The sequence below is a fragment of the Triturus cristatus genome, chromosome 4_2, assembly GCF_964204655.1.
Source record: "Triturus cristatus chromosome 4_2, aTriCri1.1, whole genome shotgun sequence".
NCBI lineage: Eukaryota > Metazoa > Chordata > Amphibia > Caudata > Salamandridae > Triturus > Triturus cristatus.
In genome coordinates this window covers 382,430,929-382,497,534 of record NC_140586.1, presented here as the reverse complement: position 1 = coordinate 382,497,534, position 66,606 = coordinate 382,430,929, and positions in this window count along the sequence as shown.

Sequence of the window (66,606 nt, the reverse complement as noted above, 5' to 3'; positions counted from 1 at the left end):
CCGACGACACCAAGCTGATTCTCTCCCTCACCAACGACCCCGCCACCGCCAGAGCCAACCTTCATGAAGGGATGAAAGAAGTAGCCGAATGGATGAAGAACAGCCACCTGAAACTGAACTCGGACAAGACGGAAGTCCTCATCCTGGGATCCTCACCCTCCGCCTGGGACGACTCCTGGTGGCCCCCCGCCCTAGGCAGCGCACCCAAACCAACAGACCACGCACGCAACCTGGGCTTCATCCTGGACTCCTCCCTCTCCATGACCAGACAAGTCAACGCCGTCTCCTCATCGTGCTTCAACATCCTGCGCATGCTACGTAAGATCTTCCGGTGGATCCCCACCGAGACCAGGAAGACGGTCACCCAGGCCCTCGTCACCAGCCGTCTGGACTACGGCAACTCTCTCTACGCCGGAACCACCGCCAAACTCCAGAAGAGACTCCAGCGAATCCAGAACGCCTCAGCACGACTCATCCTGGACATCCCCCGTCGCAGCCACATCTCCGGACACCTGAGAGACCTGCACTGGCTCCCGGTCAACAAGAAAATCACCTTCCGACTCCTCACCCACGCACACAAAGCCCTACACAACCAAGGCCCAGGATACCTCAACAGCCGCCTCAACTTCTACGCTCCCAAACGCCAGCTTCGATCGACCGGCCATACCCTCGCCGCCGTCCCCCGCATCCGAAGAGCCACCACAGGGGGACGGTCCTTCTCCTACCTCGCCGCCAAGACATGGAACTCCCTCCCGACCCACCTCCGCCTGACCCAGGACCACCTCGTCTTCAGGAAGCAACTCAAGTCCTGGCTGTTCGAGCAGTAGCGGACCCCCCTCCCCCAGCGCCTTGAGACCCTCTGGGTGAGTAGTGCGCTATATAAATGCTTTGATTGATTGATTGATTGATTGAGTTAGTTCAGCTAACTATAACTTACGCCCCCGCAATGCACTGCTGATGACGTCACATATTACATCACTCATGACATGGTCAGTGACATCACTGATGACATCTCAAATGACATCACTGATGACATCATCCATGTGATAAATTAGTGCATCTTCTCACACCCTAATATAACCTTTGATACACCAACTCAAAATTTCAGACGGCCATTTTGAAAACCATAGATACTCCAATACCAATAACTACATACCCACTCATTGACTCTTAGGTCTACATACACCTCCACTCACTCACCTGTACAGTCACTCATACTTACAGTCACTCAGTACAGGATAATCATATGCATTTATTCACTTATATAGACACTCACACACCGTCAATAATCCATTGAGGTACAGATACACCTAGTCAGTCATGCAAATAATTAATTACAGTCCAATTTACTCACCTATACAGTTCAACACACTCAAGTTCACTTACTCATAAAAATACTAACAAATTCTGACGCTCTAATACAATTACTGATACAAGCACACACTCATCCATACAGCCACTCCCAAAATCACACACTCTCACATATAAATAGTTATATACTCTTACACACATATACACTGTGTTTCACATATGTAGTTACTGACACATGCACAACTGAGATATACATTCAATCACTAACACACCCTTACATCCAGTCACCCAACCATACAGTCCATCACAGATGCACTCTTAAAACCATGCACTAACTGAATCACCCACTCACACATCTATGCACAGAGTCACACACACCCTACCCACACAAACACTCAGGCACTCATACAGATACTCAGACAACCAATCAATAACCCATATAGACACTCATATAGCTATTCACAAAACCATGCAGCCACTTATACACCAACACACAGACACATACAGACATTCACACAGTTTAGTCACTAGTCTGCAGTAAAATACATTTAATGACTCACTTATAGAGTCAGTTACGCACCTAGAAAATCACCCATTCACACACTTATACACCCACTCATTCTTCCATAGGCCTTTCACTATAAATATATAAAACATATTTAAACTTTTCAGAAAAACACACATTCACTGGATGATGTCATCAGTGATGTCATTTGAGATGTCATCAGTGATGTCATCAGTGATGTCACTGACCATGTCATGAGTGATATAATATGTGACGTCATCAGCAGTGCATTGCGGGGGCGCGAGTTATAGTTAGCTGAACTAACTATAACAGGGGAATTTCTAGGGTTTTGTACGAGGGAAATGTCCAGGCTAACTATAACGCCCCTGAAACCTATGTTTTTTTTAGTGAATTTCTAAGGTTTTTTAAATGCCAGTTCCTAACTATAACGCCCCTGAAACATTTGGTTTTTCAGTGAATATAACTATATATATATTTTAAAAAATTGTGAATAATTTTTAGTTAGGAAAACTATATTCATTCTTTTTTTTAAAAATATTATACAGAAGTTGCCCACCCTTCGCGCACCCTACACGATGAATGTGCGCACTCCGGTAGCCATTTTGAAAAGTCGCGCTGGGGTTGCGACTTCAGCGTAATTTGTAAAGTATTTAATATCTGTAAATTAATTATAAATACAAGTTTTCCTTTAAGTGTTTGTCTAAATTTATTAATACAATTATTTTCAATGTAATTTCGACTAAAAATTATTCGATTATTATTGGATTCGGAGTTTATGAGGGATGGCCATTTTGCTCGAACAATTTGCAAGATTTTTTGGTCTAGTCAGGTGGACACCCTCCTCTGGGTGAGGTACGGCTTGAGGATTCTATTCAAAAGGTGAGGAATCAACAGGCAGAAGTATCCCTCAGAAGAGCAAATTACTTACTTTCGGTAACGCTTTTTCTGGTGATACAGTATCTGCCTGTGGATTCCTCACTGTCCCACCCGCCTCCCTGTTGTCCACCTGTTTCTCCCAAAAAGATGCTTTTACTGTTTGGCATGAATGTTTTTAATATGTCTTAATCATGCTTATGTTTTAATAGTGAGAAATGCTCGATCTGTTGCTATTTCTTTATGCCTTTATTGGTTATGCATTTGTATATATAGATAGTTATAGTTAGGACCGAGTTCCCATAGGAAATCTGAAAATTCTATTTTGAATAACTTTGGCGCCGGTTGACTTATCTTCGTAAAATTTTCAAAACTAATGGGGCGCTCTGCTCAGCTCCTACCCTGAAAGTCTCAGGGTGATTCGCCAAGCGGGGCCTGAGAAAAAAGGGGGGTCCCAAAATGCGTTTTCCCCATGTATTTTCCCATAGGACATTTAGTCGAAGGTACAGCCCGAACGGCTGAACAGAATTACTTGAAATTTGGCAAAGAGGTAGTCCTCAGGTCAGGCATGTGCCTTTTGCATATATGGTGTCAATCTGTTCAGCAGTTCCTGAAAAAATTGCAGTTAAAAGTACATAATTATCTATATGCGCGCACCCTGCAAGGTTTTTTAAATGCTAATTCCTAACTATAACGTGTGTGAAACCTATGGTTTTTTAAGTGAATATATATATATATATTTTGTTGTGAAGGTATGTATGGTAAATGACCATGAGTTTTAAAAAAATTTAGACGATCCACGTCGTTGTGAGGAAACAGAGGCTGTTCTGTTTCCTCACAACGACGTGCACCGCCCCTCAGAGACGACATGTAGCAGGAACCACGAGGAGAGGGAATAATGAGGAGTGAAAGGTAAGGGGGATTGGGCATGGGGTGGTGGTTACTTTTCTAGGGTTTAGGGTAGTGCAGTGTTATTTGGGTAGTGTAGGGGGTCGTGCTGAGGGTAGTGTTTTAGGGTTTAGGGTAGTGCAGTGGTGTTTGTGTAGTGTAGGAGGTGATGCTGGGGGTAGTGTTTTAGGGTTTAGGGTAGTGAAGCAGCGTTTGTGTAGTGTAGGGGGTCATGTTTTAGGGTTTAGGGAAGTGAAATGGTGTTTGTGCAGTGTAGGGGGTCGTGTTTTAGGGTTTAGGGTAGTGCAGTGGTCTTTGGGTAGTGTAGGGGTTCGTGTGGGGGTAGTGTTTTAGGGTTTATGGTAATGCAGTGGTCTTTGGGTAGTGTAGGGGGTCATGCACAGGGTAGTGTTTTAGGGTTTAGGGTAGTGCAGTGGTATTTGGGTAGTGTAGGGGGTCAGGCTGGAGGTAGTGTTTTAGGGTTTAGGGTGGTGCATTGATGTTTGTGTAGTGAAGGGGGTCATGCTGGGGGTGGTGTTTCGGGTTTAGGGCAGTGCAGTGGTGTTCGGGCAGTGCAGGGGTCATGCTGGGGGTGGTGGTTCAGGGTTTAGGGCAGTGCACTGGTGTTCGGACAGTGTAGGGGGTCTTGCAGGGGTGGTGTTTCAGGGTTTAGTTCAGTGCAGTGGTGCTCGGGCAGTGTAGGGGGTCGTCCAGGGGGTGGTGTTTGCAATGGTGTTTGGGTAGTGTAGGGGGTACTGCTGGGGGTACTGTTTTAGGGTTTAGGGTAGTACAGTGGTGTTTGGGTAGTGTAGGGGGTACTGCTGGGGGTAGTGTTTTAGGGTTTAGGGTAGTGAAGCGGTGTTTGTGTAGTGTAGGGGGTCATGTTTTAGGGTTTAGGGTAGTGAAACGGTGTTTGTGTAGTGTAGGGGATCGTGTTTTAGGGTTTAGGGTAGTGCAGTTGTCTTTGGGTAGTGTAGGGGGTTGTGCGGGGGTAGTGTTTTAGGGTTTAGGGTGGTGCATTGATGTTTGTGTAGTGAAGGGGGTCATGCTGGGGTGGCGTTTCGGGTTTAGGGCAGTGCAGTGGTGTTCGGGCAGTGTAGGGGGTCATGCAAGGGGTGGTGTTTCAGGGTTTAGGGCAGTGCACTGGTGTTCGGGCAGTGTAGGGGGTCTTCCAGGGGTGGTGTTTCAGGGTGTAGTTCAGTGCAGTGGTGCTCGGGCAGTGTAGGGGGTCATCCAGGGGGTGGTGTTTCAGGGTTTAGGGCAGTGCAGTGGTGTTCTGGCAGTGTAGGGGATTTTGCTGGGGGTGGTGTTTCAGGTTTTAGGGTAGTGGTGTTCGGGCAGTGTAGTGGGTCTTGCTGGGGGTGGTGTTTCAGGGTTTAGGCCAGTGGTGTTTGGGCAGTGTAGGGGGTCTTGCTGGGGTGGTGTTTCAGGGTTTAGGGCAGTGGTGTTCGGGTAATGTAGGGGGTCTTGCTGGTGGTGGTGTTTCAGGGTTTAGAGCAGTGCAATGGTGTTCAGGCACTGTAGGGGGTTGTGCTGGGGCTGGTGTTTCAGGGTTTAGGGCAGTCCAGTGGTGTTCGGGCTGTGTAGGGGGTCGTGCTGGAGTGATGTTTGTGTAGTGTAGGGGTCATTCTGGGGGTAGTGTCTTAGGGTCGAGGGCAGTGCAGTGGTATTTGTGTAGTGAAGGGGGTCATGCTGGGGGTGGTGTTTCGGGTTTAGGGCAGTGCAGTGGTGTTCGGGCAGTGCAGGGGTCATGCTGGGGGTGGTGGTTCAGGGTTTAGGGCAGTGCACTGGTGTTCGGACAGTGTAGGGGGTCTTGCAGGGGTGGTGTTTCAGGGTTTAGTTCAGTGCAGTGGTGCTCGGGCAGTGTAGGGGGTCATCCAGGGGGTGGTGTTTCAGGGTTTAGGGCAGTGCAGTGGTGTTCTGGCAGTGTAGGGGATTTTGCTGGGGGTGGTGTTTCAGGGTTTAGGGCAGTGGTGTTCGGGTAATGTAGGGGGTCTTGCTGGTGGTGGTGTTTCAGGGTTTAGAGCAGTGCAATGGTGTTCAGGCACTGTAGGGGGTTGTGCTGGGGCTGGTGTTTCAGGGTTTAGGGCAGTCCAGTGGTGTTCGGGCTGTGTAGGGGGTCGTGCTGGAGTGATGTTTGTGTAGTGTAGGGGTCATTCTGGGGGTAGTGTCTTAGGGTCGAGGGCAGTGCAGTGGTATTTGGGTAGTTTAGGGGGTCATGCTGGGGGTAGTGTTTTAGGGTTTAGGGTAGTGAAGCGGTGTTTGTGTAGTGTAGGGGGTCATGTTTTAGGGTTTAGGGTAGTGAAACGGTGTTTGTGTAGTGTAGGGGATCGTGTTTTAGGGTTTAGGGTAGTGCAGTTGTCTTTGGGTAGTGTAGGGGGTTGTGCGGGGGTAGTGTTTTAGGGTTTAGGGTGGTGCATTGATGTTTGTGTAGTGAAGGGGGTCATGCTGGGGTGGCGTTTCGGGTTTAGGGCAGTGCAGTGGTGTTCGGGCAGTGTAGGGGGTCATGCAAGGGGTGGTGTTTCAGGGTTTAGGGCAGTGCACTGGTGTTCGGGCAGTGTAGGGGGTCTTCCAGGGGTGGTGTTTCAGGGTGTAGTTCAGTGCAGTGGTGCTCGGGCAGTGTAGGGGGTCATCCAGGGGGTGGTGTTTCAGGGTTTAGGGCAGTGCAGTGGTGTTCTGGCAGTGTAGGGGATTTTGCTGGGGGTGGTGTTTCAGGTTTTAGGGTAGTGGTGTTCGGGCAGTGTAGTGGGTCTTGCTGGGGGTGGTGTTTCAGGGTTTAGGCCAGTGGTGTTTGGGCAGTGTAGGGGGTCTTGCTGGGGTGGTGTTTCAGGGTTTAGGGCAGTGGTGTTCGGGTAATGTAGGGGGTCTTGCTGGTGGTGGTGTTTCAGGGTTTAGAGCAGTGCAATGGTGTTCAGGCACTGTAGGGGGTTGTGCTGGGGCTGGTGTTTCAGGGTTTAGGGCAGTCCAGTGGTGTTCGGGCTGTGTAGGGGGTCGTGCTGGAGTGATGTTTGTGTAGTGTAGGGGTCATTCTGGGGGTAGTGTCTTAGGGTCGAGGGCAGTGCAGTGGTATTTGTGTAGTGAAGGGGGTCATGCTGGGGGTGGTGTTTCGGGTTTAGGGCAGTGCAGTGGTGTTCGGGCAGTGCAGGGGTCATGCTGGGGGTGGTGGTTCAGGGTTTAGGGCAGTGCACTGGTGTTCGGACAGTGTAGGGGGTCTTGCAGGGGTGGTGTTTCAGGGTTTAGTTCAGTGCAGTGGTGCTCGGGCAGTGTAGGGGGTCGTCCAGGGGGTGGTGTTTGCAATGGTGTTTGGGTAGTGTAGGGGGTACTGCTGGGGGTACTGTTTTAGGGTTTAGGGTAGTACAGTGGTGTTTGGGTAGTGTAGGGGGTACTGCTGGGGGTAGTGTTTTAGGGTTTAGGGTAGTGAAGCGGTGTTTGTGTAGTGTAGGGGGTCATGTTTTAGGGTTTAGGGTAGTGAAACGGTGTTTGTGTAGTGTAGGGGATCGTGTTTTAGGGTTTAGGGTAGTGCAGTTGTCTTTGGGTAGTGTAGGGGGTTGTGCGGGGGTAGTGTTTTAGGGTTTAGGGTGGTGCATTGATGTTTGTGTAGTGAAGGGGGTCATGCTGGGGTGGCGTTTCGGGTTTAGGGCAGTGCAGTGGTGTTCGGGCAGTGTAGGGGGTCATGCAAGGGGTGGTGTTTCAGGGTTTAGGGCAGTGCACTGGTGTTCGGGCAGTGTAGGGGGTCTTCCAGGGGTGGTGTTTCAGGGTGTAGTTCAGTGCAGTGGTGCTCGGGCAGTGTAGGGGGTCATCCAGGGGGTGGTGTTTCAGGGTTTAGGGCAGTGCAGTGGTGTTCTGGCAGTGTAGGGGATTTTGCTGGGGGTGGTGTTTCAGGTTTTAGGGTAGTGGTGTTCGGGCAGTGTAGTGAGTCTTGCTGGGGGAGGTGTTTCAGGGTTTAGGCCAGTGGTGTTTGGGCAGTGTAGGGGGTCTTGCTGGGGTGGTGTTTCAGGGTTTAGGGCAGTGGTGTTCGGGTAATGTAGGGGGTCTTTCTGGTGGTGGTGTTTCAGGGTTTAGAGCAGTGCAATGGTGTTCAGGCACTGTAGGGGGTTGTGCTGGGGCTGGTGTTTCAGGGTTTAGGGCAGTCCAGTGGTGTTCGGGCTGTGTAGGGGGTCGTGCTGGAGTGATGTTTGTGTAGTGTAGGGGTCATTCTGGGGGTAGTGTCTTAGGGTCGAGGGCAGTGCAGTGGTATTTGGGTAGTTTAGGGGGTCATGCTGGGGGTAGTGTTTTAGGGTTTAGGGCAGTGCAGTGGTGTTTGGGTAGGGTAGGGGGTCATGCTGGGGTAGTGTTTTGGGGTTTAGGGTAGTGCAGTGGTGTTGGTGTAGTATAGGGGTCATGCTGGGGGTAGTGTTTTAGGGTTTAGGGCAGTGCAGTGGTGTTTGGGTACTGTAGGGGGTCATGCTGAGGGTAGATTTAGGGTTTAGGGTAGTGCAGTGGTGTTTGGGAAGTGTAGGGGGTTATGCTGGTGTAGTGTTTTAGGGTTTGAGTAGTGCAGTGGTGGTGTAGTGTAGGGGGTACTGCTGGGGGTCATGTTTTAGTGTTTAGCTAATGCAATGGTGTTTGGGTAGTGTACGGGTACTGCTGGGGGTACTGTTTTCGGGTTTAGTATAGTGCAGGGGTGTTTGGGTAGTGTGGTGGGTACTGCTGGAGTGTTTTAGGGTTATGGTAGTGAAGCGGTGTTTCTGTAGTGTAGGGGGTCGTGTTTTAGGGTTTAGGGTAGTGCAGTGGTCTTTGGGTAGCGTAGGGGGTCGTGCGGGGGGTAGTGTTTTAGGGTTTATGGTAGTGCAGTGGTGTTTGGGTAGTGTAGAGGGTCATGCACGGGTTGGTGTTTTAGGGTTTAGGGTAGTGCAGTGGTGTTTGGGTAGTGTAGGGGGTCGGGCTCGGGGAAGTGTTTTAGGGTTTAGGGTAGTGCATTGGTGTTTGTGTAGTGAAGGGGGCCGGGCTGGGGGTAGTGTTTTCAGATTTAGGGCAGTGCAGTTGTGTTCGGGGCTCTGTAGGGGGTCGTGCGGGTGGTGTTTCAGGGTTTAGGGCAGTGCAGTGGTGTTCGGGCTGTGTAGGGGGTCGTGCAGGGGGCTGGTGTTTCAGGGGTCAGGGCAAGGCAGTGGTTTTTGGACAGTGTAGGGGGTCGAACAGGGGGCTGGTGTTTCAGTGTTTAGGGCAGTGCAGTGGTGTTCGGGCAGTGTAGGGGGTCATGCTGGGGCTGGTGTTTCAGGGTTTAGGGCAGTGCAGTGGTGTTTTTGTAGTGTAGGGGGTCATGCTGGGGCTGGTGTTTCAGTGTTTAGGGCAGTGCAGTGCAGTGGTGTTCAGGCAGTGTAGGAGGTTGTGCTGTGGGTAGAGTTTCAGGGATTAGGGCAGTGCAGTGGTGTTCGGGCACTGTAGGGGGTCGTGTTGGGAATGCTGTTTCAGGGTTTAGGGCAGTGCAGTGGTGGTTGGGCAGTGTAGGCGATCGTGCTAGGGTGGTGTTTCAGGGTTCAGGGCAGTGCAGTGGTGTTCAGACAGTGTAGGGGGTCGTGCTGGGGGTGACGTTTTAGGGTTTAGGGCAGTGCAGTGGTGTTCGGGCTGTGTATGGGGTCGTGCAGGGGGCTGTTGTTTCAGGTGTCAGGGCAGTGCAGTGCAGTGGTGTTTGGGCAGTGTAGGGGGTCGAGCAGGGGGCTGGTGGTTCAGGGTTTAGTGCAGTGCAGTGGTGTTTGTGTAGTGTAGGGGGTCGTGCTGGGGGCTAGTGTTTCAGTGTTTAGGGCAGTGCAGTGGTGTTCAGGCAGTGTAGGGGGTCGTGCTGTGGGTAGGGTTTCAGAGTTTAGGGCAGTGCAGTGGTGTTCGGGCACTGTAGGGGTTGTGTTGGGAATGGTGTTTCAGGGTTTAAGGCAGTGCAGTGGTGTTTGGGCAGTGTAGGGGATCGTTCTGGGGGTGGTGTTTCAAGGTTTAGGGCAGTGCAGTGTTGTTCGGGCAGTATAGTTGGTTGTGCTGGGGTTGGTGTTTCAGGGTTTAGGGTAGTGCAGTGGTGTTCGGGCAGTGTAGGGGGTCGTTCTGTGGGTGGTGTTTCAGGGTTTATAGCAGTGAAGTGGTTTTTGGGCAGTGTAGGGGGACGTGCTGGGTGTGGTGTTTTAGGGTTTAGGGCAGTGCAGTGGTGTTCAGGCAGTGTAGGGGGTCGTGCTGGGGGTGGCGTTTCAGGGAATAGGGCAGTGCAGTGGTGTTTGGGTAGTGAAGAGGGTCGTGCACGGGTTGGTGTTTTAGGGTTTAGGGTAGTGCAGTGGTGTTTGGGTAGTGTAGGGGGTCGGGCTAGGGGTAGTGTTTTAGGGTTTAGGGTAGTGCATTGGTGTTTGTGTAGTGAAGGGGGCCGGGCTGGGGGTAGTGCTTTGAGATTTAGGGCAGTGCAGTGGTGTTCGGGCTGTGTAGGGGGTCGTGCGGGTGGTGTTTCAGGGTTTAGGGCAGTGCATTGGTGTTCGGGCTGTGTAGGGGGTCTTGCAGGGGGCTGGTGTTTCAGGGGTCAGGGCAGTGCAGTGGTTTTTGGACAGTGTAGGGGGTCGAACAGGGGGCTTGTGTTTCAGTGTTTAGGGCAGTGCAGTGGTGTTCGGGCAGTGTAGGGGGTCATGCTGGGGCTGGTGTTTCAGGGTTTAGGGCAGTGCAGTGGTGTTTGTGTAGTGGAGGGGGTCATGCTGGGGCTGGTGTTTCAGTGTTTAGGGCAGTGCAGTGCAGTGGTGTTCGGGCAGTGTAGGGGGTTGTGCTGTGGGTAGAGTTTCAGGGATTAGGGCAGTGCAGTGGTGTTCGGGCACTGTAGGGGGTCGTGTTGGGAATGCTGTTTCAGGGTTTAGGGCAGTGCAGTGGTGGTTGGGCAGTGTAGGGGATCGTGCTGGGGGTGGTGTTTCAGGGTTCAGGGCAGTGCAGTGGAGTGTAGGGGGTCGTGCTGGGGGTGGCGTTTCAGGTTTTAGGGCAGTGCAGTGGTGTTCGGGTAGTGTGGGGGGTCGTGCTGGGGGTGGTGTTTCAAGGTTTAGGGCAGTGAAGTGGTTTTCGGGCAGTGTAGGGGTCGTGCTGGGGGTGACGTTTTAGGGTTTAGGGCAGTGCAGTGGTGTTCGGGCTGTGTACGGGGTCGTGCAGGGGGCTGTTGTTTCAGGTGTCAGGGCAGTGCAGTGGTGTTTAGGCAGTGTAGGGGGTCGAGCAGGGGGCTGGTGGTTCAGGGTTTAGGGCAGTGCAGTGGTGTTTGTGTAGTGTAGGGGGTCGTGCTGGGGGCTGGTGTTTCAGTGTTTAGGGCAGTGCAGTGGTGTTCAGGCAGTCTAGGGGGTCGTGCTGTGGGTAGAGTTTCAGGGTTTAGGGCAGTGCAGTGGTGTTCAGGCACTGTAGGGGGTCGTGTTGGGAATGGTGTTTCAGGGTTTACGGCAGTGCAGTGGTGTTTGGGCAGTAGAGGGGATCGTGCTGGGGGTGGTGTTTCAGGGTTTAGGGCAGTGCAGTGGTGTTCGGGCAGTGCAGGGGGTCGTTCTGTGGGTGGTGTTTCAGGGTTTATAGCAGTGAAGTGGTTTTCGGGCAGTGTAGGGGGTCGTGCTGGGTGTGGTGTTTTAGGGTTTAGGGCAGTGCAGTGGTGTTCAGGCAGTGTAGGGGGTCGTGCTGGGGGTGGCGTTTCAGGGTATAGGGCAGTGCAGTGGTGTTCGGGCAGTGTAGGGGGTCGTGCTGGGGCTGGTGTTTCAGGGTTTAGGGCAGTGCAATGGTGTTCGGGCAGTGTAGGGGCTCGTGCTGGGGGTGGTGTTTCAGGGTTAGGGCAGAACCGTGGTGTTCGGGCAGTGTAGGGGGTCATGCTGGGAGTGGGGTTGTAGGGTTTAGGACAGAGCAGTGGTGTACTGGCAGAGTATGGGGTCATGCTCGGAGTGATGTTTAGGGTTTAGGGCAGTGCAGTGGTGTTCAGTCAGTGAAGGGGGTCATGCTGGAGGTGGTGTTTCAGGGTTTAGGGCAGTGCAGTGGTGTTTGGGCAGTGTAGGGGGTTATGCAGGGATTGTTTTTCATGGTTTAGGGCAGTGCAGTGGTGCTTGGGCAGTGTAGGGTGTCATCCAGGGGATGGTGTTTCAGGGTTTAGGGCAGTGCAGTGGTGTTCGGGCAGTGCAGGGGTCATGCTGGGGGTGGTGGTTCAGGGTTTAGGGCAGTGCACTGGTGTTCGGACAGTGTAGGGGGTCTTGCAGGGGTGGTGTTTCAGGGTTTAGTTCAGTGCAGTGGTGCTCGGGCAGTGTAGGGGGTCGTCCAGGGGGTGGTGTTTGCAATGGTGTTTGGGTAGTGTAGGGGGTACTGCTGGGGGTACTGTTTTAGGGTTTAGGGTAGTACAGTGGTGTTTGGGTAGTGTAGGGGGTACTGCTTGGGGTAGTGTTTTAGGGTTTAGGGTAGTGAAGCGGTGTTTGTGTAGTGTAGGGGGTCATGTTTTAGGGTTTAGGGTAGTGAAACGGTGTTTGTGTAGTGTAGGGGATCGTGTTTTAGGGTTTAGGGTAGTGCAGTTGTCTTTGGGTAGTGTAGGGGGTTGTGCGGGGGTAGTGTTTTAGGGTTTAGGGTGGTGCATTGATGTTTGTGTAGTGAAGGGGGTCATGCTGGGGTGGCGTTTCGGGTTTAGGGCAGTGCAGTGGTGTTCGGGCAGTGTAGGGGGTCATGCAAGGGGTGGTGTTTCAGGGTTTAGGGCAGTGCACTGGTGTTCGGGCAGTGTAGGGGGTCTTCCAGGGGTGGTGTTTCAGGGTGTAGTTCAGTGCAGTGGTGCTCGGGCAGTGTAGGGTGTCATCCAGGGGGTGGTGTTTCAGGGTTTAGGGCAGTGCAGTGGTGTTCTGGCAGTGTAGGGGATTTTGCTGGGGGTGGTGTTTCAGGTTTTAGGGTAGTGGTGTTCGGGCAGTGTAGTGAGTCTTGCTGGGGGTGGTGTTTCAGGGTTTAGGCCAGTGGTGTTTGGGCAGTGTAGGGGGTCTTGCTGGGGTGGTGTTTCAGGGTTTAGGGCAGTGGTGTTCGGGTAATGTAGGGGGTCTTGCTGGTGGTGGTGTTTCAGGGTTTAGAGCAGTGCAATGGTGTTCAGGCACTGTAGGGGGTTGTGCTGGGGCTGGTGTTTCAGGGTTTAGGGCAGTCCAGTGGTGTTCGGGCTGTGTAGGGGGTCGTGCTGGAGTGATGTTTGTGTAGTGTAGGGGTCATTCTGGGGGTAGTGTCATAGGGTCGAGGGCAGTGCAGTGGTATTTGGGTAGTGTAGGGGGTCATGCTGGGGGTAGTGTTTTAGGGTTTAGGGCAGTGCAGTGGTGTTTGGGTAGGGTAGGGGGTCATGCTGGGGTAGTGTTTTGGGGTTTAGGGTAGTGCAGTGGTGTTGGTGTAGTATAGGGGTCATGCTGGGGATAGTGTTTTAGGGTTTAGGGTAGTGCAGTGGTGTTTGGGTACTGTAGGGGGTCATGCTGAGGGTAGATTTAGGGTTTAGGGTAGTGCAGTGGTGTTTGGGAAGTGTAGGGGGTTGTGCTGGTGTAGTGTTTTAGGGTTTGAGTAGTGCAGTGGTGGTGTAGTGTAGGGGGTACTGCTGGGGGTCATGTTTTAGTGTTTAGCGTAGTGCAATGGTGTTTGGGTAGTGTACGGGTACTGCTGGGGGTACTGTTTTAGGGTTTAGTATAGTGCAGGGGTGTTTGGGTAGTGTGGTGGGTACTGCTGGAGTGTTTTAGGGTTATGGTAGTGAAGCGGTGTTTATGTAGTGTAGGGGGTCGTGTTTTAGGGTTTAGGGTAGTGCAGTGGTCTTTGGGTAGCGTAGGGGGTCGTGCGGGGGGTAGTGTTTTAGGGTTTATGGTAGTGCAGTGGTGTTTGGGTAGTGTAGAGGGTCATGCACGGGTTGGTGTTTTAGGGTTTAGGGTAGTGCAGTGGTGTTTGGGTAGTGTAGGGGGTCGGGCTCGGGGAAGTGTTTTAGGGTTTAGGGTAGTGCATTGGTGTTTGTGTAGTGAAGGGGGCTGGGCTGGGGGTAGTGTTTTCAGATTTAGGGCAGTGCAGTGGTGTTCGGGGCTCTGTAGGGGGTCGTGCGGGTGGTGTTTCAGGGTTTAGGGCAGTGCAGTGGTGTTCGGGCTGTGTAGGGGGTCGTGCAGGGGGCTGGTGTTTCAGGGGTCAGGGCAGTGCAGTGGTTTTTGGACAGTGTAGGGGGTCGAACAGGGGGCTGGTGTTTCAGTGTTTAGGGCAGTGCAGTGGTGTTCGGGCAGTGTAGGGGGTCATGCTGGGGCTGGTGTTTCAGGGTTTAGGGCAGTGCAGTGGTGTTTTTGTAGTGTAGGGGGTCATGCTGGGGCTGGTGTTTCAGTGTTTAGGGCAGTGCAGTGCAGTGGTGTTCAGGCAGTGTAGGAGGTTGTGCTGTGGGTAGAGTTTCAGGGATTAGGGCAGTGCAGTGGTGTTCGGGCACTGTAGGGGGTCGTGTTGGGAATGCTGTTTCAGGGTTTAGGGCAGTGCAGTGGTGGTTGGGCAGTGTAGGCGATCGTGCTGGGGTGGTGTTTCAGGGTTCAGGGCAGTGCAGTGGTGTTCAGACAGTGTAGGGGGTCGTGCTGGGGGTGACGTTTTAGGGTTTAGGGCAGTGCAGTGGTGTTCGGGCTGTGTACGGGGTCGTGCAGGGGGCTGTTGTTTCAGGTGTCAGGGCAGTGCAGTGCAGTGGTGTTTGGGCAGTGTAGGGGGTCGAGCAGGGGGCTGGTGGTTCAGGGTTTAGTGCAGTGCAGTGGTGTTTGTGTAGTGTAGGGGGTCGTGCTGGGGGCTAGTGTTTCAGTGTTTAGGGCAGTGCAGTGGTGTTCAGGCAGTGTAGGGGGTCGTGCTGTGGGTAGGGTTTCAGGGTTTAGGGCAGTGCAGTGGTGTTCGGGCACTGTAGGGGGTTGTGTTGGGAATGGTGTTTCAGGGTTTAAGGCAGTGCAGTGGTGTTTGGGCAGTGTAGGGGATCGTTCTGGGGGTGGTGTTTCAAGGTTTAGGGCAGTGCAGTGTTGTTCGGGCAGTATAGTTGGTCGTGCTGGGGTTGGTGTTTCAGGGTTTAGGGTAGTGCAGTGGTTTTCGGGCAGTGTAGGGGGTCGTTCTGTGGGTTGTGTTTCAGGGTTTATAGCAGTGAAGTGGTTTTTGGGCAGTGTAGGGGGACGTGCTGGGTGTGGTGTTTTAGGGTTTAGGGCAGTGCAGTGGTGTTCAGGCAGTGTAGGGGGTCGTGCTGGGGGTGGCGTTTCAGGGAATAGGGCAGTGCAGTGGTGTTTGGGTAGTGAAGAGGGTCGTGCACGGGTTGGTGTTTTAGGGTTTAGGGTAGTGCAGTGGTGTTTGGGTAGTGTAGGGGGTCGGGCTAGGGGTAGTGTTTTAGGGTTTAGGGAAGTGCATTGGTGTTTGTGTAGTGAAGGGGGCCGGGCTGGGGGTAGTGCTTTGAGATTTAGGGCAGTGCAGTGGTGTTCGGGCTGTGTAGGGGGTCGTGCGGGTGGTGTTTCAGGGTTTAGGGCAGTGCATTGGTGTTCGGGCTGTGTAGGGGGTCTTGCAGGGGGCTGGTGTTTCAGGGGTCAGGGCAGTGCAGTGGTTTTTGGACAGTGTAGGGGGTCGAACAGGGGGCTTGTGTTTCAGTGTTTAGGGCAGTGCAGTGGTGTTCGGGCAGTGTAGGGGGTCATGCTGGGGCTGGTGTTTCAGGGTTTAGGGCAGTGCAGTGGTGTTTGTGTAGTGGAGGGGGTCATGCTGGGGCTGGTGTTTCAGTGTTTAGGGCAGTGCAGTGCAGTGGTGTTCGGGCAGTGTAGGGGGTTGTGCTGTGGGTAGAGTTTCAGGGATTAGGGCAGTGCAGTGGTGTTCGGGCACTGTAGGGGGTCGTGTTGGGAATGCTGTTTCAGGGTTTAGGGCAGTGCAGTGGTGGTTGGGCAGTGTAGGGGATCGTGCTGGGGGTGGTGTTTCAGGGTTCAGGGCAGTGCAGTGGAGTGTAGGGGGTCGTGCTGGGGGTGGCGTTTCAGGTTTTAGGGCAGTGCAGTGGTGTTCGGGTAGTGTGGGGGGTCGTGCTGGGGGTGGTGTTTCAAGGTTTAGGGCAGTGAAGTGGTTTTCGGGCAGTGTAGGGGTCGTGCTGGGGGTGACGTTTTAGGGTTTAGGGCAGTGCAGTGGTGTTCGGGCTGTGTACGGGGTCGTGCAGGGGGCTGTTGTTTCAGGTGTCAGGGCAGTGCAGTGGTGTTTAGGCAGTGTAGGGGGTCGAGCAGGGGGCTGGTGGTTCAGGGTTTAGGGCAGTGCAGTGGTGTTTGTGTAGTGTAGGGGGTCGTGCTGGGGGCTGGTGTTTCAGTGTTTAGGGCAGTGCAGTGGTGTTCAGGCAGTCTAGGGGGTCGTGCTGTGGGTAGAGTTTCAGGGTTTAGGGCAGTGCAGTGGTGTTCAGGCACTGTAGGGGGTCGTGTTGGGAATGGTGTTTCAGGGTTTATGGCAGTGCAGTGGTGTTTGGGCAGTAGAGGGGATCGTGCTGGGGGTGGTGTTTCAGGGTTTAGGGCAGTGCAGTGGTGTTCGGGCAGTGCAGGGGGTCGTTCTGTGGGTGGTGTTTCAGGGTTTATAGCAGTGAAGTGGTTTTCGGGCAGTGTAGGGGGTCGTGCTGGGTGTGGTGTTTTAGGGTTTAGGGCAGTGCAGTGGTGTTCAGGCAGTGTAGGGGGTCGTGCTGGGGGTGGCGTTTCAGGGTATAGGGCAGTGCAGTGGTGTTCGGGCAGTGTAGGGGGTCGTGCTGGGGCTGGTGTTTCAGGGTTTAGGGCAGTGCAATGGTGTTCGGGCAGTGTAGGGGCTCGTGCTGGGGGTGGTGTTTCAGGGTTAGGGCAGAACCGTGGTGTTCGGGCAGTGTAGGGGGTCATGCTGGGAGTGGGGTTGTAGGGTTTAGGACAGAGCAGTGGTGTACTGGCAGAGTATGGGGTCATGCTCGGAGTGATGTTTAGGGTTTAGGGCAGTGCAGTGGTGTTCAGTCAGTGAAGGGGGTCATGCTGGAGGTGGTGTTTCAGGGTTTAGGGCAGTGCAGTGGTGTTTGGGCAGTGTAGGGGGTTATGCAGGGATTGTTTTTCATGGTTTAGGGCAGTGCAGTGGTGCTTGGGCAGTGTAGGGTGTCATCCAGGGGATGGTGTTTCAGGGTTTAGGGCAGTACAGTGGTGTTCTGGCAATGTAGGAGGCCTTGCTGGGGGTGGTGTTTCAGGGTTTAGGGCAGTGGTGTTCAGGTAGTGTAGGAGGTCTTGCTGGGGGTGGTGTTTCAGGGTTTAGGGCAGTGGTGTTCGGGCTGTGCAGAGGTCTTGCTGAGGGTGGTGTTTCAGGGTTCAGGGCAGTGCAGCGGTGTTCAGGAACTGTAGGGTGTTGTTCTGGAGCTGGTGTTTCAGCGTTTAGGGCAGTGCAGTGGTGTTAGGGCAATGTGGAGGTCATGCTGGGGCTGGTGTTTCAGGGTTAAGGGCAGTGCAGTGGTGTTCGAGCAGTGTAGGGGGTCATGCTGGGGCTGGTGTTTCAGGGTTTAGGGCAGTGCAGTGGTGTTTGTGTAGTGTACGGGGTCATGCTGGTGGTAGTGTTTTAGGGTTTAGGATAGTGATTTTTGTGTAGTGTAGGGGGTCATGCTGAGGTAGTGTTTTAGGGTCTAGGGCAGTGCAGTGGTGTTTGGGAATTGTAGGGGGTCATGCTGGTGGTAGTGTTTTAGGGTTTAGGTTAGTGCAGTGGTGTTTGGGTAGTGTAGGGAGTCGTGCTGGGGTAGTATTTTAGGGTTTAGGGTAGTGCAGTATTGTTGGTGTAGTGTAGGGGGTCATGCTGGGGGTAGTGTTTTAGGGTTTATGGTAATGCAGTGGTGTTTGGGTACTGTAGGGGGTCGTGCTGACGGTAGATTTAGGGTTTTGGGTAGTGCAGTGGTGTTTGGGTAATGTAGGCAGTTGTGCTGGGGTGGTGTTTTAGGGTTTAGGGTAGTGCAGTGGTGTTGGTGTAGTGTAGGGGATACTGCTGGGGGTCGTGTTGTAGGGTTTAGCGTAGTGCAATGGTGTTTGTGTAGTGTAGAGGGTACTGCTGGGGGTATTGTTTTAGGGTTTAGGGTAGTGCAGTTGTGTTGGGGTAGTGTATGGGGTACTACTGGGGTAGTGTTTTAGGGATTAGGGTAGTGCAGTGGTCTTTGGGTAGTGTAGGGGGTTGTGCGGGGGTAGTGTTTTAGGGTTTATAGTAGTGCAGTGGTGTTTGTGTAGTGTAGGGGTCGTGTTTTAGGGTTTAGGGTAGTGCAGTGGTCTTTGGGTAGTGTAGGGGGTTGTGCGGGGGTAGTGTTTTAGGGTTTATAGTAGTGCAGTAGTGTTTGGGTAGTGTAGGGGGTCATGCATGGGGTAGTGTTTTAGGGTTTAGGGTAGTGCAGTGGTGTTTCTTTAGTGTAGGAGGTCGGGCTGGGGGTAGTGTTTTAGGGTGTAGGGTAGTGCAGTGGTGTTTGGGCAGTGTAGGGGGTCATACTGGGGGTGGTGTTTCAGAGTTTAGGGCAGTGCAGTGGTCTTCGGACAGTGTAGGGGGTCGTGCAGAGGTTGTGTTTCAGGGTTTAGGGCAGTGCAGTGGTGCTCGGGCAGTGTAGGGGGTCGTCCAGGGGGTGGTGTTTCAAGGTTTAGGGCAGGGCAGTGGTGTTCTGACAGTGTAGGGGGTCCTGCTGGGGGTGGTGTTTCAGGGTTTGGGGCAGTGGTGTTCTGGAAGTGTAGGGTTTCTTGCTGGGGTGGTGATTCAGGGTTTAGGGCAGTGGTGTTCGGGCAGTGTAGAGGGTCTTGCTGGGGGTGGTGTTTCAGTGTTTAGGGCAGTGCAGTGGTGTTCGGGCAGTGTAGGGGTTCATCCTGGGGCTGGTGTTTCAGGGTTTAGGGTAGTGCAGTGTTGTTTGTGTAGTGTAGGGGGTCGTGCTGGTAGTATTGTTTTAGTGTTTAAGGTAGTGCAGTGATGTTTGTGTAGTGTAGGGGGTCGTGCTGGGCGTAGTGTTTTAGGATTTAGGGCAGTGCAGTGGTGTTTGTGTAGTGTAGGGGGTCGTGCTGAAGGTAGTGTTTTAGGATTTAGGGCAGTGCAGTGGTGTTTGGGTAGTGTAGGGGGTCATGCTGGGGAAGTGTTTTAGGATTTAGGGCAGTGCGGTTTGGATAGTGTAGGGGGTCATGCTGGGGTAGTGTTTTAGGGTTTAGGGTAGGGCAGTGGTGTTGGGGTAGTGTAGGGAGTCTTGCTGGTGTTTCAGGGTTTAGGGCAGTGCAGTGGTGTTCAGGCACTGTAAAGGGTTGTGCTGGGGCTGGTGTTTCATGGATTAGGGCAGTGCAGTGGTGTTCAGGCACTGTAGGGGGTTGTGCTGGTGTTTCAGGGTTTAGGGTACTGCAGTGATGTTTGTGTAGTGTAGGGGTCATGCTGGGGGTAGTGATTTAGGGTTTAGAGCAGTGCGGTGGTATTTGGGTAGTGTAGGGGGTCATGCTGGGGGTAGTGTTTTAGGGTTTAGGGCAGTGCAGTGGTGTTTGGGTAGGGTAGAGGGTCATGCTGGGGTAGTGTTTTGGGGTTTAGGGTAGTGCAGTGGTGTTGGTATAGTATAGGGGGTCATGCTGGGGGTAGTGTTTTAGGGTTTAGGGTAGTGCAGTGGTATTTGGGTACTGTAGGGGTCATGCTGAGGTTAGATTTAGGGTTTATGGTAGTGCAGTGGTGTTTGGGTAGTGTAGAGGGTCGTGCACGGGTTAGTGTTTTAGGGTTTAGGGTAGTGCAGTGGTATTTGGGTAGTATAGGGGGATGGCTGGGGGTAGTGTTTTAGGGTTTAGGGTAGTGCATTTGTGTTTGTGTAGTGAAGGGGGTCGGGCTGGGGGTAGTGTTTTCGGATTTTGGGCAGTGCAGTGGTGTTCGGGGCTGTGTAGGTGGTCGTGCGGGGTGGTGTTTCAGGGTTTAGGGCAGTGCAGTGGTGTTCAGGCTGTGTAGGGGGTCGTGCAGGGGGCTGGTGTTTCAGGGGTCAGGGCAGTGCAGTGGTGTTTGGACAGTGTAGGGGGTCGAACAGGAGGCTGGTGTTTCAGTGTTTAGGGCAGTGCAGTGGTGTTCGGGCAGTGTAGGAGGTCATGCTGGGGCTGGTGTTTCAAGGTTTAGGGCAGTGCAGTGATGTTTGTGTAGTGTAGGGGGTCGTGCTGGGTGCTGGTGTTTCAGTGTTTAGGGCAGTGCAGTGGTGTTCGGGCAGTGTAGGGGGTCATGCTGGGGCTGGTGTTTCAGTGTTTAGGGCAGTGCAGAGCAGTGGTGTTCGGGCAGTGTAGGGGGTCGTGCTGTGGGTAGAGTTTCAGGGATTAGGGCAGTGCAGTGGTGTTCGGGCACTGTAGGGGGTCGTGTTGGGAATGGTGTTTCAGGGTTTAGGGCAGTGCAGTGGTGGTTGGGCAGTATAGGGGATCGTGCTGGGGGTGGTGTTTCAGGGTTTAGGGCAGTGCAGTGGTGTTCAGACAGTGTAGGGGGTCGTGCTGGGGGTGGCGTTTCAGTGTTTATGGCAGTGCAGTGGTGTTCGTGTAGTGTAGGGGGTCATGCTGGGGGTGGTGTTTCAAGGTTTAGGGCAGTGAAGTGGTTTTCAGGCAGTGTAGGGGGTTGTGCTGGGGGTGACGTTTTAGGGTTTAGGGCAGTGCAGCGGTGTTCAGGCAGTGTAGGGGGTCGTGCTGGGGGTAGCTTTTCAGGGTTTAGGGCAGTGCATTGGTGTTCAGGCAGTGTAGGGGGTCATGCTGGGGGTGGTCTTTCAAGGTTTAGGGCATTGCAGTGGTGTTTGGGCAGTGTAGGGGGTCGTGCTGGGGCTGGTGTTTCAGGGTTTAGGGAAGTGCAATAGTGTTCGGGCAGTGTAGGGGCTCGTGCTCGGGTGGTGTTTCAGGGTTAGGGCTGAACAGTGGTGTTCGGGCAGTGTAGGCTATCATGCTGGGGGTGGTGTTTTAGGGTTTAGGACAGAGCAGTGGTGTACTGGCAGAGTATGGGGTCATGCTCGGAGTGATGTTTAGGGTTTAGGGCAGTGCAGTGGTGTTCGGTCAGTGAAGGGGGTCATGCTGGAGGTGGTGCTCCAGGGTTTAGGGCAGTGCAGTGGTGTTCGTGCAGTGTAGGGGGTCATGCAGGGGTGCTCGGGCAGTGTAGGGTGTCGTCCAGGGGATGGTGTTTCAGGGTTTTGGGAAGTACAGTGGTGTTCTGGCAATGTAGAGGGTCTTGCTGGGGGTGGTGTTTCAGGGTTTAGGGCAGTGGTGTTTGGGCAGTGTAGGAGGTCTTGCTGGAGGTGGAGTTTTAGGGTTTAGGGCAGTGGGTTTCGGGCAGTGTAGGGGGTCTTGCTGAGGGTGGTGTTTCAGGGTTTAGGGCAGTGCAGTGGTGTTCAGGAACTGTAGGGCGTTGTGCTGGAGCTGGTGTTTCAGCGTTTAGGGCAGTGCAGTGGTGTTAGGGCAGTGTGGGGGTCATGCTGGGGCTGGTGTTTCAGGGTTTAGGGCAGTGCAGTGGTGTTTGTGTAGTGTAGGGCGTCGTGCTGGTGGTAGTGTTTTAGGGTTTAGCGTAGTGCAGTGATGATTGTGTATTGTAGGGGGTCGTGCTGAGGTAGTGTTTTAGGGTCTAGGGCAGTGCAGTGGTGTTTGGGAATTGTAGGGGGTCATGCTGGTGGTTGTGTTTTAGGGTTTAGGGTAGTGCAGGTGTTTGGGTAGTGCAGGGGGTCATGCTGGGGAAGTGTTTTGGGGTTTAGGGTAGTGCAGTAGTGTTGGTGTAGTGTAGGGGTCATGCTGGGGGAGTGTTTTAGGGTTTAGGTTAGTGCAGTGGTGTTGGTGTAGTGTAGGGGGTACTGCTGGGGGTCGTGTTTTAGTGTTTAGTGTAGTGCAATGGTGTTTGGGTGGTTCAGGGGGAACTGTTTTAGGGTTTAGGGTGGTGCAGGGGTGTTTGGGTAGTGTAGGGGGTTGTGCTGGGCTAGTGTTTTAGGGTTTAGAGTAGTGCAGTGGTGTTGGTGTAGTGTAAGGGGTACTGCTGGGGGTCGTGTTTTAGTGTTTAGCGTAGTGCAATGGTGTTTGGGTAGTGCAGGGGGAACTGTTTTAGGGTTTAGGGCGGTGCAGGGGTGTTTGGGTAGCGTAGGGGGTACTGCTGGGGGTAGTGTTTTAGGGTTATGGTAGTGAAGCGGTGTTTATGTAGTGTAGGGGGTCGTGTTTTAGGGTTTAGGGTAGTGCAGTGGTCTTTGGGAAGTGTAGGGGGTTGTGCGGGGGATAGTGTTTTAGGGTTTATGGTAGTGCAGTGGTGTTTGGGTAGTGAAGGGGGTCGGGCTGAGGTAGTGTTTTCGGATTTAGGGCAGTGCAGTGGTGTTTGGGCTGTGTAGGGGGTCGTGCGGGGTGGTGTTTCAGGGTTTAGGGCAGTGCAGTGGTGTTCGGGCTGTGTACGGGGTCGTGCAGGGGGCTGTTGTTTCAGGTGTCAGGGCAGTGCAGTGGTGTTTGGGCAGTGTAGGGGGTCGGGCTGGGGGATTTGTTTTAGGGTTTAGGGTAGTGCATAGGTGTTTGTGTAGTGAAGGGGGTCGGGCTGGGGGTAGTGTTTTCGGATTTAGGGCAGTGCAGTGGTGTTCGGGCTGTGTAGGGGGTCGTGCGGGGTGGTGTTTCAGGGTTTAGGGCAGTGCAGTGGTGTTCGGGCTGTGTACGGGGTCGTGCAGGGGACTGTTGTTTCAGGTGTCAGGGCAGTGCAGTGGTTTTTGGGCAGTGTAGGGGGTCGAGCAGGGGGCTGGTGGTTCAGGGTTTAGGGCAGTGCAGTGGTGTTTGGGTAGTGAAGGGGGTCGGGCTGGGGTAGTGTTTCAGGGTTTAAGGCAGTGCAGTGGTGTTTGGGCAGTGTAGGGGATCGTGCTGGGGTGGTGTTTCAGGGTTTAGGGCAGTGCAGTGTTGTTCGGGCAGTGTAGTTGGTCGTGCTGGAGTTGGTGTTTCAGGGTTTAGGGCAGTGCAGTGGTGTTCCGGCAGTGTCGGGGGTCGTTCTGTGGGTGGTGTTTCAGGGTTTAGGGCAGTGAAGTGGTTTTTAGGCAGTGTAGGGGGTCATGCTGGGTGTGGTGTTTTAGGGTTTAGGGCAGTGCAGTGGTGTTCAGGCAGTGTAGGGGGTCGTGCTGGGGGTGGCGTTTCAGGGTATAGGGCAGTGCAGTGGTGTTCGGGCAGGGTAGGGGGTCGTGCTGGGGCTGGTGTTTCAGGGTTTAGGGCAGTGCAATGGTGTTCGGGCAAAGTAGGGGCTCATGCTGGGGGTGGTGTTCCAGGGTTAGGGCAGAACAGTGGTGTTCGGGCAGTGTAGGGGGTCGTGCTGGGAGTGGTGTTGTAGGGTTTAGGACAGAGCAGTGGTGTACTGGCAGAGTATGGGGTCATGCTCGAAGTGATGTTTAGGGTTTAGGGCAGTGCAGTGGTGTTCAGTCAGTGAAGGGGGTCATGCTGGAGGTGGTGTTTCAGGGTTTAGGGCAGTGCAGTGGTGTTTGGGCAGTGTAGGGGGTTATGTAAGGGTTGTTTTTCAGGGTTTAGGGCAGTGCAGTGGTGCTCGGGCAGTGTAGGGTGTCATCCAGGGGATGGTGTTTCAGGGTTTAGGGCAGTACAGTTTTGTTCTGGCAATGTAGGAGGTCTTGCTGGGGGTAATGATTCAGGGTTTAGGGCAGTGGTGTTCGGGCAGTGTAGGAGGTTTTCTGGGGGTGGTGTTTCAGGGTTTAGGGCAGTGGTGTTAGGGCTGTGTAGGAGGTCTTGAGGTCTTGCTGAGGGTGGTGTTTCAGGGTTCAGGGCAGTGCAGCGGTGTTCAGGAACTTCAGGGTGTTGTTCTGGAGCTGGTGTTTCAGCGTTTAGGGCAGTGCAGTGGTGTTAGGGCAATGTGGAGGTCATGCTGGGGCTGGTGTTTCAGGGTTTAGGGCAGTGCAGTGGTGTTCGAGCAGTGTAGGGGGTCATGCTGGGGCTGGTGTTTCAGTGTTTAGGGCAGTGCAGTGGTGTTCAGGCAGTGTATGGGGGTCGTGCTGAGGTAGTGTTTTAGGGTTTAGGGTAGTGAAGTGATTTTTGTGTAGTGTAGGGGGTCATGCTGAGGTAGTGTTTTAGGGTCTAGGGCAGTGCAGTGGTGTTTGGGAATTGTAGGGGGTCATGCTGGTGGTAGTGTTTTAGGGTTTAGGTTAGTGCAGTGGTGTTTGGGTAGTGTAGGGAGTCGTGCTGGGGTAGTATTTTAGGGTTTAGGGTAGTGCAGTGGTGTTGGTGTAGTGTAGGGGGTCATGCTGGGGGTAGTGTTTTAGGGTTTATGGTAATGCAGTGGTGTTTGGGTACTGTAGGGGGTCGTGCTGACGGTAGATTTAGGGTTTTGGGTAGTGCAGTGGTGTTTGGGTAATGTAGGCAGTTGTGCTGGGGTGGTGTTTTAGGGTTTAGGGTAGTGCAGTGGTGTTGGTGTAGTGTAGGGGATACTGCTGGGGTCGTGTTTTAGGGTTTAGCGTAGTGCAATGGTGTTTGTGTAGTGTAGGGGGTACTGCTGAGGGTACTGTTTTAGGGTTTAGGGTAGTGCAGTTGTGTTGGGGTAGTGTATGGGGTACTGCTGGGGTAGTGTTTTAGGGATTAGGGTAGTGCAGTGGTCTTTGGGTAGTGTAGGGGGTTGTGCGGGGGTAGTGTTTTAGGGTTTATAGTAGTGCAGTGGTGTTTGTGTAGTGTAGGGGTCGTGTTTTAGGGTTTAGGGTAGTGCAGTGGTCTTTGGGTAGTGTAGGGGGTTGTGTGGGGGGTACTGTTTTAGGGTTTATGGTAGTGCAGTGGTGTTTGGGCAGTGTAGGGGGTCGTGCTGGGGGCTGGTGTTTCAGTGTTTAGGGCAGTGCAGTGGTGTTCAGGCAGTGTAGGGGGTCGTGCTGTGGGTAGAGTTTCAGGGTTTAGCGCAGTGCAGTGGTGTTCGGGCACTGTAGGGGGTCGTGTTGGGAATGGTGTTTCAGGGTTTAAGGCAGTGCAGTGGTGTTTGGGCAGTGTAGGGGATCGTGCTGGGGTGGTGTTTCAGGGTTTAGGGCAGTGCAGTGTTGTTCGGGCAGTGTAGTTGGTCGTGCTGGGGTTGGTGTTTCAGGGTTTAGGGCAGTGCAGTGGTGTTCCGGCAATGTAGGGGGTCGTTCTGTGGGTGGTGTTTCAGGGTTTAGGGCAGTGAAGTGGTTTTTGGGCAGTGTAGGGGGTCGTGCTGGGTGTGGTGTTTTAGGGTTTAGGGCAGTGCAGTGATGTTCAGGCAGTGTAGGGGGTCATGCTGGGGGTGGCGTTTCAGGGTATAGGGCAGTGCAGTAGTGTTCGGGCAGGGTAGGGGGTCGTGCTGGGGGTGGTGTTTTAAAGTTTAGGGTAGTGCAGTGGTGTTTGGGCAGTGTAGGGGGTCGTGCTGGGGCTGGTGTTTCAGTGTTTAGGGCAGTGCAATGGTGTTCGGGCAGTGTAGGGGCTCATGCTGGGGGTGGTGTTTCAGGGTTAGGGCAGAACAGTGGTGTTCAGGCAGTGTAGGGGGTCGTGCTGGGAGTGGTGTTGTAGGGTTTAGGACAGAGCAGTGGTGTACTGGTAGAGTATGGGGTCATGCTCGGAGTGATGTTTAGGGTTTGGGGCAGTGCAGTTGTGTTCAGTCAGTGAAGGGGGTCATGCTGGAGGTGGTGTTTCAGGATTTAGGGCAGTGCAGTGGTGTTTGGGCAGTGTAGGGGGTTATGCAAGGGTTGTTTTTCAGGGTTTAGGGCAGTGCAGTGGTGCTCGGGCAGTGTAGGGTGTCATCCAGGGGATGGTGTTTCAGGGTTTAGGGTAGTACAGTTTTTTTCTGGCAATGTAGGAGGTCTTGCTGGGGGTGGTGATTCAGGGTTTAGGGCAGTGGTGTTCGGGCAGTGTAGGAGGTCTTGCTGGGGGTGGTGTTTCAGGGTTTAGGGCAGTGGTGTTCGGGCTGTGTAGAGGGTCTTCCTGAGGGTGGTGTTTCAGGGTACAGGGCAGTGCAGCGGTGTTCAGGAACTGTAGGGGGTTGTTCTGGAGCTGGTGTTTCAGCGTTTAGGACAGTGCAGTGGTGTTAGGGCAGTGTGGAGGTCATGCTGGGGCTGGTGTTTCAGGGTTTAGGGCAGTGCAGTGGTGTTCGAGCAGTGTAGGGGGTCATGCTGGGGCTGGTGTTTCAGGGTTTAGGGCAGTGCAGTGGTGTTTGTGTAGTGTGCGGGGTCATGCTGGTGGTAGTGTTTTAGGGTTTAGGGCAGTAAAGTGATTTTTGTGTAGTGTAGGGGGTCATGCTGAGGTAGTGTTTTAGGGTCTAGGGCAGTGCAGTGGTGTTTGGGAATTGTAGGGGGTCATGCTGGTGGTAGTGTTTTAGAGTTTAGTTAGTGCAGTGGTGTTTGGGTAGTGTAGGGGTCGTGCTGGGGTAGTGTTTTAGGGTTTAGGGTAGTGCAGTGTTGTTGGTGTAGTGTAGGGAGTCATGCTGGGGGTAGTGTTTTAGGGTTTATGGTAATGCAGTGGTGTTTGGGTACTGTAGGGGGTCGTGCTGACGGTAGATTTAGGGTTTTGGGTAGTGCAGTGGTGTTTGGGTAATGTAGGCAGTTGTGCTGGGGTGGTGTTTTAGGGTTTAGGGTAGTGCAGTGGTGTTGGTGTAGTGTAGGGGATACTGCTGGGGGTCGTGTTTTAGGCTTTAGCGTAGTCCAATGGTGTTTGTGTAGTGTAGGGGGTACTGCTGGGGGTACTGTTTTAGTGTTTAGGGTAGTGCAGTTGTGTTGTGGTAGTGTATGGGGTACTGCTGGGGGGTAGTGTTTTAGGGATTAGGGTAGTAAACGGTGTTTGTGTAGTGTAGGGGGTCGTGTTTTAGGGTTTAGGGTAGTGCAGTGGTCTTTGGGTAGTGTAGGGGGTTGTGCAGGGGGAGTGTTTTAGGGTTTATAGTAGTGCAGTGGTGTTTGGGTAGTGTAGGCGGTCATGCACGGGGTAGTGTTTTAGGGTTTAGGGTAGTGCAGTGGTGTTTCTTTAGTGTAGGAGGTCGGGCTGGGGTAGTGTTTTAGGGTTTAGGGTAGTGCAGTGGTGTTTGGGCAGTGTAGGGGGTCATACTGGGGGTGGTGTTTCAGAGTTTAGGGCAGTGCAGTGGTCTTCGGACAGTGTAGGGGGTCGTGCAGAGGTTGTGTTTCAGGGTTTAGGGCAGTGCAGTGGTGCTCAGGCAGTGTAGGGGGTCGTCCAGGGGGTGGTGTTTCACGGTTTAGGGCAGGGCAGTGGTGTTCTGGCAGTGTAGGGGGTCTTGCTGGGGGTGGTGTTTCAGGGTTTAGGGCAGTGGTGTTCTGGCAGTGTAGGGGGACTTGCTGGGGTGGTGATTCAGGGTTTATGGCAGTGGTGTTTTGGCACTGTAGAGGGTCTTTCTGGGGGTGGTGTTTCAGTGTTTAGGGCAGTGCAGTGGTGTTCGGGCAGTGTAGGGGGTCATGCTGGGGCTGGTGTTTCAGGGTTTAGGGTAGTGCAGTGGTGTTTGTGTAATGTAGGGGGTCGTGCTGGTAGTATTCGTTTTAGTGTTTAAGGTAGTGCAGTGATGTTTGTGTAGTGTAGGGGGTCGTGCTGAAGGCAGCGTTTTAGGATTTAGGGCAGTGCAGTGGTGTTTGGGTAGTGCAGGGGGTCATGCTGGGGAAGTGTTTTAGGATTTAGGGCAGTGCAGTTTGGGTAGTGTAGGGGGTCATGCTGGGGTGGTGTTTTAGGGTTTAGGGTAGTGCAGTGGTGTTCGGGTAGTGTAGGGGGTCTTGCTGGTGGTGGTGTTTCAGGGTTTAGGGCAGTGCAGTGGTGTTCAGGCACTTGAGGGAGTTGTGCTGGGGCTGGTGTTTCATGGTTTAGGGCAGTGCAGTGGTGTTCAGGCACTGTAGGGGGTTGTGCTGGTGTTTAAGGGTTTAGTGTAGTGCAGTGATGTTTGTGTAGTGTAGGAGTCATGCTGGGGGTATTGTTTTAGGGTTTAGGGCAGTGCGGTGGTATTTGGGTAGTGTAGGGGGTCATGCTGGGGGTAGTGTTTTAGGGTTTAGGGCAGTGCAGTGGTGTTTGGGTAGGGTAGGGGGTCATGCTGGGGTAGTGTTTTGGGGTTTAGGGTAGTGCAAAGGTTTTGGTATAGTATAGAGGGTCATGCTGGGGGTAGTGTTTTAGGGTTTAGGGTAGTGCAGTGGTATTTGGGTACTGTAGGGGGTCATGCTGAGGGTAGATTTAGGGTTTAGGGTAGTGCAGTGGTGTTTGGGTAGTGTAGGGGGTTGTGCTGGGGTAGTGTTTTAGGGTTTAGAGTGGTGCAGTGGTGGTGTAGTGTAGGGGGTACTGCTGGGGGTCATGTTTTAGTGTTTAGCGTAGTGCAATGGTGTTTGGGTAGTGTAGGGGTACTGCTGGGGGTACTGTTTTAGGGTTTAGGGTAGTGCAGGGGTGTTTAGGTAGTGTGGTGGGTACTGCTGGAGTGTTTTAAGGTTATGGTAGTGAAGCGGTGTTTATGTAGTGTAGGGGGTCGTGTTTTAGGGTTTAGGGTAGTGCAGTGGTCTTTGGGTAGTGTAGGGGTCGTGCGGGGGGTAGTGTTTTAGGGTTTATGGTAGTGCAGTGTTGTTTGGGTAGTGTAGAGGGTCATGCACGGGTTAGTGTTTTAGGGTTTAGGGTAGTGCAGTGGTGTTTGGGTAGTGTAGGGGGTCGGGCTGGGGGTAGTGTTTTAGGGTTTAGGGTAGTGCATTGGTGTTTGTGTAGTGAAGGGGGTCGGGCTTGGGGTAGTGTTTTCAGATTTAGGGCAGTGCAGTGGTGTTCGGGGCTGTGTAGGGGGTTGTGTGGGGTGGTGTTTCAGGGTTTAGGGCAGTGCAGTGGTGTTCAGGCTGTGTAGGGGGTCGTGCAGGGGGCTGGTGTTTCAGGGGTCAGGGCAGTGCAGTGGTGTTTGGACAGTGTAGAGGGTCGAACAGGGGGCTGGTGTTTCAGTGTTTAGGGCAGTGCAGTGGTGTTCGGCAGTGTAGGAGGTCATGCTGGGGCTGGTGTTTCAGGGTTTAGGGCAGTGCAGTGGTGTTTGTGTAGTGTAGGGGGTCGTGCTGGGTGCTGGTTTTTCAGTGTTTAGGGCAGTGCAGTGGTGTTCGGGCAGTGTAGGGGGTCATGCTGGGGCTGATGTTTCAGTGTTTAGGGCAGTGCAGTGCAGTGGTGTTCGGGCAGTGTAGGGGGTCATGCTGTGGGTAGAGTTTCAGGGATTAGGGCAGTGCAGTGGTGTTCGGGCACTGTAGGGGGTCATGTTGGGAATGGTGTTTCAGGGTTCAGGGCAGTGGTGGTTGGGCAGTGTAGGAGATCGTGCTGGGGGTGGTGTTTCAGGGTTTAGGGCAGTGCAGTGGTGTTCAGACAGTGTAGGGGGTCGTGCTGGGGGTGGCGTTTCAGGGTTTAGGGCAGTGCAGTGGTGTTCGGGTAGTGTAGGGGGTTGTGCTGGGGGTGGTGTTTCAAGGTTTAGGGCAGTGAAGTGGTTTTCAGGCAGTGTAGGGGGTCGTGCTGGGAGTGACAGTTTAGGGTTTAAGGCAGTGCAGTGGTGTTCAGGCAGTGTAGGGGGTCGTGCTGGGGGTAGCTTTTCAGGGTTTAGGGCAGTACATTGGTGTTCAGGCAGTATAGGGGGTCATGCTGGGGGTGGTGTTTCAAGGTTTAAGGCATTGCAGTGGTGTTCGGGCAGTGTAGGAGGTCGTGCTGGGGCTGGTGTTTCAGGGTTTAGGGCAGTGCAATGGTGTTCGGGCAGTGTAGGGGCTCGTGCTCTGGGTGGTGTTTCAGGGTTAGGGCTGAACAGTGGTGTTCGGGCAGTGTAGGGTATCATGCTGGGGGTGGTGTTTTAGGGTTTAGGACAGAGCAGTGGTGTACTGGCAGAGTATGGGGTCATGCTCGGAGTGATGTTTAGGGTTTAGGGCAGTGCAGTGGTGTTCGGTCAGTGAAGGAGGTCATGCAGGGGTGGTGTTCCAGGGTTTAGAACAGTGCAGTGGTGTTCGTGAAGTGTAGGGGGTCATGCAGGGGTGGTGTTTCAGGGTTTAGGGCAGTGCAGTGGTGCTCAGGCAGTGTAGGGTGTCGTCCAGGGGATGGTGTTTCAGGGTTTTGGGAAGTACAGTGGTGTTCTGGCAATGTAGGGGGTGTTGCTGGAGGTGGTGTTTCAGGGTTTAGGGCAGTGGTGTTTGGGCAGTGTAGGAGGTCTTGCTGGAGGTGGAGTTTCAGGGTTTAGGGCAGTGGGTTTCGGGCAGTGTAGGGGGTCTTGCTGAGGGTGGTGTTTCAGGGTTTAGGGCAGTGCAGTGGTGTTCAGGAACTGTAGGGCGTTGTGCTGGAGCTGGTGTTTCAGCGTTTAGGGCAGTGCAGTGGTGTTAGGGCAGTGTAGGATTCATGCTGGGGCTGGTGTTTCAGGGTTTAGGGCAGTGCAGTGGTGCTCAGGCAGTGTAGGGTGTCGTCCAGAAGATGGTGTTTCAGGGTTTAGGGCAGTGCAGTGGTGCTCAGGCAGTGTAGGGTGTCGTCCAGGGGATGGTGTTCCAGGGTTTAGGGCAGTGCAGTGGTGTGTGTGAAGTGTAGGGGGTCATGCAGGGGTGGTGTTTCAGGGTTTAGGGCAGTGCAGTGGTGCTCAGGCAGTGTAGGGTGTCGTCCAGGGGATGGTGTTTCAGGGTTTTGGTAAGTACAGTGGTGTTCTGGCAATGTAGGGGGTGTTGCTGGGGGTGGTGTTTCAGGGTTTAGGGCAGTGGTGTTTGGGCAGTGTAGGGGGTCTTGCTGGAGGTGGAGTTTCAGGGTTTAGGCCAGTGGGTTTCGGGCAGTGTAGGGGGTCTTGCTGAGGGTGGTGTTTCAGGGTTTAGGGCAGTGCAGTGGAGTTCAGGAACTGTAGGGCGCTGTGCTGGAGCTGGTGTTTCAGCGTTTAGGGCAGTGCAGTGGTGTTAGGGCAGTGTAGGGTTCATGCTGGGGCTGGTGTTTCAGGGTTTAGGGCAGTGCAGTGGTGTTCGGGCAGTGTAGGGGGTCCTGCTGGGGCTGGTGTTTCAGGGTTTAGGGCAGTGCAGTGGTGTTTGTGTAGTGTAGGGCGTCGTGCTGGTGGTAGTGTTTAAGGGTTTAGCGTAGTGCAGTGATGATTGTGTATTGTAGGGGGTCGTGCTGAGGTAGTGTTTTAGGGTCTAGGGCAGTGCAGCGATGTTTGGGAATTGGAGGGGGTCATTCTGGTGGTTGTTTTTTAGGGTTTAGGGTAGTGCAGTGGTGTTTGGGTAGTGCAGGGGGTCATGCTGGGGTAGTGTTTTGGGGTTTAGGGTAGTGCAGTGGTGTTGGTGTAGTGTAGGGCGTCGTGCTGGTGGTAGTGTTTAAGGGTTTAGCGTAGTGCAGTGATGATTGTGTATTGTAGGGGGTCGTGCTGAGGTAGTGTTTTAGGGTCTAGGGCAGTGCAGCGGTGTTTGGGAATTGGAGGGGCTCATTCTGGTGGTTGTTTTTTAGGGTTTAGGGTAGTGCAGTGGTGTTTGGGTAGTGCAGGGGGTCATGCTGGGGTAGTGTTTTGGGGTTTAGGGTAGTGCAGTGGTGTTGGTGTAGTGTAGGGGTCATGCTGGGGGTAGTGTTTTAGGGTTTAGGGTAGTGCAGTGGTGTTTGGGTACTGTAGGGGGTTGTGCTCAGGGTAGATTTAGGGTTTAGGGTATTGCAGTGGTGTTTGGGTAGTGTAGGGGGTTGTGCTGGGGTAGTGTTTTAGGGGGTTAGAGTAGTGCAGTGGTGTTGGTGTAGTGTAGGGGGTACTGCTGGGGGTCGTGTTTTAGTGTTTAGCGTAGTGCAATGGTGTTTGGGTAGTGTAGGGGGAACTGTTTTAGGGTTTAGGGTAGTTTAGGGGTGTTTGGGTATTGTAGGGGGTACTGCTGGGGGTAGTGTTTTCGGGTTATGATAGTGAAGCGGTGTTTATGTAGTGTAGGGGGTCGTGTTTTAGGGTTTAGGGTAGTGCAGTGGTCTTTGGGAAGTGTAGGGGGTCATGCAGGGGTAGTGTTTTAGGGTTTATGGTAGTGCAGTGGTGTTTGGGTAGTGTAGAGGGTCATGCACGGGTTAGTGTTTTAGGGTTTAGGGTAGTGCAGTGGTGTTTGGGTAGTGTAGGGGGTCGGGCTTGGGGTAGTGTTTCAGTGTTTAGGGCAGTGCAGTGGTATTTGGGTAGTGTATTGGGTCGTGCTGTAGGTAGAGTTTAAGGGTTTAGGGCAGTGCAGCGGTGTTCAGGCACTGTAGGGGGTCGTGTTGGGAATGGTGTTTCAGGGTTTAAGGCAGTGCAGTGGTGTTTGGGCAGTGTAGGGGATCGTGCTGGGGGTGGTGTTTCGGGGTTAGGGCAGAACAGTGGTGTTCAGGCAGTGTAGGGGGTCGTGCTGGGAGTGGTGTTGTAGGGTTTAGGACAGAGCAGTGGTGTACTGGTAGAGTATGGGGTCATGCTCGGAGTGATGTTTAGGGTTTGGGGCAGTGCAGTTGTGTTCAGTCAGTGAAGGGGGTCATGCTGGAGGTGGTGTTTCAGGATTTAGGGCAGTGCAGTGGTGTTTGGGCAGTGTAGGGGGTTATGCAAGGGTTGTTTTTCAGGGTTTAGGGCAGTGCAGTGGTGCTCGGGCAGTGTAGGGTGTCATCCAGGGGATGGTGTTTCAGGGTTTAGGGTAGTACAGTTTTTTTCTGGCAATGTAGGAGGTCTTGCTGGGGGTGGTGATTCAGGGTTTTGGGCAGTGGTGTTCGGGCAGTGTAGGAGGTCTTGCTGGGGGTGGTGTTTCAGGGTTTAGGGCAGTGGTGTTCGGGCTGTGTAGAGGGTCTTCCTGAGGGTGGTGTTTCAGGGTACAGGGCAGTGCAGCGGTGTTCAGGAACTGTAGGGGGTTGTTCTGGAGCTGGTGTTTCAGCGTTTAGGGCAGTGCAGTGGTGTTAGGGCAGTGTGGAGGTCATGCTGGGGCTGGTGTTTCAGGGTTTAGGGCAGTGCAGTGGTGTTCGAGCAGTGTAGGGGGTCATGCTGGGGCTGGTGTTTCAGGGTTTAGGGCAGTGCAGTGGTGTTTGTGTAGTGTGCGGGGTCATGCTGGTGGTAGTGTTTTAGGGTTTAGGGTAGTGAAGTGATTTTTGTGTAGTGTAGGGGGTCATGCTGAGGTAGTGTTTTAGGGTCTAGGGCAGTGCAGTGGTGTTTGGGAATTGTAGGGGGTCATGCTGGTGGTAGTGTTTTAGGGTTTAGTTAGTGCAGTGGTGTTTGGGTAGTGTAGGGGTCGTGCTGGGGTAGTGTTTTAGGGTTTAGGGTAGTGCAGTGTTGTTGGTGTAGTGTAGGGAGTCATGCTGGGGGTAGTGTTTTAGGGTTTATGGTAATGCAGTGGTGTTTGGGTACTGTAGGGGGTCGTGCTGACGGTAGATTTAGGGTTTTGGGTAGTGCAGTGGTGTTTGGGTAATGTAGGCAGTTGTGCTGGGGTGGTGTTTTAGGGTTTAGGGTAGTGCAGTGGTGTTGGTGTAGTGTAGGGGATACTGCTGGGGGTCGTGTTTTAGGCTTTAGCGTAGTCCAATGGTGTTTGTGTAGTGTAGGGGGTACTGCTGGGGGTACTGTTTTTAGTGTTTAGGGTAGTGCAGTTGTGTTGTGGTAGTGTATGGGGTACTGCTGGGGGTAGTGTTTTAGGGATTAGGGTAGTAAACGGTGTTTGTGTAGTGTAGGGGGTCGTGTTTTAGGGTTTAGGGTAGTGCAGTGGTCTTTGGGTAGTGTGGGGGGTTGTGCAGGGGTAGTGCTTTAGGGTTTATAGTAGTGCAGTGGTGTTTGGGTAGTGTAGGGGGTCATGCACGGGGTAGTGTTTTAGGGTTTAGAGTAGTGCAGTGGTGTTTCTTTAGTGTAGGAGGTCGGGCTGGGGGTAGTGTTTTAGGGTTTAGGGTAGTGCAGTGATGATTGTGTATTGTAGGGGGTCGTGCTGAGGTAGTGTTTTAGGGTCTAGGGCAGTGCAGCGGTGTTTGGGAATTGGAGGGGGTCATTCTGGTGGTTGTTTTTTAGGGTTTAGGGTAGTGCAGTGGTGTTTGGGTAGTGCAGGGGGTCATGCTGGGGTAGTGTTTTGGGGTTTAGGGTAGTGCAGTGGTGTTGGTGTAGTGTAGGGCGTCGTGCTGGTGGTAGTGTTTAAGGGTTTAGCGTAGTGCAGTGATGATTGTGTATTGTAGGGGGTCGTGCTGAGGTAGTGTTTTAGGGTCTAGGGCAGTGCAGCGGTGTTTGGGAATTGGAGGGGGTCATTCTGGTGGTTGTTTTTTAGGGTTTAGGGTAGTGCAGTGGTGTTTGGGTAGTGCAGGGGGTCATGCTGGGGTAGTGTTTTGGGGTTTAGGGTAGTGCAGTGGTGTTGGTGTAGTGTAGGGGTCATGCTGGGGGTAGTGTTTTAGGGTTTAGGGTAGTGCAGTGGTGTTTGGGTACTGTAGGGGGTTGTGCTCAGGGTAGATTTAGGGTTTAGGGTATTGCAGTGGTGTTTGGGTAGTGTAGGGGGTTGTGCTGGGGTAGTGTTTTAGGGGGTTAGAGTAGTGCAGTGGTGTTGGTGTAGTGTAGGGGGTACTGCTGGGGGTCGTGTTTTAGTGTTTAGCGTAGTGCAATGGTGTTTGGGTAGTGTAGGGGGAACTGTTTTAGGGTTTAGGGTAGTTTAGGGGTGTTTGGGTATTGTAGGGGGTACTGCTGGGGGTAGTGTTTTCGGGTTATGATAGTGAAGCGGTGTTTATGTAGTGTAGGGGGTCGTGTTTTAGGGTTTAGGGTAGTGCAGTGGTCTTTGGGAAGTGTAGGGGGTCATGCAGGGGTAGTGTTTTAGGGTTTATGGTAGTGCAGTGGTGTTTGGGTAGTGTAGAGGGTCATGCACGGGTTAGTGTTTTAGGGTTTAGGGTAGTGCAGTGGTGTTTGGGTAGTGTAGGGGGTCGGGCTTGGGGTAGTGTTTCAGTGTTTAGGGCAGTGCAGTGGTATTTGGGTAGTGTATTGGGTCGTGCTGTAGGTAGAGTTTAAGGGTTTAGGGCAGTGCAGCGGTGTTCAGGCACTGTAGGGGGTCGTGTTGGGAATGGTGTTTCAGGGTTTAAGGCAGTGCAGTGGTGTTTGGGCAGTGTAGGGGATCGTGCTGGGGGTGGTGTTTCGGGGTTAGGGCAGAACAGTGGTGTTCAGGCAGTGTAGGGGGTCGTGCTGGGAGTGGTGTTGTAGGGTTTAGGACAGAGCAGTGGTGTACTGGTAGAGTATGGGGTCATGCTCGGAGTGATGTTTAGGGTTTGGGGCAGTGCAGTTGTGTTCAGTCAGTGAAGGGGGTCATGCTGGAGGTGGTGTTTCAGGATTTAGGGCAGTGCAGTGGTGTTTTGGCAGTGTAGGGGGTTATGCAAGGGTTGTTTTTCAGGGTTTACGGCAGTGCAGTGGTGCTCGGGCAGTGTAGGGTGTCATACAGGGTATGGTGTTTCAGGGTTTAGGGTAGTACAGTTTTTTTCTGGCAATGTAGGAGGTCTTGCTGGGGGTGGTGATTCAGGGTTTTGGGCAGTGGTGTTCGGGCAGTGTAGGAGGTTTTGCTGGGGGTGGTGTTTCAGGGTTTAGGGCAGTGGTGTTCGGGCTGTGTAGAGGGTCTTCCTGAGGGTGGTGTTTCAGGGTACAGGGCAGTGCAGCGGTGTTCAGGAACTGTAGGGGGTTGTTCTGGAGCTGGTGTTTCAGCGTTTAGGGCAGTGCAGTGGTGTTAGGGCAGTGTGGAGGTCATGCTGGGGCTGGTGTTTCAGGGTTTAGGGCAGTGCAGTGGTGTTCGAGCAGTGTAGGGGGTCATGCTGGGGCTGGTGTTTCAGGGTTTAGGGCAGTGCAGTGGTGTTTGTGTAGTGTGCGGGGTCATGCTGGTGGTAGTGTTTTAGGGTTTAGGGTAGTGAAGTGATTTTTGTGTAGTGTAGGGGGTCATGCTGAGGTAGTGTTTTAGGGTCTAGGGCAGTGCAGTGGTGTTTGGGAATTGTAGGGGGTCATGCTGGTGGTAGTGTTTTAGGGTTTAGTTAGTGCAGTGGTGTTTGGGTAGTGTAGGGGTCGTGCTGGGGTAGTGTTTTAGGGTTTAGGGTAGTGCAGTGTTGTTGGTGTAGTGTAGGGAGTCATGCTGGGGGTAGTGTTTTAGGGTTTATGGTAATGCAGTGGTGTTTGGGTACTGTAGGGGGTCGTGCTGACGGTAGATTTAGGGTTTTGGGTAGTGCAGTGGTGTTTGGGTAATGTAGGCAGTTGTGCTGGGGTGGTGTTTTAGGGTTTAGGGTAGTGCAGTGGTGTTGGTGTAGTGTAGGGGATACTGCTGGGGGTCGTGTTTTAGGCTTTAGCGTAGTCCAATGGTGTTTGTGTAGTGTAGGGGGTACTGCTGGGGGTACTGTTTTAGTGTTTAGGGTAGTGCAGTTGTGTTGTGGTAGTGTATGGGGTACTGCTGGGGGTAGTGGTTTAGGGATTAGGGTAGTAAACGGTGTTTGTGTAGTGTAGGGGGTCGTGTTTTAGGGTTTAGGGTAGTGCAGTGGTCTTTGGGTAGTGTAGGGGGTTGTGCAGGGGTAGTGCTTTAGGGTTTATAGTAGTGCAGTGGTGTTTGGGTAGTGTAGGGGGTCATGCACGGGGTAGTGTTTTAGGGTTTAGAGTAGTGCAGTGGTGTTTCTTTAGTGTAGGAGGTCGGGCTGGGGGTAGTGTTTTAGGGTTTAGGGTAGTGCAGTGATGATTGTGTATTGTAGGGGGTCGTGCTGAGGTAGTGTTTTAGGGTCTAGGGCAGTGCAGCGGTGTTTGGGAATTGTAGGGGGTCATGCTGGTGGTAGTGTTTTAGGGTTTAGTTAGTGCAGTGGTGTTTGGGTAGTGTAGGGGTTGTGCTGGGGTAGTGTTTTAGGGTTTAGGGTAGTGCAGTGTTGTTGGTGTAGTGTAGGGAGTCATGCTGGGGGTAGTGTTTTAGGGTTTATGGTAATGCAGTGGTGTTTGGGTACTGTAGGGGGTCGTGCTGACGGTAGATTTAGGGTTTTGGGTAGTGCAGTGGTGTTTGGGTAATGTAGGCAGTTGTGCTGGGGTGGTGTTTTAGGGTTTAGGGTAGTGCAGTGGTGTTGGTGTAGTGTAGGGGATACTGCTGGGGGTCGTGTTTTAGGCTTTAGCGTAGTCCAATGGTGTTTGTGTAGTGTAGGGGGTACTGCTGGGGGTACTGTTTTAGTGTTTAGGGTAGTGCAGTTGTGTTGTGGTAGTGTATGGGGTACTGCTGGGGGTAGTGTTTTAGGGATTAGGGTAGTAAACGGTGTTTGTGTAGTGTAGGGGGTCGTGTTTTAGGGTTTAGGGTAGTGCAGTGGTCTTTGGGTAGTGTAGGGGGTTGTGCAGGGGTAGTGCTTTAGGGTTTATAGTAGTGCAGTGGTGTTTGGGTAGTGTAGGGGGTCATGCACGGGGTAGTGTTTTAGGGTTTAGAGTAGTGCAGTGGTGTTTCTTTAGTGTAGGAGGTCGGGCTGGGGGTAGTGTTTTAGGGTTTAGGGTAGTGCAGTGGTGTTTGGGCAGTGTAGGGGGTCGTGCAGAGGTTGTGTTTCAGGGTTTAGGGCAGTGCAGTGGTGCTCGGGCAGTGTAGGGGGTCGTCCAGGGGGTGGTGTTTCACAGTTTAGGGCAGGGCAGTGGTGTTCTGGCAGTGTAGGGGGTCTTGCTGGGGGTGGTGTTTCAGGGTTTAGGGCAGTGGTGTTCTGGCAGTGTAGGGGGTCTTGCTGGGGTGGTGATTCAGGGTTTATGGCAGTGGTGTTTTGGCACTGTAGAGGGTCTTTCTGGGGGTGGTGTTTCAATGTTTAGGGCAGTGCAGTGGTGTTCGGGCAGTGTAGGGGGTCATGCTGGGGCTGGTGTTTCAGGGTTTAGGGTAATGCAGTGGTGTTTGTGTAGTGTAGGGGGTCGTGCTGGTAGTATTCGTTTTAGTGTTTAAGGTAGTGCAGTGATGTTTGTGTAGTGTAGGGGGTCGTGCTGAAGGCAGTGTTTTAGGATTTAGGGCAGTGCAGTGGTGTTTAGGTAGTGCAGGGGGTCATGCTGGGGAAGTGTTTTAGGATTTAGGGCAGTGCAGTTTGGGTAGTGTAGGGGGTCATGCTGGGGTAGTGTTTTAGGGTTTAGGGTAGTGCAGTGGTGTTCGGGTAGTGTAGGGGGTCTTGCTGGTGGTGGTGTTTCAGGGTTTAGGGCAGTGCAGTGGTGTTCAGGCACTGTAGGGAGTTGTGCTGGGGCTGGTGTTTCATGGTTTAGGGCAGTGCAGTGGTGTTCAGGCACTGTAGGGGGTTGTGCTGGTGTTTCAGGGTTTAGGGTAGTGCAGTGATGTTTGTGTAGTGTAGGAGTCATGCTGGGTTTAGTGTTTTAGGGTTTAGGGCAGTGCGGTGGTATTTGGGTAGTGTAGGGGGTCATGCTGGGGGTAGTGTTTTAGGGTTTAGGGCAGTGCAGTGGTGTTTGGGTAGGGTAGGGGGTCATGCTGGGGTAGTGTTTTGGGGTTTAGGGTAGTGCAGAGGTTTTGGTATAGTATAGAGGGTCATGCTGGGGGTAGTGTTTTAGGGTTTAGGGTAGTGCAGTGGTATTTGGGTACTGTAGGGGGTCATGCTGAGGGTAGATTTAGGGTTTAGGGTAGTGCAGTGGTGTTTGGGTAGTGTAGGGGGTTGTGCTGGGGTAGTGTTTTAGGGTTTAGAGTGGTGCAGTGGTGGTGTAGTGTAGGGGGTACTGCTGGGGGTCGTGTTTTAGTGTTTAGCGTAGTGCAATGGTGTTTGGGTAGTGTAGGGGTACTGCTGGGGGTACTGTTTTAGGGTTTAGGGTAGTGCAGGGGTGTTTAGGTAGTGTGGTGGGTACTGCTGGAGTGTTTTAAGGTTATGGTAGTGAAGCGGTGTTTATGTAGTGTAGGGGGTCGTGTTTTAGGGTTTAGGGTAGTGCAGTGGTCTTTGGGTAGTGTAGGGGTCGTGCGGGGGGTAGTGTTTTAGGGTTTATGGTAGTGCAGTGGTGTTTGGGTAGTGTAGAGGGTCATGCACGGGTTAGTGTTTTAGGGTTTAGGGTAGTGCAGTGGTGTTTGGGTGGTGTAGGGGGTCGGGCTGGGGGTAGTGTTTTAGGGTTTAGGGTAGTGCATTGGTGTTTGTGTAGTGAAGGGGGTCGGGCTGGGGGTAGTGTTTTCAGATTTAGGGCAGTGCAGTGGTGTTCGGGCTGTGTAGGGGGTTGTGTGGGGTGGTGTTTCAGGGTTTAGGGCAGTGCAGTGGTGTTCGGGCTGTGTAGGGGGTCGTGCAGGGGGCTGGTGTTTCAGGGGTCAGGGCAGTGCAGTGGTGTTTGGACAGTGTAGAGGGTCGAACAGGGGGCTGGTGTTTCAGTGTTTAGGGCAGTGCAGTGGTGTTCGGCAGTGTAGGAGGTCATGCTGGGGCTGGTGTTTCAGGGTTTAGGGCAGTGCAGTGGTGTTTGTGTAGTGTAGGGGGTCGTGCTGGGTGCTGGTTTTTCAGTGTTTAGGGCAGTGCAGTGGTGTTCGGGCAGTGTAGGGGGTCATGCTGGGGCTGATGTTTCAGTGTTTAGGGCAGTGCAGTGCAGTGGTGTTCGGGCAGTGTAGGGGGTCGTGCTGTGGGTAGAGTTTCAGGGATTAGGGCAGTGCAGTGGTGTTCGGGCACTGTAGGGGGTCGTGTTGGGAATGGTGTTTCAGGGTTCAGGGCAGTGGTGGTTGGGCAGTGTAGGGGATCGTGCTGGGGGTGGTGTTTCAGGGTTTAGGGCAGTGCAGTGGTGTTCAGACAGTGTAGAGGGTCGTGCTGGGGGTGGCGTTTCAGGGTTTAGGGCAGTGCAGTGGTGTTCGGGTAGTGTAGGGGGTTGTGCTGGGGGTGGTGTTTCAAGGTTTAGGGCAGGGAAGTGGTTTTCAGGCAGTGTAGGGGGTCGTGCTGGGGGTGACAGTTTAGGGTTTAAGGCAGTGCAGTGGTGTTCAGGCAGTGTAGGGGGTCGTGCTGGGGGTAGCTTTTCAGGGTTTAGGGCAGTACATTGGTGTTCAGGCAGTATAGGGGGTCATGCTGGGGGTGGTGTTTCAAGGTTTAGGGCATTGCAGTGGTGTTCGGGCAGTGTAGGAGGTCGTGCTGGGGCTGGTGTTTCAGGGTTTAGGGCAGTGCAATGGTGTTCGGGCAGTGTAGGGGCTCGTGCTCTGGGTGGTGTTTCAGGGTTAGGGCTGAACAGTGGTGTTCGGGCAGTGTAGGGTATCGTGCTGGGGGTGGTGTTTTAGGGTTTAGGACAGAGCAGTGGTGTACTGGCAGAGTATGGGGTCATGCTCGGAGTGATGTTTAGGGTTTAGGGCAGTGCAGTGGTGTTCGGTCAGTGAAGGAGGTCATGCAGGGGTGGTGTTCCAGGGTTTAGGACAGTGCAGTGGTGTTCGTGAAGTGTAGGGGGTCATGCAGGGGTGGTGTTTCAGGGTTTAGGGCAGTGCAGTGGTGCTCAGGCAGTGTAGGGTGTCGTCCAGGGGATGGTGTTTCAGGGTTTTGGGAAGTACAGTGGTGTTCTGGCAATGTAGGGGGTGTTGCTGGAGGTGGTGTTTCAGGGTTTAGGACAGTGGTGTTTGGGCAGTGTAGGAGGTCTTGCTGGAGGTGGAGTTTCAGGGTTTAGGGCAGTGGGTTTCGGGCAGTGTAGGGGGTCTTGCTGAGGGTGGTGTTTCAGGGTTTAGGGCAGTGCAGTGGTGTTCAGGAACTGTAGGGCGTTGTGCTGGAGCTGGTGTTTCAGCGTTTAGGGCAGTGCAGTGGTGTTAGGGCAGTGTAGGGTTCATGCTGGGGCTGGTGTTTCAGGGTTTAGGGCAGTGCAGTGGTGCTCAGGCAGTGTAGGGTGTCGTCCAGGGGATGGTGTTTCAGGGTTTAGGGCAGTGCAGTGGTGCTCAGGCAGTGTAGGGTGTCGTCCAGGGGATGGTGTTCCAGGGTTTAGGGCAGTGCAGTGGTGTGTGTGAAGTGTAGGGGGTCATGCAGGGGTGGTGTTTCAGGGTTTAGGGCAGTGCAGTGGTGCTCAGGCAGTGTAGGGTGTCGTCCAGGGGATGGTGTTTCAGGGTTTTGGTAAGTACAGTGGTGTTCTGGCAATGTAGGGGGTGTTGCTGGGGGTGGTGTTTCAGGGTTTAGGGCAGTGGTGTTTGGGCAGTGTAGGAGGTCTTGCTGGAGGTGGAGTTTCAGGGTTTAGGCCAGTGGGTTTCGGGCAGTGTAGGGGGTCTTGCTGAGGGTGGTGTTTCAGGGTTTAGGGCAGTGCAGTGGTGTTCAGGAACTGTAGGGCGTTGTGCTGGAGCTGGTGTTTCAGCGTTTAGGGCAGTGCAGTGGTGTTAGGGCAGTGTAGGGTTCATGCTGGGGCTGGTGTTTCAGGGTTTAGGGCAGTGCAGTGGTGTTCGGGCAGTGTAGGGGGTCATGCTGGGGCTGGTGTTTCAGGATTTAGGGCAGTGCAGTGGTGTTTGTGTAGTGTAGGGCGTCGTGCTGGTGGTAGTGTTTAAGGGTTTAGCGTAGTGCAGTGATGATTGTGTATTGTAGGGGGTCGTGCTGAGGTAGTGTTTTAGGGTCTAGGGCAGTGCAGTGGTGTTTGGGAATTGGAGGGGGTCATTCTGGTGGTTGTTTTTTAGGGTTTAGGGTAGTGCAGTGGTGTTTGGGTAGTGCAGGGGGTCATGCTGGGGTAGTGTTTTTGGGTTTAGGGTAGTGCAGTGGTGTTGGTGTAGTGTAGGGGTCATGCTGGGGGTAGTGTTTTAGGGTTTAGGGTAGTGCAGTGGTGTTTGGGTACTGTAGGGGGTTGTGCTCAGGGTAGATTTAGGGTTTAGGGTATTGCAGTGGTGTTTGGGTAGTGTAGGGGGTTGTGTTGGGGTAGTGTTTTAGTGGGTTAGAGTAGTGCAGTGGTGTTGGTGTAGTGTAGGGGGTACTGCTGGGGGTCGTGTTTTAGTGTTTAGCGTAGTGCAATGGTGTTTGGGTAGTGTAGGGGGAACTGTTTTAGGGTTTAGGGTAGTTTAGGGGTGTTTGGGTATTGTAGGAGGTACTGCTGGGGGTAGTGTTTTCGGGTTATGGTAGTGAAGCGGTGTTTATGTAGTGTAGGGGGTCGTGTTTTAGGGTTTAGGGTAGTGCAGTGGTCTTTGGGAAGTGTAGGGGGTCGTGCAGGGGTAGTGTTTTAGGGTTTATGGTAGTGCAGTGGTGTTTGGGTAGTGTAGAGGGTCATGCACGGGTTAGTGTTTTAGGGTTTAGGGTAGTGCAGTGGTGTTTGGGTAGTGTAGGGGGTCGGGCTTGGGGTAGTGTTTCAGTGTTTAGGGCAGTGCAGTGGTATTTGGGTAGTGTATTGGGTCGTGCTGTAGGTAGAGTTTAAGGGTTTAGGGCAGTGCAGCGGTGTTCAGGCACTGTAGGGGGTCGTGTTGGGAATGGTGTTTCAGGGTTTAAGGCAGTGCAGTGGTGTTTGGGCAGTGTAGGGGATCGTGCTGGGGGTGGTGTTTCGGGGTTTAGGGCAGTGCAGTGGTGTTCCGGCAGTGTAGGGCGTCATTCTGTGGGTGGTGTTTCAGGGTCTAGGGCAGTGAAGTGGTTTTCGGGCAGTGTAGGGGGTCGTGCTGGGTGTGGTGTTTTAGGGTTTAGGGCAGTACAGTGGTGTTCAGGCAATGTAGGGGTCGTGCTGGGCGTGGCGTTTCAGGGTATTGGGCAGTGCAGTGGTGTTCAGGCAGGGTAGGGGGTCGTGCTGGGGGTGGTGTTTCAGGGTTTAGGGTAGTGCAGTGGTGTTCGGGCACTGTAGGGGGTCGTGCTGGGGCTGGTGTTTCAGGGTTTAGGGCAGTGCAATGGTGTTCGGGCAGTGTAGGGGCTCGTGTGGGGGGTGGTGTTTCAGGGTTAGGGCAGAACAGTGGTGTTCAGGCAGTGTAGGGGGTCGTGCTGGGAGTGGTGTTGTAGGGTTTAGGACAGAGCAGAGGTGTACTGGCAGAGTATGGGGTCATGCTCAGAGTGATGTTTAGGGTTTAGGGCAGTGCAGTGGTGTTCGGTCAGTGAAGGGGGTCATGCTGGAGGTGGTGTTTCAGGGTTTAGGGCAGTGCAGTGGTGTTTGGGCAGTGTAGGGGGTTATGCAGGGGTGGTGTTTTAGGGTTTAGGGCAGTGCAGTGGTGCTCGGGCAGTGTAGGGTGTCGTCCAGGGGATGGTGTTTCAGGGTTTAGGGCAGTACAGTGGTGTTCTGGCAATGTAGGAGGTCTTGCTTGGGGTGGTGTTTCAGGGTTTACGGCAGTGGTTTTCGGGCAGTGTAGGAGGTCTTGCTGGGGGTGGTGTTTCAGGGTCTAGGGCAGTGGTGTTTGGGCTGTGTAGAGGGTCTTGCTGAGGGTGGTGTTTCAGGGTTCAGGGCAGTGCAGTGGTTTTCAGGAACTGTAGGGGGTTGTTCTGGAGCTGGTGTTTCAGCGTTTAGGGCAGTGCAGTGGTGTTCGGGCAGTGTAGGGGGTCATGCTGGGGCTGATGTTTCAGTGTTTAGGGCAGTGCAGTGCAGTGGTGTTCGGGCAGTGTAGGGGGTCGTGCTGTGGGTAGAGTTTCAGGGATTAGGGCAGTGCAGTGGTGTTCGGGCACTGTAGGGGGTCATGTTGGGAATGGTGTTTCAGGGTTCAGGGCAGTGGTGGTTGGGCAGTGTAGGAGATCGTGCTGGGGGTGGTGTTTCAGGGTTTAGGGCAGTGCAGTGGTGTTCAGACAGTGTAGGGGGTCGTGCTGGGGGTGGCGTTTCAGGGTTTAGGGCAGTGCAGTGGTGTTCGGGTAGTGTAGGGGGTTGTGCTGGGGGTGGTGTTTCAAGGTTTAGGGCAGTGAAGTGGTTTTCAGGCAGTGTAGGGGGTCGTGCTGGGAGTGACAGTTTAGGGTTTAAGGCAGTGCAGTGGTGTTCAGGCAGTGTAGGGGGTCGTGCTGGGGGTAGCTTTTTAGGGTTTAGGGCAGTACATTGGTGTTCAGACAGTATAGGGGGTCATGCTGGGGGTGGTGTTTCAAGGTTTAAGGCATTGCAGTGGTGTTCGGGCAGTGTAGGAGGTCGTGCTGGGGCTGGTGTTTCAGGGTTTAGGGCAGTGCAATGGTGTTCGGGCAGTGTAGGGGCTCGTGCTCTGGGTGGTGTTTCAGGGTTAGGGCTGAACAGTGGTGTTCGGGCAGTGTAGGGTATCATGCTGGGGGTGGTGTTTTAGGGTTTAGGACAGAGCAGTGGTGTACTGGCAGAGTATGGGGTCATGCTCGGAGTGATGTTTAGGGTTTAGGGCAGTGCAGTGGTGTTCGGTCAGTGAAGGAGGTCATGCAGGGGTGGTGTTCCAGGGTTTAGAACAGTGCAGTGGTGTTCGTGAAGTGTAGGGGGTCATGCAGGGGTGGTGTTTCAGGGTTTAGGGCAGTGCAGTGGTGCTCAGGCAGTGTAGGGTGTCGTCCAGGGGATGGTGTTTCAGGGTTTTGGGAAGTACAGTGGTGTTCTGCCAATGTAGGGGGTGTTGCTGGAGGTGGTGTTTCAGGGTTTAGGGCAGTGGTGTTTGGGCAGTGTAGGAGGTCTTGCTGGAGGTGGAGTTTCAGGGTTTAGGGCAGTGGGTTTCGGGCAGTGTAGGGGGTCTTGCTGAGGGTGGTGTTTCAGGGTTTAGGGCAGTGCAGTGGTGTTCAGGAACTGTAGGGCGTTGTGCTGGAGCTGGTGTTTCAGCGTTTAGGGCAGTGCAGTGGTGTTAGGGCAGTGTGGGGTTCATGCTGGGGCTGGTGTTTCAGGGTTTAGGGCAGTGCAGTGGTGCTCAGGCAGTGTAGGGTGTCGTCCAGGGGATGGTGTTTCAGGGTTTAGGGCAGTGCAGTGGTGCTCAGGCAGTGTAGGGTGTCGTCCAGGGGATGGTGTTCCAGGGTTTAGGGCAGTGCAGTGGTGTGTGTGAAGTGTAGGGGGTCATGCAGGGGTGGTGTTTCAGGGTTTAGGGCAGTGCAGTGGTGCTCAGGCAGTGTAGGGTGTCGTCCAGGGGATGGTGTTTCAGGGTTTTGGTAAGTACAGTGGTGTTCTGGCAATGTAGGGGGTGTTGCTGGGGGTGGTGTTTCAGGGTTTAGGGCAGTGGTGTTTGGGCAGTGTAGGGGGTCTTGCTGGAGGTGGAGTTTCAGGGTTTAGGCCAGTGTGTTTCGGGCAGTGTAGGGGGTCTTGCTGAGGGTGGTGTTTCAGGGTTTAGGGCAGTGCAGTGGAGTTCAGGAACTGTAGGGCGTTGTGCTGGAGCTGGTGTTTCAGCGTTTAGGGCAGTGCAGTGGTGTTAGGGCAGTGTAGGGTTCATGCTGGGGCTGGTGTTTCAGGGTTTAGGGCAGTGCAGTGGTGTTCGGGCAGTGTAGGGGGTCATGCTGGGGCTGGTGTTTCAGGGTTTAGGGCAGTGCAGTGGTGTTTGTGTAGTGTAGGGCGTCGTGCTGGTGGTAGTGTTTAAGGGTTTAGCGTAGTGCAGTGATGATTGTGTATTGTAGGGGGTCGTGCTGAGGTAGTGTTTTAGGGTCTAGGGCAGTGCAGCGGTGTTTGGGAATTGGAGGGGGTCATTCTGGTGGTTGTTTTTTAGGGTTTAGGGTAGTGCAGTGGTGTTTGGGTAGTGCAGGGGGTCATGCTGGGGTAGTGTTTTGGGGTTTAGGGTAGTGCAGTGGTGTTGGTGTAGTGTAGGGCGTCGTGCTGGTGGTAGTGTTTAAGGGTTTAGCGTAGTGCAGTGATGATTGTGTATTGTAGGGGGTCGTGCTGAGGTAGTGTTTTAGGGTCTAGGGCAGTGCAGCGGTGTTTGGGAATTGGAGGGGGTCATTCTGGTGGTTGTTTTTTAGGGTTTAGGGTAGTGCAGTGGTGTTTGGGTAGTGCAGGGGGTCATGCTGGGGTAGTGTTTTTGGGTTTAGGGTAGTGCAGTGGTGTTGGTGTAGTGTAGGGGTCATGCTGGGGGTAGTGTTTTAGGGTTTAGGGTAGTGCAGTGGTGTTTGGGTACTGTAGGGGGTTGTGCTCAGGGTAGATTTAGGGTTTAGGGTATTGCAGTGGTGTTTGGGTAGTGTAGGGGGTTGTGCTGGGGTAGTGTTTTAGGGGGTTAGAGTAGTGCAGTGGTGTTGGTGTAGTGTAGGGGGTACTGCTGGGGGTCGTGTTTTAGTGTTTAGCGTAGTGCAATGGTGTTTGGGTAGAGTAGGGGGTCGTGTTTTAGGGTTTAGGGTAGTGCAGTGGTCTTTGGGAAGTGTAGGGGGTCATGCAGGGGTAGTGTTTTAGGGTTTATGGTAGTGCAGTGGTGTTTGGGTAGTGTAGAGGGTCATGCACGGGTTAGTGTTTTAGGGTTTAGGGTAGTGCAGTGGTGTTTGGGTAGTGTTGGGGGTCGGGCTTGGGGTAGTGTTTCAGTATTTAGGGCAGTGCAGTGGTATTTGGGTAGTGTATTGGGTCGTGCTGTAGGTAGAGTTTAAGGGTTTAGGGCAGTGCAGCGGTGTTCAGGCACTGTAGGGGGTCGTGTTGGGAATGGTGTTTCAGGGTTTAAGGCAGTGCAGTGGTGTTTGGGCAGTGTAGGGGATCGTGCTGGGGGTGGTGTTTCGGGGTTAGGGCAGAACAGTGGTGTTCAGGCAGTGTAGGGGGTCGTGCTGGGAGTGGTGTTGTAGGGTTTAGGACAGAGCAGTGGTGTACTGGTAGAGTATGGGGTCATGCTCGGAGTGATGTTTAGGGTTTGGGGCAGTGCAGTTGTGTTCAGTCAGTGAAGGGGGTCATGCTGGAGGTGGTGTTTCAGGATTTAGGGCAGTGCAGTGGTGTTTGGGCAGTGTAGGGGGTTATGCAAGGGTTGTTTTTCAGGGTTTAGGGCAGTGCAGTGGTGCTCGGGCAGTGTAGGGTGTCATCCAGGGGATGGTGTTTCAGGGTTTAGGGTAGTACAGTTTTTTTCTGGCAATGTAGGAGGTCTTGCTGGGGGTGGTGATTCAGGGTTTTGGGCAGTGGTGTTCGGGCTGTGTAGAGGGTCTTCCTGAGGGTGGTGTTTCAGGGTACAGGGCAGTGCAGCGGTGTTCAGGAACTGTAGGGGGTTGTTCTGGAGCTGGTGTTTCAGCGTTTAGGGCAGTGCAGTGGTGTTAGGGCAGTGTGGAGGTCATGCTGGGGCTGGTGTTTCAGGGTTTAGGGCAGTGCAGTGGTGTTCGAGCAGTGTAGGGGGTCATGCTGGGGCTGGTGTTTCAGGGTTTAGGGCAGTGCAGTGGTGTTTGTGTAGTGTGCGGGGTCATGCTGGTGGTAGTGTTTTAGGGTTTAGGGTAGTGAAGTGATTTTTGTGTAGTGTAGGGGGTCATGCTGAGGTAGTGTTTTAGGGTCTAGGGCAGTGCAGTGGTGTTTGGGAATTGTAGGGGGTCATGCTGGTGGTAGTGTTTTAGGGTTTAGTTAGTGCAGTGGTGTTTGGGTAGTGTAGGGGTCGTGCTGGGGTAGTGTTTTAGGGTTTAGGGTAGTGCAGTGTTGTTGGTGTAGTGTAGGGAGTCATGCTGGGGGTAGTGTTTTAGGGTTTATGGTAATGCAGTGGTGTTTGGGTACTGTAGGGGGTCGTGCTGACGGTAGATTTAGGGTTTTGGGTAGTGCAGTGGTGTTTGGGTAATGTAGGCAGTTGTGCTGGGGTGGTGTTTTAGGGTTTAGGGTAGTGCAGTGGTGTTGGTGTAGTGTAGGGGATACTGCTGGGGGTCGTGTTTTAGGCTTTAGCGTAGTCCAATGGTGTTTGTGTAGTGTAGGGGGTACTGCTGGGGGTACTGTTTTAGTGTTTAGGGTAGTGCAGTTGTGTTGTGGTAGTGTATGGGGTACTGCTGGGGGGTAGTGTTTTAGGGATTAGGGTAGTAAACGGTGTTTGTGTAGTGTAGGGGGTCGTGTTTTAGGGTTTAGGGTAGTGCAGTGGTCTTTGGGTAGTGTAGGGGGTTGTGCAGGGGTAGTGCTTTAGGGTTTATAGTAGTGCAGTGGTGTTTGGGTAGTGTAGGGGGTCATGCACGGGGTAGTGTTTTAGGGTTTAGAGTAGTGCAGTGGTGTTTCTTTAGTGTAGGAGGTCGGGCTGTGGGTAGTGTTTTAGGGTTTAGGGTAGTGCAGTGGTGTTTGGGCAGTGTAGGGGGTCGTGCAGAGGTTGTGTTTCAGGGTTTAGGGCAGTGCAGTGGTGCTCGGGCAGTGTAGGGGGTCGTCCAGGGGGTGGTGTTTCACGGTTTAGGGCAGGGCAGTGGTGTTCTGGCAGTGTAGGGGGTCTTGCTGGGGGTGGTGTTTCAGGGTTTAGGGCAGTGGTGTTCTGGCAGTGTAGGGGGTCTTGCTGGGGTGGTGATTCAGGGTTTATGGCAGTGGTGTTTTGGCACTGTAGAGGGTCTTTCTGGGGGTGGTGTTTCAATGTTTAGGGCAGTGCAGTGGTGTTCGGGCAGTGTAGGGGGTCATGCTGGGGCTGGTGTTTCAGGGTTTAGGGCAGTGCAGTGGTGTTCGGGTAGTGTAGGGGGTTGTGCTGGGGGTGGTGTTTCAAGGTTTAGGGCAGTGAAGTGGTTTTCAGGCAGTGTAGGGGGTCGTGCTGGGAGTGACAGTTTAGGGTTTAAGGCAGTGCAGTGGTGTTCAGGCAGTGTAGGGGGTCGTGCTGGGGGTAGCTTTTTAGGGTTTAGGGCAGTACATTGGTGTTCAGACAGTATAGGGGGTCATGCTGGGGGTGGTGTTTCAAGGTTTAAGGCATTGCAGTGGTGTTCGGGCAGTGTAGGAGGTCGTGCTGGGGCTGGTGTTTCAGGGTTTAGGGCAGTGCAATGGTGTTCGGGCAGTGTAGGGGCTCGTGCTCTGGGTGGTGTTTCAGGGTTAGGGCTGAACAGTGGTGTTCGGGCAGTGTAGGGTATCATGCTGGGGGTGGTGTTTTAGGGTTTAGGACAGAGCAGTGGTGTACTGGCAGAGTATGGGGTCATGCTCGGAGTGATGTTTAGGGTTTAGGGCAGTGCAGTGGTGTTCGGTCAGTGAAGGAGGTCATGCAGGGGTGGTGTTCCAGGGTTTAGAACAGTGCAGTGGTGTTCGTGAAGTGTAGGGGGTCATGCAGGGGTGGTGTTTCAGGGTTTAGGGCAGTGCAGTGGTGCTCAGGCAGTGTAGGGTGTCGTCCAGGGGATGGTGTTTCAGGGTTTTGGGAAGTACAGTGGTGTTCTGGCAATGTAGGGGGTGTTGCTGGAGGTGGTGTTTCAGGGTTTAGGGCAGTGGTGTTTGGGCAGTGTAGGAGGTCTTGCTGGAGGTGGAGTTTCAGGGTTTAGGGCAGTGGGTTTCGGGCAGTGTAGGGGGTCTTGCTGAGGGTGGTGTTTCAGGGTTTAGGCCAGTGCAGTGGTGTTCAGGAACTGTAGGGCGTTGTGCTGGAGCTGGTGTTTCAGCGTTTAGGGCAGTGCAGTGGTGTTAGGGCAGTGTGGGGTTCATGCTGGGGCTGGTGTTTCAGGGTTTAGGGCAGTGCAGTGGTGCTCAGGCAGTGTAGGGTGTCGTCCAGGGGATGGTGTTTCAGGGTTTAGGGCAGTGCAGTGGTGCTCAGGCAGTGTAGGGTGTCGTCCAGGGGATGGTGTTCCAGGGTTTAGGGCAGTGCAGTGGTGTGTGTGAAGTGTAGGGGGTCATGCAGGGGTGGTGTTTCAGGGTTTAGGGCAGTGCAGTGGTGCTCAGGCAGTGTAGGGTGTCGTCCAGGGGATGGTGTTTCAGGGTTTTGGTAAGTACAGTGGTGTTCTGGCAATGTAGGGGGTGTTGCTGGGGGTGGTGTTTCAGGGTTTAGGGCAGTGGTGTTTGGGCAGTGTAGGGGGTCTTGCTGGAGGTGGAGTTTCAGGGTTTAGGCCAGTGGGTTTCGGGCAGTGTAGGGGGTCTTGCTGAGGGTGGTTTTTCAGGGTTTAGGGCAGTGCAGTGGAGTTCAGGAACTGTAGGGCGTTGTGCTGGAGCTGGTGTTTCAGCGTTTAGGGCAGTGCAGTGGTGTTAGGGCAGTGTAGGGTTCATGCTGGGGCTGGTGTTTCAGGGTTTAGGGCAGTGCAGTGGTGTTCGGGCAGTGTAGGGGGTCATGCTGGGGCTGGTGTTTCAGGGTTTAGGGCAGTGCAGTGGTGTTTGTGTAGTGTAGGGCGTCGTGCTGGTGGTAGTGTTTAAGGGTTTAGCGTAGTGCAGTGATGATTGTGTATTGTAGGGGGTCGTGCTGAGGTAGTGTTTTAGGGTCTAGGGCAGTGCAGCGGTGTTTGGGAATTGGAGGGGGTCATTCTGGTGGTTGTTTTTTAGGGTTTAGGGTAGTGCAGTGGTGTTTGGGTAGTGCAGGGGGTCATGCTGGGGTAGTGTTTTGGGGTTTAGGGTAGTGCAGTGGTGTTGGTTTAGTGTAGGGCGTCGTGCTGGTGGTAGTGTTTAAGGGTTTAGCGTAGTGCAGTGATGATTGTGTATTGTAGGGGGTCGTGCTGAGGTAGTGTTTTAGGGTCTAGGGCAGTGCAGCGGTGTTTGGGAATTGGAGGGGGTCATTCTGGTGGTTGTTTTTTAGGGTTTAGGGTAGTGCAGTGGTGTTTGGGTAGTGCAGGGGGTCATGCTGGGGTAGTGTTTTTGGGTTTAGGGTAGTGCAGTGGTGTTGGTGTAGTGTAGGGGTCATGCTGGGGGTAGTGTTTTAGGGTTTAGGGTAGTGCAGTGGTGTTTGGGTACTGTAGGGGGTTGTGCTCAGGGTAGATTTAGGGTTTAGGGTATTGCAGTGGTGTTTGGGTAGTGTAGGGGGTTGTGCTGGGGTAGTGTTTTAGGGGGTTAGAGTAGTGCAGTGGTGTTGGTGTAGTGTAGGGGGTACTGCTGGGGGTCGTGTTTTAGTGTTTAGCGTAGTGCAATGGTGTTTGGGTAGAGTAGGGGGTCGTGTTTTAGGGTTTAGGGTAGTGCAGTGGTCTTTGGGAAGTGTAGGGGGTCATGCAGGGGTAGTGTTTTAGGGTTTATGGTAGTGCAGTGGTGTTTGGGTAGTGTAGAGGGTCATGCACGGGTTAGTGTTTTAGGGTTTAGGGTAGTGCAGTGGTGTTTGGGTAGTGTTGGGGGTCGGGCTTGGGGTAGTGTTTCAGTATTTAGGGCAGTGCAGTGGTATTTGGGTAGTGTATTGGGTCGTGCTGTAGGTAGAGTTTAAGGGTTTAGGGCAGTGCAGCGGTGTTCAGGCACTGTAGGGGGTCGTGTTGGGAATGGTGTTTCAGGGTTTAAGGCAGTGCAGTGGTGTTTGGGCAGTGTAGGGGATCGTGCTGGGGGTGGTGTTTCGGGGTTAGGGCAGAACAGTGGTGTTCAGGCAGTGTAGGGGGTCGTGCTGGGAGTGGTGTTGTAGGGTTTAGGACAGAGCAGTGGTGTACTGGTAGAGTATGGGGTCATGCTCGGAGTGATGTTTAGGGTTTGGGGCAGTGCAGTTGTGTTCAGTCAGTGAAGGGGGTCATGCTGGAGGTGGTGTTTCAGGATTTAGGGCAGTGCAGTGGTGTTTGGGCAGTGTAGGGGGTTATGCAAGGGTTGTTTTTCAGGGTTTAGGGCAGTGCAGTGGTGCTCGGGCAGTGTAGGGTGTCATCCAGGGGATGGTGTTTCAGGGTTTAGGGTAGTACAGTTTTTTTCTGGCAATGTAGGAGGTCTTGCTGGGGGTGGTGATTCAGGGTTTTGGGCAGTGGTGTTCGGGCTGTGTAGAGGGTCTTCCTGAGGGTGGTGTTTCAGGGTACAGGGCAGTGCAGCGGTGTTCAGGAACTGTAGGGGGTTGTTCTGGAGCTGGTGTTTCAGCGTTTAGGGCAGTGCAGTGGTGTTAGGGCAGTGTGGAGGTCATGCTGGGGCTGGTGTTTCAGGGTTTAGGGCAGTGCAGTGGTGTTCGAGCAGTGTAGGGGGTCATGCTGGGGCTGGTGTTTCAGGGTTTAGGGCAGTGCAGTGGTGTTTGTGTAGTGTGCGGGGTCATGCTGGTGGTAGTGTTTTAGGGTTTAGGGTAGTGAAGTGATTTTTGTGTAGTGTAGGGGGTCATGCTGAGGTAGTGTTTTAGGGTCTAGGGCAGTGCAGTGGTGTTTGGGAATTGTAGGGGGTCATGCTGGTGGTAGTGTTTTAGGGTTTAGTTAGTGCAGTGGTGTTTGGGTAGTGTAGGGGTCGTGCTGGGGTAGTGTTTTAGGGTTTAGGGTAGTGCAGTGTTGTTGGTGTAGTGTAGGGAGTCATGCTGGGGGTAGTGTTTTAGGGTTTATGGTAATGCAGTGGTGTTTGGGTACTGTAGGGGGTCGTGCTGACGGTAGATTTAGGGTTTTGGGTAGTGCAGTGGTGTTTGGGTAATGTAGGCAGTTGTGCTGGGGTGGTGTTTTAGGGTTTAGGGTAGTGCAGTGGTGTTGGTGTAGTGTAGGGGATACTGCTGGGGGTCGTGTTTTAGGCTTTAGCGTAGTCCCATGGTGTTTGTGTAGTGTAGGGGGTACTGCTGGGGGTACTGTTTTAGTGTTTAGGGTAGTGCAGTTGTGTTGTGGTAGTGTATGGGGTACTGCTGGGGGTAGTGTTTTAGGGATTAGGGTAGTAAACGGTGTTTGTGTAGTGTAGGGGGTCGTGTTTTAGGGTTTAGGGTAGTGCAGTGGTCTTTGGGTAGTGTAGGGGGTTGTGCAGGGGTAGTGCTTTAGGGTTTATAGTAGTGCAGTGGTGTTTGGGTAGTGTAGGGGGTCATGCACGGGGTAGTGTTTTAGGGTTTAGAGTAGTGCAGTGGTGTTTCTTTAGTGTAGGAGGTCGGGCTGGGGGTAGTGTTTTAGGGTTTAGGGTAGTGCAGTGGTGTTTGGGCAGTGTAGGGGGTCGTGCAGAGGTTGTGTTTCAGGGTTTAGGGCAGTGCAGTGGTGCTCGGGCAGTGTAGGGGGTCGTCCAGGGGGTGGTGTTTCACGGTTTAGGGCAGGGCAGTGGTGTTCTGGCAGTGTAGGGGGTCTTGCTGGGGGTGGTGTTTCAGGGTTTAGGGCAGTGGTGTTCTGGCAGTGTAGGGGGTCTTGCTGGGGTGGTGATTCAGGGTTTATGGCAGTGGTGTTTTGGCACTGTAGAGGGTCTTTCTGGGGGTGGTGTTTCAATGTTTAGGGCAGTGCAGTGGTGTTCGGGCAGTGTAGGGGGTCATGCTGGGGCTGGTGTTTCAGGGTTTAGGGTAGTGCAGTGGTGTTTGTGTAGTGTAGGGGGTCGTGCTGGTAGTATTCGTTTTAGTGTTTAAGGTAGTGCAGTGATGTTTGTGTAGTGTAGGGGGTCGTGCTGAAGGCAGTGTTTTAGGATTTAGGGCAGTGCAGTGGTGTTTAGGTAGTGCAGGGGGTCATGCTGGGGAAGTGTTTTAGGATTTAGGGCAGTGCAGTTTGGGTAGTGTAGGGGGTCATGCTGGGGTAGTGTTTTAGGGTTTAGGGTAGTGCAGTGGTGTTCGGGTAGTGTAGGGGGTCTTGCTGGTGGTGGTGTTTCAGGGTTTAGGGCAGTGCAGTGGTGTTCAGGCACTGTAGGGAGTTGTGCTGGGGCTGGTGTTTCATGGTTTAGGGCAGTGCAGTGGTGTTCAGGCACTGTAGGGGGTTGTGCTGGTGTTTCAGGGTTTAGGGTAGTGCAGTGATGTTTGTGTAGTGTAGGAGTCATGCTGGGTTTAGTGTTTTAGAGTTTAGGGCAGTGCGGTGGTATTTGGGTAGTGTAGGGGGTCATGCTGGGGGTAGTGTTTTAGGGTTTAGGGCAGTGCAGTGGTGTTTGGGTAGGGTAGGGGGTCATGCTGGGGTAGTGTTTTGGGGTTTAGGGTAGTGCAGAGGTTTTGGTATAGTATAGAGGGTCATGCTGGGGGTAGTGTTTTAGGGTTTAGGGTAGTGCAGTGGTATTTGGGTACTGTAGGGGGTCATGCTGAGGGTAGATTTAGGGTTTAGGGTAGTGCAGTGGTGTTTGGGTAGTGTAGGGGGTTGTGCTGGGGTAGTGTTTTAGGGTTTAGAGTGGTGCAGTGGTGGTGTAGTGTAGGGGGTACTGCTAGGGGTCGTGTTTTAGTGTTTAGCGTAGTGCAATGGTGTTTGGGTAGTGTAGGGGTACTGCTGGGGGTACTGTTTTAGGGTTTAGGGTAGTGCAGGGGTGTTTAGGTAGTGTGGTGGGTACTGCTGGAGTGTTTTAAGGTTATGGTAGTGAAGCGGTGTTTATGTAGTGTAGGGGGTCGTGTTTTAGGGTTTAGGGTAGTGCAGTGGTCTTTGGGTAGTGTAGGGGTCGTGCGGGGGGTAGTGTTTTAGGGTTTATGGTAGTGCAGTGGTGTTTGGGTAGTGTAGAGGGTCATGCACGGGTTAGTGTTTTAGGGTTTAGGGTAGTGCAGTGGTGTTTGGGTGGTGTAGGGGGTCGGGCTGGGGGTAGTGTTTTAGGGTTTAGGGTAGTGCATTGGTGTTTGTGTAGTGAAGGGGGTCGGGCTGGGGGTAGTGTTTTCAGATTTAGGGCAGTGCAGTGGTGTTCGGGCTGTGTAGGGGGTTGTGTGGGGTGGTGTTTCAGGGTTTAGGGCAGTGCAGTGGTGTTCGGGCTGTGTAGGGGGTCGTGCAGGGGGCTGGTGTTTCAGGGGTCAGGGCAGTGCAGTGGTGTTTGGACAGTGTAGAGGGTCGAACAGGGGGCTGGTGTTTCAGTGTTTAGGGCAGTGCAGTGGTGTTCGGCAGTGTAGGAGGTCATGCTGGGGCTGGTGTTTCAGGGTTTAGGGCAGTGCAGTGGTGTTTGTGTAGTGTAGGGGTTCGTGCTGGGTGCTGGTTTTTCAGTGTTTAGGGCAGTGCAGTGGTGTTCGGGCAGTGTAGGGGGTCATGCTGGGGCTGATGTTTCAGTGTTTAGGGCAGTGCAGTGCAGTGGTGTTCGGGCAGTGTAGGGGGTCGTGCTGTGGGTAGAGTTTCAGGGATTAGGGCAGTGCAGTGGTGTTCGGGCACTGTAGGGGGTCGTGTTGGGAATGGTGTTTCAGGGTTCAGGGCAGTGGTGGTTGGGCAGTGTAGGGGATCGTGCTGGGGGTGGTGTTTCAGGGTTTAGGGCAGTGCAGTGGTGTTCAGACAGTGTAGGGGGTCGTGCTGGGGGTGGCGTTTCAGGGTTTAGGGCAGTGCAGTGGTGTTCGGGTAGTGTAGGGGGTTGTGCTGGGGGTGGTGTTTCAAGGTTTAGGGCAGGGAAGTGGTTTTCAGGCAGTGTAGGGGGTCGTGCTGGGGGTGACAGTTTAGGGTTTAAGGCAGTGCAGTGGTGTTCAGGCAGTGTAGGGGGTCGTGCTGGGGGTAGCTTTTCAGGGTTTAGGGCAGTACATTGGTGTTCAGGCAGTATAGGGGGTCATGCTGGGGGTGGTGTTTCAAGGTTTAGGGCATTGCAGTGGTGTTCGGGCAGTGTAGGAGGTCGTACTGGGGCTGGTGTTTCAGGGTTTAGGGCAGTGCAATGGTGTTCGGGCAGTGTAGGGGCTCGTGCTCTGGGTGGTGTTTCAGGGTTAGGGCTGAACAGTGGTGTTCGGGCAGTGTAGGGTATCGTGCTGGGGGTGGTGTTTTAGGGTTTAGGACAGAGCAGTGGTGTACTGGCAGAGTATGGGGTCATGCTCGGAGTGATGTTTAGGGTTTAGGGCAGTGCAGTGGTGTTCGGTCAGTGAAGGAGGTCATGCAGGGGTGGTGTTCCAGGGTTTAGGACAGTGCAGTGGCGTTCGTGAAGTGTAGGGGGTCATGCAGGGGTGGTGTTTCAGGGTTTAGGGCAGTGCAGTGGTGCTCAGGCAGTGTAGGGTGTCGTCCAGGGGATGGTGTTTCAGGGTTTTGGGAAGTACAGTGGTGTTCTGGCAATGTAGGGGGTGTTGCTGGAGGTGGTGTTTCAGGGTTTAGGACAGTGGTGTTTGGGCAGTGTAGGAGGTCTTGCTGGAGGTGGAGTTTCAGGGTTTAGGGCAGTGGGTTTCGGGCAGTGTAGGGGGTCTTGCTGAGGGTGGTGTTTCAGGGTTTAGGGCAGTGCAGTGGGTTCAGGAACTGTGGGCCTTGTGCTGGAGCTGGTGTTTCAGCGTTTAGGGCAGTGCAGTGGTGTTAGGGCAGTGTAGGGTTCATGCTGGGGCTGGTGTTTCAGGGTTTAGGGCAGTGCAGTGGTGCTCAGGCAGTGTAGGGTGTCGTCCAGGGGATGGTGTTTCAGGGTTTAGGGCAGTGCAGTGGTGCTCAGGCAGTGTAGGGTGTCGTCCAGGGGATGGTGTTCCAGGGTTTAGGGCAGTGCAGTGGTGTGTGTGAAGTGTAGGGGGTCATGCAGGGGTGGTGTTTCAGGGTTTAGGGCAGTGCAGTGGTGCTCAGGCAGTGTAGGGTGTCGTCCAGGGGATGGTGTTTCAGGGTTTTGGTAAGTACAGTGGTGTTCTGGCAATGTAGGGGGTGTTGCTGGGGGTGGTGTTTCAGGGTTTAGGGCAGTGGTGTTTGGGCAGTGTAGGAGGTCTTGCTGGAGGTGGAGTTTCAGGGTTTAGGCCAGTGGGTTTCGGGCAGTGTAGGGGGTCTTGCTGAGGGTGGTGTTTCAGGGTTTAGGGCAGTGCAGTGGTGTTCAGGAACTATAGGGCGTTGTGCTGGAGCTGGTGTTTCAGCGTTTAGGGCAGTGCAGTGGTGTTAGGGCAGTGTAGGGTTCATGCTGGGGCTGGTGTTTCAGGGTTTAGGGCAGTGCAGTGGTGTTCGGGCAGTGTAGGGGGTCATGCTGGGGCTGGTGTTTCAGGATTTAGGGCAGTGCAGTGGTGTTTGTGTAGTGTAGGGCGTCGTGCTGGTGGTAGTGTTTAAGGGTTTAGCGTAGTGCAGTGATGATTGTGTATTGTAGGGGGTCGTGCTGAGGTAGTGTTTTAGGGTCTAGGGCAGTGCAGTGGTGTTTGGGAATTGGAGGGGGTCATTCTGGTGGTTGTTTTTTAGGGTTTAGGGTAGTGCAGTGGTGTTTGGGTAGTGCAGGGGGTCATGCTGGGGTAGTGTTTTTGGGTTTAGGGTAGTGCAGTGGTGTTGGTGTAGTGTAGGGGTCATGCTGGGGGTAGTGTTTTAGGGTTTAGGGTAGTGCAGTGGTGTTTGGGTACTGTAGGGGGCTGTGCTCAGGGTAGATTTAGGGTTTAGGGTATTGCAGTGGTGTTTGGGTAGTGTAGGGGGTTGTGTTGGGGTAGTGTTTTAGGGGGTTAGAGTAGTGCAGTGGTGTTGGTGTAGTGTAGGGGGTACTGCTGGGGGTCGTGTTTTAGTGTTTAGCGTAGTGCAATGGTGTTTGGGTAGTGTAGGGGGAACTGTTTTAGGGTTTAGGGTAGTTTAGGGGTGTTTGGGTATTGTAGGGGGTACTGCTGGGGGTAGTGTTTTCGGGTTATGGTAGTGAAGCGGTGTTTATGTAGTGTAGGGGGTCGTGTTTTAGGGTTTAGGGTAGTGCAGTGGTCTTTGGGAAGTGTAGGGGGTCGTGCAGGGGTAGTGTTTTAGGGTTTATGGTAGTGCAGTGGTGTTTGGGTAGTGTAGAGGGTCATGCACGGGTTAGTGTTTTAGGGTTTAGGGTAGTGCAGTGGTGTTTGGGTAGTGTAGGGGGTCGGGCTTGGGGTAGTGTTTCAGTGTTTAGGGCAGTGCAGTGGTATTTGGGTAGTGTATTGGGTCGTGCTGTAGGTAGAGTTTAAGGGTTTAGGGCAGTGCAGCGGTGTTCAGGCACTGTAGGGGGTCGTGTTGGGAATGGTGTTTCAGGGTTTAAGGCAGTGCAGTGGTGTTTGGGCAGTGTAGGGGATCGTGCTGGGGGTGGTGTTTCGGGGTTTAGGGCAGTGCAGTGGTGTTCCGGCAGTGTAGGGCGTCATTCTGTGGGTGGTGTTTCAGGGTCTAGGGCAGTGAAGTGGTTTTCGGGCAGTGTAGGGGGTCGTGCTGGGTGTGGTGTTTTAGGGTTTAGGGCAGTACAGTGGTGTTCAGGCAATGTAGGGGTCGTGCTGGGCGTGGCGTTTCAGGGTATTGGGCAGTGCAGTGGTGTTCAGGCAGGGTAGGGGGTCGTGCTGGGGGTGGTGTTTCAGGGTTTAGGGTAGTGCAGTGGTGTTCGGGCACTGTAGGGGGTCGTGCTGGGGCTGGTGTTTCAGGGTTTAGGGCAGTGCAATGGTGTTCGGGCAGTGTAGGGGCTCGTGTGGGGGGTGGTGTTTCAGGGTTAGGGCAGAACAGTGGTGTTCAGGCAGTGTAGGGGGTCGTGCTGGGAGTGGTGTTGTAGGGTTTAGGACAGAGCAGAGGTGTACTGGCAGAGTATGGGGTCATGCTCAGAGTGATGTTTAGGGTTTAGGGCAGTGCAGTGGTGTTCGGTCAGTGAAGGGGGTCATGCTGGAGGTGGTGTTTCAGGGTTTAGGGCAGTGCAGTGGTGTTTGGGCAGTGTAGGGGGTTATGCAGGGGTTGTGTTTTAGGGTTTAGGGCAGTGCAGTGGTGCTCGGGCAGTGTAGGGTGTCGTCCAGGGGATGGTGTTTCAGGGTTTAGGGCAGTACAGTGGTGTTCTGGCAATGTAGGAGGTCTTGCTTGGGGTGGTGTTTCAGGGTTTACGGCAGTGGTGTTTGGGCTGTGTAGAGGGTCTTGCTGAGGGTGGTGTTTCAGGGTCTAGGGCAGTGGTGTTTGGGCTGTGTAGAGGGTCTTGCTGAGGGTGGTGTTTCAGGGTTCAGGGCAGTGCAGTGGTTTTCAGGAACTGTAGGGGGTTGTTCTGGAGCTGGTGTTTCAGCGTTTAGGGCAGTGCAGTGGTGTTAGGGCAGTGTGGAGGTCATGCTGGGGCTGGTGTTTCAGGGTTTAGGGCAGTGCAGTGGTGTTCAAACAGTGTAGGGGGTCATGCTGGGGCTGGTGTTTCAGGGTTTAGGGCAGTGCAGTGGTGTTTGTGTAGTGTACGGGGTCATGCTGGTGGTAGTGTTTTAGGGTTTAGGGTAGTGAAGTGATTTTTGTGTAGTGTAGGGGGTCGTGCTGAGGTAGTGTTTTAGGGTTAGGGCAGTGCAGTGGTGTTTGGGAATTGTAGGGGGTCATGCTGGTGGTAGTGTTTTAGGGTTTAGGTTAGTGCAGTGGTGTTTGGGTAGTGTAGGGGGTCGTGCTGGGGTAGTGTTTTAGGGTGTAGGGTAGTGCAGTGGTGTTGGTGTAGTGTAGGGGTCATGCTGGGGGTAGTGTTTTAGGGTTTACGGTAGTGCATTGGTGTTTGGGTACTGTAGGGGGTCATGCTGACGGTAGATTTAGGGTTTTGGGTAGTGCAGTGGTGTTTTTGTAGTGTAGGGGGTACTGCTGGGGGTACTGTTTTAGGGTTTAGGGTAGTGCAGTTGTGTTGGGGTAGTGTATGGGGTACTGCTGGGGGTAGTGTTTTAGGGATTAGGGTAGTAAAGCGGTGTTCGTGTAGTGTAGGGGGTTGTGTTTTAGGGTTTAGAGTAGTGCAGTGGTCTTTGGGTAGTGTAGGGGGTTGTGCAGGGGTAGTGTTTTAGGGTTTATAGTAGTGCAGTGGTGTTTGGGTACTGTAGGGGGTTATGCACGGGGTAGTGTTTTAGGGTTTAGGGTAGTGCAGTGGTGTTTCTTTAGTGTAGGAGGTCGGGCTGGGGGTAGTGTTTTAGGGTTTAGTGTAGTGCAGTGGTGTTTGGGCAGTGTAGGGGGTCATCCTGGGGGTGGTGTTTCAGAGTTTAGGGCAGTGCAGTGGTCTTCGGACAGTGTAGGGGGTCGTGCAGTGGTTGTGTTTCAGGGTTTAGGGCAGTGCAGTGGTGCTTGGGCAGTGTAGGGGGTCGTCCAGGGGGTGGTGTTTCACGGTTTAGCGCAGGGCAGTGGTGTTCTGGCAGTGTAGGGGGTCTTGCTGGGGGTGGTGTTTCAGGGTTTTGGACAGTGGTGTTCTGGCAGTGTAGGGGGTCTTGCTGGGGTGGTGATTCAGGGTTTAGGGCAGTGGTGTTCGGGCAGTGTAGAGGGTCTTGCTGGGGTTGGTGTTTCAGTGTTTAGGGCAGTGCAGTGGTGTTCGGGCAGTGTAGGGGGTCATGCTGGGGCTGGTGTTTCAGGGTTTAGGGTAGTTGAGTGGTGTTTGTGTAGTGTAGGGGGTCATACTGGTAGTATTGTTTTAGTATTGTTTTAGTGTTTAAGGTAGTGCAGTGATGTTTGTGTAGTGTAGGGGGTCGTTCTGGGGGTAGTGTTTTAGGATTGAGGGCAGTGCAGTGGTGTTTGTGTAGTGTAGGGGGTCGTGCTGAAGGTAGTGTTTTAGGATTTAGGGCAGTGCAGTGGTGTTTGGGTAGGTCATGCTGGGGTAGTGTTTTAGGATTTAGGGCAGTGCAGTTTGGGTAGTGTAGGAGGTCATGCTGGGGTAGTGTTTTAGTGTTTAGGGTAGTGCAGTGGTGTTTATGTATTGTAGGGAGTCATGCTGGGGTAGTGTTTTAGGGTTTAGGGTAGCGCAGTGGTGATGGTGTAGTGTAGGGGGTCGTGCTGGGGTACTATTTTAGGGTTTTGGGTAGTGCAGTGGTGTTTGGGTACTGTACGGGGTTGTGCTGAGGGTAGATTTAGGGTTTAGGGTAGTGCAGTGGTGTTTAGGTAGTGTAGGGGGTTGTGCTGGGGTAGTGTTTTAGGATTTAGGGTAGTGCAATGGTGTTGGTGTAGTGTAGGGGGTACTGCTGGGGGTCGTGCTTTAGGGTTCAGCGTAGTGCAATGGTGTTTGGGTAGTGTAGGGGGTACTGCTGGGGTACTGTTTTAGGGTTTAGGGTAGTGCAGTGGTGTTTGGGTAGTGTAGGGGGGTGGGCTGGGGATAGTGTTTTAGTGATTAGGGTAGTACATTGGTGTTTGGGTAGTGAAGGGGTCGGGATGAGGGTAGTATGTTCGGATTTAGGGCAGTGCAGTCATGTTTGTGTACTGTAGGGGGTCGTTCTGGGGGTATTGTTTTAGGGTTTTGGGCAGAGCAGTGGTATTTGGGTAGTGTAGGGGGTCGTGCTGGGGATAGTGTTTTAGGGGTTTAGGGCAGTGCAGTGGTGAAAGGGTAGTGTAGGGGGTCGTGCTGGGGGTGGTGTTTCAGGGTTTAAGGCAGTGCAGTGTTGTTTGGGCAGTGTAGGGGATCGTGCTGGGGGTGGTGTTTCGGGGTTTAGGGCAGTGCAGTGGTGTTCCGGCAGTGTAGGGCGTCATTCTGTGGGTGGTGTTTCAGGGTCTAGGGCAGTGAAGTGGTTTTCGGGCAGTGTAGGGGGTCGTGCTGGGTGTGGTGTTTTAGGGTTTAGGGCAGTACAGTGGTGTTCAGGCAATGTAGGGGTCGTGCTGGGCGTGGCGTTTCAGGGTATTGGGCAGTGCAGTGGTGTTCAGGCAGGGTAGGGGGTCGTGCTGGGGGTGGTGTTTCAGGGTTTAGGGTAGTGCAGTGGTGTTCGGGCACTGTAGGGGGTCGTGCTGGGGCTGGTGTTTCAGGGTTTAGGGCAGTGCAATGGTGTTCGGGCAGTGTAGGGGCTCGTGTGGGGGGTGGTGTTTCAGGGTTAGGGCAGAACAGTGGTGTTCAGGCAGTGTAGGGGGTCGTGCTGGGAGTGGTGTTGTAGGGTTTAGGACAGAGCAGAGGTGTACTGGCAGAGTATGGGGTCATGCTCAGAGTGATGTTTAGGGTTTAGGGCAGTGCAGTGGTGTTCGGTCAGTGAAGGGGGTCATGCTGGAGGTGGTGTTTCAGGGTTTAGGGCAGTGCAGTGGTGTTTGGGCAGTGTAGGGGGTTATGCAGGGGTTGTGTTTTAGGGTTTAGGGCAGTGCAGTGGTGCTCGGGCAGTGTAGGGTGTCGTCCAGGGGATGGTGTTTCAGGGTTTAGGGCAGTACAGTGGTGTTCTGGCAATGTAGGAGGTCTTGCTTGGGGTGGTGTTTCAGGGTTTACGGCAGTGGTGTTTGGGCTGTGTAGAGGGTCTTGCTGAGGGTGGTGTTTCAGGGTCTAGGGCAGTGGTGTTTGGGCTGTGTAGAGGGTCTTGCTGAGGGTGGTGTTTCAGGGTTCAGGGCAGTGCAGTGGTTTTCAGGAACTGTAGGGGGTTGTTCTGGAGCTGGTGTTTCAGCGTTTAGGGCAGTGCAGTGGTGTTAGGGCAGTGTGGAGGTCATGCTGGGGCTGGTGTTTCAGGGTTTAGGGCAGTGCAGTGGTGTTCAAACAGTGTAGGGGGTCATGCTGGGGCTGGTGTTTCAGGGTTTAGGGCAGTGCAGTGGTGTTTGTGTAGTGTACGGGGTCATGCTGGTGGTAGTGTTTTAGGGTTTAGGGTAGTGAAGTGATTTTTGTGTAGTGTAGGGGGTCGTGCTGAGGTAGTGTTTTAGGGTTAGGGCAGTGCAGTGGTGTTTGGGAATTGTAGGGGGTCATGCTGGTGGTAGTGTTTTAGGGTTTAGGTTAGTGCAGTGGTGTTTGGGTAGTGTAGGGGGTCGTGCTGGGGTAGTGTTTTAGGGTGTAGGGTAGTGCAGTGGTGTTGGTGTAGTGTAGGGGTCATGCTGGGGGTAGTGTTTTAGGGTTTACGGTAGTGCATTGGTGTTTGGGTACTGTAGGGGGTCATGCTGACGGTAGATTTAGGGTTTTGGGTAGTGCAGTGGTGTTTTTGTAGTGTAGGGGGTACTGCTGGGGGTACTGTTTTAGGGTTTAGGGTAGTGCAGTTGTGTTGGGGTAGTGTATGGGGTACTGCTGGGGGTAGTGTTTTAGGGATTAGGGTAGTAAAGCGGTGTTCGTGTAGTGTAGGGGGTTGTGTTTTAGGGTTTAGAGTAGTGCAGTGGTCTTTGGGTAGTGTAGGGGGTTGTGCAGGGGTAGTGTTTTAGGGTTTATAGTAGTGCAGTGGTGTTTGGGTACTGTAGGGGGTTATGCACGGGGTAGTGTTTTAGGGTTTAGGGTAGTGCAGTGGTGTTTCTTTAGTGTAGGAGGTCGGGCTGGGGGTAGTGTTTTAGGGTTTAGTGTAGTGCAGTGGTGTTTGGGCAGTGTAGGGGGTCATCCTGGGGGTGGTGTTTCAGAGTTTAGGGCAGTGCAGTGGTCTTCGGACAGTGTAGGGGGTCGTGCAGTGGTTGTGTTTCAGGGTTTAGGGCAGTGCAGTGGTGCTTGGGCAGTGTAGGGGGTCGTCCAGGGGGTGGTGTTTCACGGTTTAGCGCAGGGCAGTGGTGTTCTGGCAGTGTAGGGGGTCTTGCTGGGGGTGGTGTTTCAGGGTTTTGGACAGTGGTGTTCTGGCAGTGTAGGGGGTCTTGCTGGGGTGGTGATTCAGGGTTTAGGGCAGTGGTGTTCGGGCAGTGTAGAGGGTCTTGCTGGGGTTGGTGTTTCAGTGTTTAGGGCAGTGCAGTGGTGTTCGGGCAGTGTAGGGGGTCATGCTGGGGCTGGTGTTTCAGGGTTTAGGGTAGTTGAGTGGTGTTTGTGTAGTGTAGGGGGTCATACTGGTAGTATTGTTTTAGTATTGTTTTAGTGTTTAAGGTAGTGCAGTGATGTTTGTGTAGTGTAGGGGGTCGTTCTGGGGGTAGTGTTTTAGGATTGAGGGCAGTGCAGTGGTGTTTGTGTAGTGTAGGGGGTCGTGCTGAAGGTAGTGTTTTAGGATTTAGGGCAGTGCAGTGGTGTTTGGGTAGGTCATGCTGGGGTAGTGTTTTAGGATTTAGGGCAGTGCAGTTTGGGTAGTGTAGGAGGTCATGCTGGGGTAGTGTTTTAGTGTTTAGGGTAGTGCAGTGGTGTTTATGTATTGTAGGGAGTCATGCTGGGGTAGTGTTTTAGGGTTTAGGGTAGCGCAGTGGTGATGGTGTAGTGTAGGGGGTCGTGCTGGGGTACTATTTTAGGGTTTTGGGTAGTGCAGTGGTGTTTGGGTACTGTACGGGGTTGTGCTGAGGGTAGATTTAGGGTTTAGGGTAGTGCAGTGGTGTTTAGGTAGTGTAGGGGGTTGTGCTGGGGTAGTGTTTTAGGATTTAGGGTAGTGCAATGGTGTTGGTGTAGTGTAGGGGGTACTGCTGGGGGTCGTGCTTTAGGGTTCAGCGTAGTGCAATGGTGTTTGGGTAGTGTAGGGGGTACTGCTGGGGTACTGTTTTAGGGTTTAGGGTAGTGCAGTGGTGTTTGGGTAGTGTAGGGGGGTGGGCTGGGGATAGTGTTTTAGTGATTAGGGTAGTACATTGGTGTTTGGGTAGTGAAGGGGTCGGGATGAGGGTAGTATGTTCGGATTTAGGGCAGTGCAGTCATGTTTGTGTACTGTAGGGGGTCGTTCTGGGGGTATTGTTTTAGGGTTTTGGGCAGAGCAGTGGTATTTGGGTAGTGTAGGGGGTCGTGCTGGGGATAGTGTTTTAGGGGTTTAGGGCAGTGCAGTGGTGAAAGGGTAGTGTAGGGGGTCGTGCTGGGGGTGGTGTTTCAGGGTTTAAGGCAGTGCAGTGTTGTTTGGGCAGTGTAGGGGATCGTGCTGGGGGTGGTGTTTCGGGGTTTAGGGCAGTGCAGTGGTGTTCCGGCAGTGTAGGGCGTCATTCTGTGGGTGGTGTTTCAGGGTCTAGGGCAGTGAAGTGGTTTTCGGGCAGTGTAGGGGGTCGTGCTGGGTGTGGTGTTTTAGGGTTTAGGGCAGTACAGTGGTGTTCAGGCAATGTAGGGGTCGTGCTGGGCGTGGCGTTTCAGGGTATTGGGCAGTGCAGTGGTGTTCAGGCAGGGTAGGGGGTCGTGCTGGGGGTGGTGTTTCAGGGTTTAGGGTAGTGCAGTGGTGTTCGGGCACTGTAGGGGGTCGTGCTGGGGCTGGTGTTTCAGGGTTTAGGGCAGTGCAATGGTGTTCGGGCAGTGTAGGGGCTCGTGTGGGGGGTGGTGTTTCAGGGTTAGGGCAGAACAGTGGTGTTCAGGCAGTGTAGGGGGTCGTGCTGGGAGTGGTGTTGTAGGGTTTAGGACAGAGCAGAGGTGTACTGGCAGAGTATGGGGTCATGCTCAGAGTGATGTTTAGGGTTTAGGGCAGTGCAGTGGTGTTCGGTCAGTGAAGGGGGTCATGCTGGAGGTGGTGTTTCAGGGTTTAGGGCAGTGCAGTGGTGTTTGGGCAGTGTAGGGGGTTATGCAGGGGTTGTGTTTTAGGGTTTAGGGCAGTGCAGTGGTGCTCGGGCAGTGTAGGGTGTCGTCCAGGGGATGGTGTTTCAGGGTTTAGGGCAGTACAGTGGTGTTCTGGCAATGTAGGAGGTCTTGCTTGGGGTGGTGTTTCAGGGTTTACGGCAGTGGTGTTTGGGCTGTGTAGAGGGTCTTGCTGAGGGTGGTGTTTCAGGGTCTAGGGCAGTGGTGTTTGGGCTGTGTAGAGGGTCTTGCTGAGGGTGGTGTTTCAGGGTTCAGGGCAGTGCAGTGGTTTTCAGGAACTGTAGGGGGTTGTTCTGGAGCTGGTGTTTCAGCGTTTAGGGCAGTGCAGTGGTGTTAGGGCAGTGTGGAGGTCATGCTGGGGCTGGTGTTTCAGGGTTTAGGGCAGTGCAGTGGTGTTCAAACAGTGTAGGGGGTCATGCTGGGGCTGGTGTTTCAGGGTTTAGGGCAGTGCAGTGGTGTTTGTGTAGTGTACGGGGTCATGCTGGTGGTAGTGTTTTAGGGTTTAGGGTAGTGAAGTGATTTTTGTGTAGTGTAGGGGGTCGTGCTGAGGTAGTGTTTTAGGGTTAGGGCAGTGCAGTGGTGTTTGGGAATTGTAGGGGGTCATGCTGGTGGTAGTGTTTTAGGGTTTAGGTTAGTGCAGTGGTGTTTGGGTAGTGTAGGGGGTCGTGCTGGGGTAGTGTTTTAGGGTGTAGGGTAGTGCAGTGGTGTTGGTGTAGTGTAGGGGTCATGCTGGGGGTAGTGTTTTAGGGTTTACGGTAGTGCATTGGTGTTTGGGTACTGTAGGGGGTCATGCTGACGGTAGATTTAGGGTTTTGGGTAGTGCAGTGGTGTTTTTGTAGTGTAGGGGGTACTGCTGGGGGTACTGTTTTAGGGTTTAGGGTAGTGCAGTTGTGTTGGGGTAGTGTATGGGGTACTGCTGGGGGTAGTGTTTTAGGGATTAGGGTAGTAAAGCGGTGTTCGTGTAGTGTAGGGGGTTGTGTTTTAGGGTTTAGAGTAGTGCAGTGGTCTTTGGGTAGTGTAGGGGGTTGTGCAGGGGTAGTGTTTTAGGGTTTATAGTAGTGCAGTGGTGTTTGGGTACTGTAGGGGGTTATGCACGGGGTAGTGTTTTAGGGTTTAGGGTAGTGCAGTGGTGTTTCTTTAGTGTAGGAGGTCGGGCTGGGGGTAGTGTTTTAGGGTTTAGTGTAGTGCAGTGGTGTTTGGGCAGTGTAGGGGGTCATCCTGGGGGTGGTGTTTCAGAGTTTAGGGCAGTGCAGTGGTCTTCGGACAGTGTAGGGGGTCGTGCAGTGGTTGTGTTTCAGGGTTTAGGGCAGTGCAGTGGTGCTTGGGCAGTGTAGGGGGTCGTCCAGGGGGTGGTGTTTCACGGTTTAGCGCAGGGCAGTGGTGTTCTGGCAGTGTAGGGGGTCTTGCTGGGGGTGGTGTTTCAGGGTTTTGGACAGTGGTGTTCTGGCAGTGTAGGGGGTCTTGCTGGGGTGGTGATTCAGGGTTTAGGGCAGTGGTGTTCGGGCAGTGTAGAGGGTCTTGCTGGGGTTGGTGTTTCAGTGTTTAGGGCAGTGCAGTGGTGTTCGGGCAGTGTAGGGGGTCATGCTGGGGCTGGTGTTTCAGGGTTTAGGGTAGTTGAGTGGTGTTTGTGTAGTGTAGGGGGTCATACTGGTAGTATTGTTTTAGTATTGTTTTAGTGTTTAAGGTAGTGCAGTGATGTTTGTGTAGTGTAGGGGGTCGTTCTGGGGGTAGTGTTTTAGGATTGAGGGCAGTGCAGTGGTGTTTGTGTAGTGTAGGGGGTCGTGCTGAAGGTAGTGTTTTAGGATTTAGGGCAGTGCAGTGGTGTTTGGGTAGGTCATGCTGGGGTAGTGTTTTAGGATTTAGGGCAGTGCAGTTTGGGTAGTGTAGGGGGTCATGCTGGGGTAGTGTTTTAGTGTTTAGGGTAGTGCAGTGGTGTTTATGTATTGTAGGGAGTCATGCTGGGGTAGTGTTTTAGGGTTTAGGGTAGCGCAGTGGTGATGGTGTAGTGTAGGGGGTCGTGCTGGGGTACTATTTTAGGGTTTTGGGTAGTGCAGTGGTGTTTGGGTACTGTACGGGGTTGTGCTGAGGGTAGATTTAGGGTTTAGGGTAGTGCAGTGGTGTTTAGGTAGTGTAGGGGGTTGTGCTGGGGTAGTGTTTTAGGATTTAGGGTAGTGCAATGGTGTTGGTGTAGTGTAGGGGGTACTGCTGGGGGTCGTGCTTTAGGGTTCAGCGTAGTGCAATGGTGTTTGGGTAGTGTAGGGGGTACTGCTGGGGTACTGTTTTAGGGTTTAGGGTAGTGCAGTGGTGTTTGGGTAGTGTAGGGGGGTGGGCTGGGGATAGTGTTTTAGTGATTAGGGTAGTACATTGGTGTTTGGGTAGTGAAGGGGTCGGGATGAGGGTAGTATGTTCGGATTTAGGGCAGTGCAGTCATGTTTGTGTACTGTAGGGGGTCGTTCTGGGGGTATTGTTTTAGGGTTTTGGGCAGAGCAGTGGTATTTGGGTAGTGTAGGGGGTCGTGCTGGGGATAGTGTTTTAGGGGTTTAGGGCAGTGCAGTGGTGAAAGGGTAGTGTAGGGGGTC